Source organism: Miniopterus schreibersii (assembly GCF_964146895.1).
Source record: "Miniopterus schreibersii genome assembly, chromosome: 18".
In the NCBI taxonomy this organism is placed as follows: Eukaryota; Metazoa; Chordata; class Mammalia; order Chiroptera; family Miniopteridae; genus Miniopterus; species Miniopterus schreibersii.
Genome location: NC_138121.1, coordinates 32,203,243 through 32,261,199, shown reverse-complemented (window position 1 = coordinate 32,261,199; position 57,957 = coordinate 32,203,243). Strand labels below are relative to the sequence as shown.

The 57,957-nt window shown below is 52.1% G+C and overlaps 2 protein-coding genes and 1 long non-coding RNA gene across 5 annotated transcripts; 2 read left to right on the top strand and 1 right to left on the bottom strand.

Moving 5' to 3' along the window:
- Positions 1 to 2,445: 2,445 nt before the first annotated feature.
- LOC308547722 lies at positions 2,446 to 7,270 on the bottom strand. The gene is made up of 3 exons (XR_013997539.1): positions 7,061 to 7,270; positions 4,359 to 4,459; positions 2,446 to 3,526 (listed from the first exon to the last, which is right to left on the bottom strand). It is a non-coding gene; the product is annotated as an uncharacterized lncRNA (long non-coding RNA).
- Positions 7,271 to 7,690: 420 nt separating this feature from the next.
- On the top strand, positions 7,691 to 42,620 carry SLC12A3 (solute carrier family 12 member 3). 2 transcript variants are annotated; one of them, XM_081118576.1, is made up of 26 exons: positions 7,691 to 7,996; positions 8,426 to 8,569; positions 10,496 to 10,571; positions 11,269 to 11,364; positions 11,740 to 11,879; positions 12,267 to 12,377; positions 13,275 to 13,386; positions 13,585 to 13,715; positions 16,034 to 16,118; positions 17,680 to 17,834; positions 18,115 to 18,222; positions 18,646 to 18,769; positions 21,142 to 21,243; positions 21,982 to 22,137; positions 22,787 to 22,886; positions 23,578 to 23,689; positions 23,909 to 24,049; positions 24,843 to 24,949; positions 26,270 to 26,352; positions 27,394 to 27,471; positions 27,993 to 28,094; positions 29,045 to 29,156; positions 31,005 to 31,091; positions 33,844 to 33,979; positions 35,342 to 35,409; positions 40,047 to 42,620. In XM_081118576.1, the coding sequence occupies exons 1-26, from the start codon at positions 7,715 to 7,717 to the stop codon at positions 40,186 to 40,188; spliced, it is 3,090 nt and encodes a 1,029-aa protein (XP_080974702.1). In that variant the 5' UTR covers positions 7,691 to 7,714; the 3' UTR covers positions 40,189 to 42,620. The 2 variants fall into 2 exon arrangements, with proteins under 2 accessions (XP_080974702.1, XP_080974703.1); XM_081118577.1 differs by lacking the exons at positions 7,691 to 7,996; positions 8,426 to 8,569 and adding an exon at positions 8,851 to 9,072.
- Positions 42,621 to 48,081: 5,461 nt separating this feature from the next.
- HERPUD1 (homocysteine inducible ER protein with ubiquitin like domain 1) lies at positions 48,082 to 57,712 on the top strand. 2 transcript variants are annotated; one of them, XM_081118574.1, is made up of 8 exons: positions 48,082 to 48,730; positions 51,337 to 51,414; positions 51,501 to 51,575; positions 52,614 to 52,744; positions 54,724 to 54,846; positions 55,357 to 55,707; positions 56,062 to 56,167; positions 56,946 to 57,712. In XM_081118574.1, exons 1-8 carry the CDS (start codon positions 48,578 to 48,580, stop codon positions 57,108 to 57,110), a joined length of 1,182 nt encoding a protein of 393 aa, XP_080974700.1. In that variant the 5' UTR covers positions 48,082 to 48,577; the 3' UTR covers positions 57,111 to 57,712. The 2 variants fall into 2 exon arrangements, with proteins under 2 accessions (XP_080974700.1, XP_080974701.1); XM_081118575.1 differs by having other exon boundaries at positions 48,486 to 48,730; positions 51,504 to 51,575.
- Positions 57,713 to 57,957: the final 245 nt, after the last annotated feature.

Genomic DNA, 57,957 nt, shown 5'->3' with positions numbered 1-57,957 from the left:
TTTATTTTATTTTTTTAAATATATATATTTTTTAATTTCAGAGAAAGGAAAGGAGAGGGAGAGAGAGAGAGAAATAAACATCAATTATGAGAGAGTCATTGATCGGCTGCCTCCTGCATGCCCCTGACTGGGGGTCGAGCCTACAACCCGGGCATGTGCCCTGACTGGGAATCGAACCCCGATCGCCTGGATCCTAGGTCGACGCTCAACCACTGAGCCACGCCCAGCCGGGCTACAAACCTTTTATGGCATGGAAGATAATGTTTAAGAAACCCTAAACAGCATTACCTTTTTGAAGAAGAGGCAGATTTTGTGTTGTGCTCAGGCTCAGTCAACACATCTTTCCTCCTGCTTACAGTGCCAGCTCCCGGTCTCTGCTGTGGCTACGTTAGAATCATCTGGGAGCTCTGAAAAAATACCAGTTTCCAAGCCCCTGCTCCCCTGAACTTCTGACCTAACTGGCCTGGGGAGGGGCCCAGGTACTAATTGTTTTTTAAAGCTCCCCCAGGTGACCTCTCCTGCGCTGGGTCAAGGACAGGGTCAAGACCCTTTGTTCTGATTGGAAGCAGGGAGTGAGGTAGGCCTTGGGCCTCTGTCAATGTGGAACCCCCTTTCCACTCCTCAACACAAATTTTCAACAAATCATAGTGTGTGAGACACACTGAATGGGAAGATGGAAACTAGCTGGTTAGGAAATAGGCACATACCCAGGCCCACAGCAGCAGCTTGCCCACTGAGTACCCACCAAAGTCAAAGCCAGTTGGCCAGCACGGTCTTTGATGTTGGTGGTTAACTGGTAAAAATGGCATCAGCTGAAGAGCATCATTGTGTGTATTGGGGGGAGAGTGTCGCATTTCCCAGGAAGTCACAAGTGAATGATCTCTGACAACCCTGGTCAATACTTGGCCTCTCATCTAGGCTGTTCTTTCCTCGCGTGCAAGTGCCCCAGCCTTCCTGTGTCCACCACTAGCAGGCACATGCCTCGACCGGCTTGTCCCGAGCCTCTGCAGTGCATGTGCTCAGTGCTGCTGCCGATGGAGCTCCCCGGGGGTAAGGACCTGACTTCCACTCCTCAAACTTCCTGCTGTGGGGCTCTGTGCCCTGTGGGACCTGCACCCCCAGCCAGAGCCACACAGTCTGGAGAGGAGACTCCCCTTGGATCCACCCCCCTCCCCTGCTTTAGCACAAATGCAGCCTGAATGGCAAGTGTCATCTTGCATCTGAATCCTGGGGTGCTGGGTGGCCACCAGCAGATCCTCTGGGAGTGTGTTGGGATATTAAGGTGGTCAGCAGCATATTCCAAGTATCGGGGAAAAGGGCAACCAGATGACATGGGAAAGCCCCTCTGAGCTTCTAGGATCCTCTGAAAGTTTGTTTCTGTAAAAGCCTGAGCTCCGATTGCAAATGGCCAGGCCAGCTCTCTCTGGGCTTCTGCTCCCTGCTGCTGAGCAAACTCTCCCCCTGCTCTTCATCACAGCCCAACTCTTGTTTGTTTTTAATAAATGTTAGCAACTGCCCATAACAGAAAGCATTGCCTTAAACGGTCAGGATGGGTTGGCTTCCTCCCACCTTTTCTGGTAGCTGAAGAGCTGGGACCAAAACTATATACATTTACATATACATTTATATATTTGCATATATCTGCACACACACAAATATATTTACATGTGTTTGCTTATATTTGTCCTCTGAAACACTTGTTTCACAAGTCTCTGCTCTTGATCATCAAAAATCCCATTGACTGGGAGGAGTTATCCATTCGACAGATGAAACTAAGGCACAAGGGACAAGCCTGGGGTAGGTGGTACAAAGCGGGGTCCAGGCCTCCTTTGTCCTACGTGCTCCCGACTCCCTCCCTGTGCCTAGGGCTGGGCCTGGTGGGGGGAGGGGGAGGGAGCTGAGCCTTTAGAAGGAGCGCTGTGACTCTAAGCTTCCTGGCCCCTGCTGCAGGAGCAGTCAGAGGCTCCTGGGCTGTAAAAGAGCCCATTAAAGTGTATTCTGATGAGCAGTGCACCCATGGGATTCAAAATCAAGCAGAATGACCACGTTTCCCTATTCCATTAAAGACAAAAAAAGGTCTGCAGGAAAGTTAGAAAAACTAAAGGTGTATTTTGAAAAAGGCTAGGCTCCATAGCTCTGGGGATAGAGCACTAATCTTGTAAAAATGAAAGGCTGGGGGTAGGAGAGAATGGGTTTGGCTCCTTGATCTCTTGGAGAGCATAGGGGCAGAGCCGTCAGAGTGGAAGAACACGTGCTTATATCTGTTACTACAGGACTGAACTTTTATTAGCATTACTGCTTCAGCTTGTATTGATGGGGCAGGACTGAACTCAGGCCACTTCTGTATTAGAAATCTCAGCTAAGCCTGGATGGAGGGATAAAGGGTTGGTGGAGATTTCTTTATCAGAAGAGTAAGGGGGGGGGGATGAAATCTCACTCTTTTATCAGATAGTGACTCATGACCATGATTTTATTTTTTGCCTTGGCTGCTAGGAAGTTCCAAGCTAACATTTGGCCAGTGTTAGCTCCAAGCTAACATTAAGTGATTGCTTATTTCTTTTTGCCTCTATTCTACCTGTGCGGTCTCATGCACCCCACTCCCCCATTGCCCCAGTTGGAGGAAGTCATCCCTTCTCTGAGCCTACGTAGCATTTCATCCAGGGGTCTGTGCCTTGGTGCCTTGGGTTGTGGCTATTGTTGGCTCAACCACCTCTGATGAACTGTATGGTCCTTGAGGAGAGTGATCATGCCTTGTCCTTCTGTGTATCCTTCAGAACAGCCAGACTGTGCCCAGTACAATATTAAGTATCTATATTTACTTGTGGAATGAATGTTGGCTAAATAGATTTTTTTAAAAAGCAAGTCTGACCATGAAGGAAAAAAACAGGAGTCCTTCCTTTAACAATGAAAATATGTTAACTCATCAAACACATTTCCTTTTTGCATTAGCAGACAGTAGCTTCAAGGTCCTTCAGTGTCCAATTGCTGTAACATTGTCCAGGTAGAAGGACCAGGAATGCAATAGACACACTTATGTGGTCGGCAAGGCTCAGGAGAAATCCCAGTTTCTTGGTCCTGGTTGCTGGGGAGGTTGCAATCCAGCCTCTGGCTCCCGGGCCTTCCCAGTGCCTGGTCCCTCCGTTGTCGCCCTGTCCCGCTGCCCTGCACAGGGTTTCGTGTCTGCTCCCCTCTTCCCAGAACCAGCAAGTCTGTGAGCCCCCGTGGGCAGGAACCCAGCCTTCCTCGTTCACAGCCCTATGCCCTGATGTGCTGGTCCAGGGCAGCCGTCCGTGGGGTGGGTGTTTGCACAGGCCGGTCACTGTCTCAAAGCCACGAAGCCACATCCAGAGGAGGAAGCCGGCAGTTCTGGTATGGTTGCTGCAGCTGGTGTTGTGAATCAGGCCGACGAGCAGCGCATCCTCTTACCCGGCTATTTCACGACACCAGGGTTGCATCATACCCATCCTCTCCAGGGAGCCTCGTGGGACCAGGGTGCGCGGACGGGGGACGGCGTGGGGTGGGGCGTCTGTGTGAAGAGTGTGCTTTTTAGCCAGCAGGGCCTCAGTCGGACTGCCCCTCAGGGTCAGCTGGGGAGCTTTCCAAAAATGCGGATGCTGGCCCCCGGCCCTCCTCCACCCCAGGCCCATAGAAGCTCCCGCTGGGGCCGGGGAGTCAGCATTATTAGGGGTTGCCCTGTGATGCTCAAGTCCCTGCGCAGTCAGGGCTGAGCCCCAGGGCTCCTAGCCCAGGCTGCTGTCCTTGCTGATTGTTGCCATAGCCCCTTCCAACGCTTCCTGGCCCCATTCTTGCTGCCTTGCCCCGCTCACCACACGCAGCCAACCCCAGCAGCTTTCCAGAAACAGAAGGGAGCCGACGCCCAGAACCAGGGCCAGCTCCTAGCTCTGGCATTCACTGTCCTTCTCTCCAGATTCCCTACTCAGAAATGAGACCATCGTTCCCCCATAGTGTCCTTCCTCCCTGTTCCCTTCCTCTCTGGAGCCGCTGCCCTGCACGAATTCATGGGCTGGTTCTGTGGGCTCTGCCTTCAGAAGGTGTCTCATCTCCCACCCTGCTCCCCTGGCCTGACAGCACCATCGCGCCCCTGCACTGGCCCCTGACCAGCCTTGCCTTGATCTTGGCCTCCCACAGTCCATTCCCACACAATGGCCAAAGGGATCTTTGAAAAATATAAATCTGACCTTCACATACTAGAACATGGAACTTCTAACCCTGGCCCCCTTGCCTGTCTCAGACCCCACCTCCTCGGCCCCTCTGCTCCAGCCATACCTGCCTCCTTGCTGTCCTGAAGCCCCACCCACACCATACTCCTATCCCAGGGCCTTTGCACCTGCCCTCACCTCTGGAATCCCTGTGCTCAGACCTGCTTGCATATGAGTGGCTTCTTCTCCTTGTCGGAGCTCAGCTCAAATTTCCCATTCCCAGAGGGCAAATGCCCCTCCTCAAAAAGAAAAAAAAGAAAAGAAAAAGGCTTTGTTTTCCGCATACCACTTATCACTAAATGTACTATAATGATTGCTCGTCTATCTACTGTCTGTCTCCCCCACTAGAATGTGAGCTCCAGGAGGGCAGGGCCTTTGTCTTTTTTCCCCGTGGTGCCTCTGTTGCCTAGCACAGGGTAAGCATGGTATGCAGTAGGCACTCAATAAATGTGTGTCAATGAAGAAACAGTTGAACCCCGTTCAGCCTCATGTCCCACCATTTCTTCCCCCCACCCCCCACCCCACCCACCTCTTCCCTTGCACTGACCATTCCTTTCCCAAACCCCATGCCCCAGAATCCCCTCCACCCATCCCTTCTCCCCGCTCCCAGCTCCCCTCTCTCTCCGGGCGGCCTCCCTCCTCTGCTGGTTTGTCTGATAGGCTACGTTGTGAGTTCCAGTGCCTGGTATACAGGAGGGGCACAATCATTGCTTAGGTGCCTCTGTGGCCCTGAGATCCAGAGGTTGCAGCAGGGCCCCTGTCCTCAACATTTCGGTGCCCTGGGTCTAGGGTTGTCGCTTCTAGGTAGTTTCCCGACTGCTGAGTCTTTTCTGTTCCTTTGCTGCCCCTGTTCCCTGTCCCGAGAATCAGGAGATGGTGAAGGGACCCTCAGCCGCTCAGCCAGGGCCGACGCTGGACAGGTGAGCCCTAACTAACACAGGAGTGGGTGGCTTTCCCATTTTGCTGCTGAGGAAGCCAAGGCCCACTGGGGTCAGGTGACTTGCTCAAAGTCCCACAGAAGCTGAGAACTGAGATAGAGCCTGAGACCCCCTGTGGCCCCAACACAGGGCTTTCCTCAGCCAGGTACCTCCGACTCTGAGTCCCAGGTCTCAGACCTGAAGGGCTGTGGGCGCCACCTGGAAGCTGAAGTCCTGGGAAGCAGGACTTGCGTCTGACCCAGCACTGTGTCCCCACCAAGAGGAGGGTCTCTGTGAGCAGGTCTCCAATGAATGGGATCCCTCCACGTGTGGTCTGTGCTTTGGCACAGTCCCTTCAGCCTGTTCCATTGATAAGCCCTTGGAGGGGTCCTGCTTATAGCCTTTCCTGCCCCAGAGAGATGTGGAGGGGCCAGAAAGGCTCCTTGAAGCAGCAGTTGCTCCCCTCCAGGGCTGGAAGGGACCTTGGAGATGACCCGGCCTGGGCATCACGGAGGCAGGAAGAAGAGGTCACCAGGGTCACCCAGCAAACCAGTCCCTTACTCAGCCCATGGCCCCAGTACTGCTGGAAACAAGCCCTGGTCGTTCCCGCCCTCGGGTCCTGAGATCTTAATCAGGAATTTTCCCCAGCTTCTCCCTGGACAGGGTGTGGAGGAATGGTGCGAGGGCCTGCTGGGCAGCTGTGATTTTCGCCAGTCAGGTGGCAGTTTAAGATCCAGAGGGTGATAAGATCTGCCTGGAGGGAAGGAATGGGTAACTCAAGCTAACTCACACGTCTCTCTCCCACCAGGCGGGGTGGGGCCCGAAGGTAGAACATTGACCACGATTGGGGTCCTTGCCCTGGAGTCCTCACCTCCGAGCCCTCCCCCCACTGGCAGCTGTCATGAAGGTTGGGGACCCAGTCCCGCTGAAGCATCTCTGAGGAGGGGCTGGGACTCCTGGGAAGGGGGTAGGCCAGCTGGGGGTCATGAAGAGGAACCCCTGAGAAGTCTTTCTATAAAATTAACACATAAGGTAAAGATATAAACTTTGCAAGAAGTTTCATAGTGATCAAAACCTTTTGGGTTAGTCCTGTCATCCTGAGCTCATCTCCACCCCCAGCTGAACTGGGAGCACCCCGAGCAGCTGCCCCTTGCACCAAGCCCTCCCTTTGGGGTAATTCTGTCCACCAAGTGTTCCTTTGGCGGCTGCTCTCTGCCCTCTTTGGTCTGGTGCCCTTTGTTATTCACTCAACAAGCTTTTATTGAGTACCTACTCTGTGCTCTTTAGTTGCTTGGAATCATTAGTGAACTTGATAGGCCCAGATCTGTGCCCCTGTGGGCCAGCCTTCCAGAAATTTGGATAAAATTGTATGTCCCCCTTCCCAGAAAAATGCACTTAGGTATAAAAATTTGTGCACAGTTCTGTGGGGCTCCTGGGCTCCAGTTTAAACATCTCATCTTGGAGGGTGGCTCCCTAACACCGCTGCTGCTCTAATAGTCTGAGCATCGTCCCCTGGCCCTGCAGCTGGGCACACCTGTCCTGGGCCCTCTGGACCGGGAGAGAGGGGGACAGCAGGAGCCAGCCAAGCCCCTCTGCAAGGTCTCAGTCCACAGTGCTGGCTCACTGGGCTCTGAGCATCTCAGAGCTGCTCTTCTGGGGACCCATGTGAGCTTCAAGAACCCAGGTCTGAGAGAAAAGTAGGAAGGTAGAGAAAATGTGTCCTCTGTGTCCCTCCCAAGGATGGCGAGAGCCTGAGCATAAGCCCAGCTCAGGTGCCTGGAGCTGATGGTGGCCTTGAGGCCTCCTTTCATCCCCTGCCTCATCCTCCAAGACTCTGGTCAGGGCTGTCCTGGCCCGTCCCTGGCTGTCCCCGCCCTGACGCTCTTCCAGAGCGCTCTCTCCCGTTCCCTCCCCACCGCTCACCTGGTCTGTTCCCATGTCCATCTCCCCCTAACTCAGCAGCACTGTGGGCACAGGCGCAGTGCCCGGCGATGTTCCGGCTGCTGTCACCACCCATGGCATGGGGGGTGGGCATTAAAGGTTTGATGGGTGAATGGCTGAAAGACGCAAAACCCAGCGGGGGTGAGGAGGACATCAGTGGTTTTCTTGTGAGCCGATAGTCCACCCACACCCAGGAGTGGGACAGAGACAGGTGAGCATGCAGGCCGGTCAGCAGGGAGGGCACTCGGGTTGGGACCTCTGGGGGGCAGGGAAGGAAGCAGGGGCGGGGGGGTGGGCTGCTGTGTAGATACAAAGCCTCATCGCCAGGGGAGCTCTGGAGCTGGGTGGCCCTTCACAGCTGGGGCGGGGCACCAGGCCTTTACACCCTGCCCTCCATCACAGGCGGGGTCACAGGCAGGGTCACAGGCCGCCATCTCAGCGGTCACATGATCACAGGGTGGGCAGGACAGCAATAGGCACGTGCTCTGCCCCCCACCCAGTCCAGGGACCCTGCTCACCAGCTGTGGGCGGTTTGGGCCAACCTCCCTGCCTCCTCTCTGCTGCTGGCCCAGCCTATAAAGCCACCCTGCGCGTCCCCGCCGACCCTGGCCCCCTCCCCTGACACTCAGAGCCACAATGGCAGAGCTGCCGGCGTCTGAGACGCCCGGGGACCCGACTCTGTGCAGTGGGCGCTTTACCATTAGCACCCTGCTAGGGGGTGATGAGCCCCCACCACCGGCTGCCTATGACAGCAGCCACGCTAGCCACCTGACCCATGGCAGCACCTTATACATGCGAACCTTTGGCTACAACACTATTGACGTGGTACCAGCCTACGAGCACTATGCCAACAGCGCCCTGCCCGGTGAGCCCCGAAAGGTCCGGCCCACCCTGGCTGACCTGCACTCCTTCCTTAAGGTAAGCATCGTCTCAGAAGACTGGCCCCTTCCCTACTGTGTGGCCTTGGCCCAGTTACCTAGCCTCTCTGAGCCTCGGCTCTGTCATCTATGCCATGAGGATAAATGCCTTCCTGATGGGTGGAGAGGCCCAAATGAAATGTGGACATGGGAGCTGTGAAGCTCTGGGCACATGTTGTCCGGTCACTGGCAACCCAATCAAGCAAATGAAGGTTGCCTAGAGAGGGAGTGAGCTCCCAGTCGGTGGAAGCATGCAAACAGAGGTTACACACACCTAAAAGAGATGGAGAGAGGAAAGGAAGGAGGGGCTGCACTAGTGAAGAGGCTTGCTGGGTTTGCTGCCTGGGAGGCTGGGCTGTGGAGGGTGGACGCCTGGGAGCTGCCTTGAGACCCCTGCCTGCCTCACCTGTGGTCTCGGGGCTCCCGGCAGGAAGGCAGCCACCTGCACGCCCTGACCTTTGACAGCCGGCCCAGCCACGAGATGACGGATGGGCTGGTGGAGGAAGAGGGAGGCGCCAACAGCCAGAAGAGCCCTGGGGAGCCCGTGCGCTTCGGCTGGGTCAAGGGGGTGATGGTGAGTTGGGTGTAAATAGGGTGCTTGGGAATGAGTGTGGGGAAATAAAGCTTGGGCCAGCCTCAGCTCTGACCCTCAGGCCCTAGTGGCCGGGCCAAAGGCCATCCCGGGCTTCAGTTTCCCCATCTGCATAGTGACCTCAAATTTTTTCTGATGTTGTACTTCCTGACCTCCTTTTACGACTCCCATACTGAGACCTGGCCCTGGGGCAGATCTCTTTTTGGTTACTCACATGTCCTGTGACCTTGGACAAGTTACTTAGCCTGTGCCTCAGTTTTCTTATCTGTGAAATGATGAGCATTAAACCAGTCAATGAAGGTAAAGTGCTCGGAGCAACGCCTGCCTTGGAATTAGAAGAAACTGCGTTTCCCCCTAAGGACCACCAGGAGGCAGCACTAAACACATAAATCCACAAATGTGCTTTTCTCATTGCCCGAGATGGGAAGAGGGAAAGTTCGCTGTAGTGTAGAGCGCCAGGAAGTCTACAGACAGCAAAGAATCAGGTGAACTTGGCTTCGGAAGACGTTATGGGACTTTATAGAGGGGGTTGCATGAGATTTAAGAGAAAGCTTTAGTCTCTCTGGGAGGCAGTGGGCCTGGGTTCTGACCTTCCCTGCAAACTGCCTGCTGGCTGTTCTCCATCTGTAATGATAACATAAGAAAAATTCAAACCTGTGAAGAATTTTTGTGAGTTTATTTGAGCCAAATTGTGGACAAATGCCGGGAAGCCAAAACCTCAATGGATTTAGAGAGTGCTCCCGAGAATGGCAGTTTTGCACCTTGCTTTATAGATCACAGTCAAAGGGGGGAGACGTAAGTGGGTTACATGAAATCCACTGGTGATCGGTTAGGGAGGCGGGAGAAAGCAAAGCGGGGAAACCTCTGGGACTGGCTAAAAAGTAAAATGATAGACACACACTTCTTTTATACATAGGCCATTACAGGATAGTTAACAATCCAAATTAACAAGATATCAATAACAATGAGAGGGTTTTTGGTCTCCACCTTGGTGCATTGAGGGCCCCGAAAAAGGGAAAATTACTTTGTTTTGCAAAGGTATGTTAATCAGGTATGTTATCTCAGATGGAAAAGACAGCCTACGGGCAGTTAAGATGAAAATTAACCTTTGTTAGGGAGAAATACTGCCTTAGGACCTGACTACCCACCAGAAGCTGCTTTTAGTTTTAAAGAGTTTTAATTTCAGACCATCCTTTGTGGTTACTTTAGGTCTTGCCTCCCCTGACCGTGTCAGGTTTAGTATGTGGCCCCTTTTCGTCCACAGACCCATGAGCCCCACTCCACTCCCAGAGGTTCATATCCAGATTCTGGATCTCCCTCCTGATCTGAGCCCAGCATGGCCTGTTCAGCATCTCAGAGCAGATGGAGGGCCTTAGAAATCTTCCACAGGCCCTTTTCCCAGCCCAAGACCTGACTGGGGCAATACCTTCCCACTGGGAATTTGAGCCTCAGCTGAGGCCTCTGGCTCTGCTTTAAATTTGGAAGCTGAAGTCACAGCAACCCGAGGCCTGATTACTCCCTGTATGTGGGGCATTGGCTCAGCATTCACTGAACTCCCCCTAAATGCTAGGCCCTGGGCCAACAGCTGGCTACTGGGGCCATGGCTGGGGCTGCCAAACACAGGATCCTGGGCTTGGAGTAAGGGAGGGGTGACGATGCTTGCAGCCCATCCTCAGGCCTCAATGAGAGGGCAGGAAAGTGGGGAGAGGGCAGGTGGGTCTCTGGGCTCCCTTCCCTCCCTGCCCCATAGCACAAGAGGGGCATCAGAGTGGGTAAAGCAAAGAAAGAACCCAGGTGACTGCTAGGCCTAGGTGCCCGATGCCATGCTGTGACGGGACAGGGACTTGTGTATTTGGCCTTGGGGTATCTGGCCCCCTCAGGTGGCCTCTGAACCCCCTCTCCTCCCAGATCCGTTGCATGCTCAATATCTGGGGCGTGATTCTCTACCTGCGACTCCCGTGGATTACGGCCCAGGCGGGCATTGGTGAGTGCTGTCCTTGGGGAGGAGGGGAAGGTGTGCTTGAACTTGGACTCCAAAGACCCTGGGCCCCTGTAGTGACAGAGGTCAGGGTGGTGTGGAGAGGAGCATGGGGCATGAGGTCAGCAGGCCTGAGGGCTCTCCTTGGCTCTGTTTGCCCTCAGCAAGTCACTTAACCTCTTGGAGCCAATTTCTACTATGGAGCATCCAGGTTAGAAATTCCCACTCTGGACAGAACTGTGTCCAGATGCTAGCTCTATGCCATACTGTGTGACCTTGGACAAGTTTTTTAACCTCTCTGAGCCTTGGTTTCCTCATCAATAAAAGGGGGGTGATAATTGTCTCTACCTCACAGATTTATTGTGGGGTTTCTATGATGCGCGTAAACAGCACAGGACTTGGCACCCAGAGGTGCTCACCAAGTGGTAACTATTACCTTATTTTTTAATATTAAAGGAGGGCACCTTCCCTTCCATACCTAATGGTCCTTTGCGTATTGCTCAATAGCTCCCTGACTATTCAGGGTAGTCCAGGAGGTAGACAGAGACCCATTTTCCAGATGAGTAAACAGAGGCTGAGAGAAGGGAAATGATTAAATTACGTGGCGAATCAGTTGACTGACTCATGTTTTTCACATGGCTCCTTACCTGGGAAATGCCCTGACTGAGTTTTGGGGTGATCACATCCCCACCTATCCCCACAGTGCTGACCTGGATCATCATCCTGCTCTCTGTCACGGTCACCTCCATCACTGGCCTCTCCATCTCGGCCATCTCCACCAACGGCAAGGTCAAGTCAGGTGGGCCCCACCCTACCCCACTACTGCCTTTTCCCACCCCACCTCCTCTTATAGGTCCCCCAGGCTTCACCCCAAGAATGGGTGTCTGAATGGCTCCCCATCCCCACCAAAACTGGGACACCCCAAGCTGCTCCTTCTGGTTCCAGGTGAGGACTTTGGGCAGGCTCCGCACTCACGTACACACACACACACACACACACACACACACACACACACACACACACACACACACATGCATGGCCTGGGTTGTTTCCTGCGCCGTGGGCCCCCTGGAGTCCATGGTCACCCTCTCCCAGCCTCGGCTTCTGCCTGCCCTAGTCCACCCCAGCCAGCTGACTCCTCTGGTTTCATGGCTCCTGGCTCTGTCCCCAACAGGTGGCACCTACTTCCTCATCTCCCGGAGTCTTGGTCCGGAGCTAGGGGGCTCCATCGGCCTCATTTTTGCTTTCGCCAACGCTGTGGGTGTGGCCATGCACACAGTGGGCTTCGCAGAGACGGTGCGGGACCTGATTCAGGTGAGGCCTGATCCAGGTGAGGCCGGGGCTGCCCGGGGCAGAGGGAGCCCACAGCCTATCTCAGTCTCCTTCACCCAATCCGAGCTGGGCCTTCCTTGGCCCATTTTGCCATCAGGGACCAAGGCCACGGTCTGATCGCTGTGGGTCATCTTGACAATCTCATCAAAGAAAGACCATTACCAGAAGTTTCCTTCAGGGGTGCGTGTTGCCTTTAGGGCCAAATTGCCCAGGCCCTGCAGCAAGTACTCCGGAGGATCTATTAGCAGGGAAGGTGTTTGGGTCTGTTTTCCTGTGAGAGGGCACCCAGAAATGAGCTGACTCAGGTGGAGGAGTCTGGGGGGCAGGGTTCAGAGGGCAGCGGGCAGCCTGACTGTTCCCTCCCCCCAGGAGTACGGCTCTCCCATCGTGGACCCCGTCAACGACATCCGAATCATCGGCGTGGTCACTGTCACCGTGCTGCTGGCCATCTCCCTGGCTGGCATGGAGTGGGAGTCCAAGGTGAGGACAGGGTGTTGGAGAGGGGACATGGGAGTGTCAAGTGGAGAAGTGGGAGTTGTGAGACCGAGTCCTGCTCCTGGCTCTGCCTCTTCTTACCTGTATTCGCAAGGCTTTAAGATCTGCTGCCTGGACAGAGACCCTAAGGAAAGGGCCTTAAACAAGAGTCATTCATTTCTCTCTCCTGTAACAGTCCAGGCGTCCCCGGTTCCTGGGGCTTAGGTACCCAGACTCCTCCATCCTGTGTCCTCTCCAACCCTGGGTATGACTCTCATCCACCTGGTCGGTGATGGCCACCATCACGTCCGCAGTCCAGTCAGCAGGAAGGGAAATTACCTCTTTGCTCATCCCAGGGCCAGAACTTGGTCTCATGGCCACACCTAGCAGCAGGGGTGCTGGGGGACCGTGGTCGTCATTTGAACCCATGTCCAGCCAACAATCAGAGGGTTGGCACCATGAAATGGGGAAGGACAGATGTTGGGCTATAGCTGGCAGACCTGGCTAGATCTGGCCCCCACCATCTCCCCTCCGCTCACTCTGACTTCCAGCTACACTGGCCTCCCCCCCCCCCGCCCCTTGAGTGCACCAAGCTTCTGGCTCCATCATTCTGATGCTCACTCCTCCTGTAGGACCCTCAAAGACACCTTTCCAGGCCACCCTGCTAAAGTAGCCCCCAACCCAGCCCCCATCACAGCCCTGTTCTCACTCTATATTCATGTTCCCCACCTGTCAGCCAGACAGGAGCCCTGTGATAGCGTCAACTCCTAGAAGAGAGCCTGCAGCATGATGGTGGCAAATGAGTGACTGAGTGAATGAGAGAGGGAGGGACCTTGGGCAGGTGCTCGGGTGCCCTGAAGAGATGGGGTCAGGCCCTCTGACCTCTAGGTCCTTTGTTTCCAGGCCCAGGTGCTCTTCTTCCTGGTCATCATGGTCTCTTTTGCCAACTACTTGGTGGGAACACTGATCCCCCCGTCCGAGGAAAAGGCCTCCCGAGGCTTCTTCAGCTACCGGGGTATGTGCAGGTTGGGGCCCCTGCCCATGGGGACAAGGACAGTCTGCCCACCAATCTGGCCCATTCTGTGGGCACTGGAAGGATGGGACCCCCGACTCCAAGGCCAGGAGCTGCCATCGAAGCCCCCTTCCTGCCCAGCTGGGCTCACTGAGGAGGCAAAGCCCTCCAGGTGGCCTGACTCAGGCCTTGGTTTTCCAGGGGACATTTTTGTCCAGAACTTGGTGCCCGACTGGCGGGGCCCAGATGGCAGCTTTTTCGGGATGTTCTCCATCTTCTTCCCCTCGGCCACAGGCATCCTGGCAGGAGCCAACATCTCTGGGGACCTCAAGGTGAGCAGCACGCCCATCCCTCCCTCTTTCTGGCCCACCTACCAGGGTCTCCCACTGGGCACTGAGCCTGGCACCACGGGGCCAGAGTTTCTGAAATCCAGTCCAGTCCAACTCAACTCAATCCAAGTCAATGCCACTCACTCGGTTCAGTTCTCAGCTTGTTGGTTGACACCAGCAGCTCTCTAGGCCTTGAGAGCCACCCCCGAAAGGAGCTAGTTTTCTCCCTAGTTCGTGGGAGTCTCAGCCTAAGGGGAAGACTGACCCAGCTTGACCTTTTGAAATTCGGACTGGATCCCGCACATCTTGCTGGGCCAACATCCTCCCAGTGCCCTCGGCTCTCTTGATGCAGGCAGGCTCCTCAGCTCGGTGTTCAAGGCCCCAACCACTGTTGCCACAACCATGACCCCTGCCGCAGCCCCAGGATCTACTGCTCTGCCTTGTTCTCCCCTAGCCTTTGCCTCTGCTCTCCAGGACTCCTTACCCCTGTTTCTTTACCTCGTAACGTCTGTTCCTCTTTCAAATAACACTTCCATCCTTACATCTCTCCCAGTGCTTCCGTCAGCGTCATGGTCCCCAGTATAATGATGTCAGGACTTTCATGTCTGTCCCCCTGCATCTGGAGAGCTGAGGCCTACCTCTGTGTCTCTATATCCAGCTAAGGGTCGGACATATGCAAGGTGCTCAGGACATGTTTGTTGAGTGAGTAGTGGTGAAACGTAGCAAATGAGAGGTGTGAGAGCAGAGATACAGAGTGCTGTGACTTGGGGGACAAGGAAAGACCTGTGGGCAGGGGCTCCAGCAGAACCTGTGGGTAGGGGTGGGGGTGGGGGTGGGGCTGGAGCTGGGCTCCGGGAGAGGAGAAAGCCGGTGGAGTCTCTGGCAGGCGGATCGAAGGAGAGGGTGGATGGTGAGGCTCCTGGCTCAGCGCTGGAAGCCCTTCAGTCTCCAGTCCCCCTCCAGAGGTGCTCCTTGGTGCATTTCCTTAAATGAATTACTAATCATGCATTGGCAACAATCTCGAACCTTCGCCCTAGAGGTGCACAGCGAGGCCTGGAAATCAGAGAGCGGCCGCCTTTGTCCGGCTCCTCTCCTGTCTCCAGGAGGCAGCCGGCAGAGGCCTGGCCCACCTACCTTGAGGTCCCTGCCAGGTCTGGCTGTGCTCAGACAGCTGGGCTCCCCTCCCAGCCCTGTTAAAGATCCTCGTAGCCTGGGGATTTATCTAGATGCTTCATCAAGCTTCTTAGGTTACAACTGGCCCAGTGTGCTGGCTTCGGGGCCGGCAGCTGTCTCAGAGCTGGGTGGTGGGGGCACCTTCCCTCTGTCCTAAATGCCCTCAAGCCCTAAAGGGGCCTTCCCTCCTGGATCCTGCCCTCTGTCCATCCCAAGGGACAGCGTGTCCTTGGCAGAAGAGCAGCTCATCCCTTTCATGGAGACTTTATGCAAATTTCTTAAAACCTCTCTGGGCCTCAGCTTCTCCACCTGTAACACGGGGCTGACACAGCCCCCACTTCTCAGGGCAGGGAGTGAGAATTCAATGCGCTAATTTGGGTAAAGTACTTAGAATAGAGGAGGTGCTAAAGACTAGCTGCCAAGGTCATGGTCATTGTTACCACTGGGCTTGCATGGCGCCTTTTTTTTTTAAAATGTTCGCTGGAGGATGTTTTTTCCATTGCTTTTCAGAGAGAGTGGAAGGGGGAGAGAGAGAAAAAACTTGATGTGAGAGACACACATCAATCAGTTGCCTCCCTACCAGGACCAGGGATTGAGCCTGCAACCGGGGTACATGCCCTTGGCTGGAATCGAACTCAGGACCCTTCCGTCCGAGAGCTGACACTCTAACCACTGAGCAACACTGGCCAGGGCATGGCGCCTCCTTCTTAAACATTATCCTCCTGGCAGCCGCAAGGGCTCCTGCCACCATCACGCTCATGTTACAGAGGAGCCAGCCGAGCTCAGAGAGGGTCAGGGGCTGGCCCAGGGCCACACACACAGGGGGCTGAGGATGTGAGTTTCTAGAAGAAAGAAACCTCAACTTTATCACAATAATGTCACTCAACAGACATTTCTTGAGCACCTGCTTTATGCCGGTGTCTTGGCTACAGCAATACCTAAAACAGGCATGGAGCTGGTTGGAATTCCTCTCTCAGCTTTGGGCTCCCAGGCCCTGGATGTGGTCTAGCCCTGTGACCTTGGTTGTGTCTGTCCTCTGTAAGTCCTCAATGGCGAAGTTCCTTTTTCTTTGTGCCCCATCCCGAGCCTGAGCCTCGGACAAGGGCAGGGCCTGGAAGCGCTGATGCCGTCTCTGCCCCCCTCCCCAGGATCCTGCTATAGCCATCCCCAAGGGAACACTCATGGCCATTTTCTGGACCACCATCTCCTACCTGGCCATCTCGGCCACCATCGGTAAGTAGCCGGCCCAGACCACTGGAGGGGGTCACAGAGTGGGGTTCAGCTAACAGGGAGAACTGGGCTGGGAGGGCTTTGCAATCCCAGAAGGCAGAGCCTTGGACCTTATTTTGAGGGCACCTTGGTGGTGACCAGAACATCTTCATGGGGTGGTGGGGGACCAGGCTCTTTAGTCCCTTCAAATCTGAGGTCACAGATTCAAGGGTGTGAAAATCCTACAGAACAAATTATGTTCTGACTATAGGAATAATAGTAGTGTTACCAGCGAGATGAGACCTTGGTTCTTGTCCTCTTGAAGGAAAGATTTCAATCGAGAGGCAAAGTGTAGAAAAGCAAGGAAAAATGTATTGGCTGCAGCAAAAACACTTAGGACAGTGAAACAAGGAAGGGCCTAGAAGAAGCCCCAGGAGAGCCCAGGCCGGGCGGCTTTGGCTCACTGGGAAGTCAGAGAGAAGGGGGCCCTGGAGACAGGTTCAGGGGTTAGCCTGGGGTGAGCTGCCGATGCCCATTGCTCCCCTGGTTGCGAGTCTTGTGGGGTCCCTTGGAGTTTAGGAGATGCGTGCCTGCGGGGGAAGGAGAGTGGGGAGGGAATGGCAAGGGCATGCTCCCTGGAGGGAGAGAGCCCCAGGGCCTTCTTCGTTTTCAGGGATTTTAAAGGCTGGGCATTTAGAGGAGGTCTTAGGGAAGGATCAATAGAATAGAATATTCATCAGCTTTATGCTGATGTACCAAATGAGATTTATTCTCTTTTTAAAAAAACGCTTTTATTGATTTTTTTTTAGAGAGGAAGGAAAGGGAGAGAGAGATAGAAACATTCACATCAACATCAATCTGCTGCCTCCTGCACCTCCCCTGCTGGGGATCAAGCCTGAAACCTGGTCAAGTGCCCTGACCAGGAATCGAACCTGGACCTCATGGTGCAAAGGTTGACGCTCAACTGCTGAGCCACACCAGCCAGGCCTGCCCAGCCCCTTACTTGCCTTATCACATTTAATTAGGGCGCTGTCACTTCCACCATTTTACAGAGGAGAAAACAGGGCTCAGAGAGGTTCAATGACCTGCCCAAGGTCACACAGCCACTGAGTGGTGGAGCCGGGCTCTGAACCCAGGCCTGAGCTGCTGACAATTGCCTCTCACTGAGATCCTCACAGGTGTTCTTGCTCCTTGTGAGGTAAGCTATTCACAGGTGGCTAAGGGACATGGCCCAGGTGACAGCCAGTCATGGCCTGACACCCAGGTCTCCACTTTAAGGAGGACATTGTGACCTTAAAGAGGTCACCTGAGCTTGCTGTGCCTCTGCAGAAAGACAACAAAGTAATAGTAATACCTGCTTCCCAGGTATTGTGCCTGTCACATCATAAGAGCTTCCTGTGTGTTAGATAATATCATTGTCATTATTATTACATTGTCATATAATAATTATCATTATTATTACCATCATATTATGTCAGCAGCCTCTCCCCCTCTGCAGAAGTGTCAGCATTTGGGGGATGGGATGGGATGGGAGGAGAGGGGAGGGGAGGGAGACAGACCTCCCCACGCCCTCCCTTCTCGTCAGGCTCCTGTGTGGTTCGTGATGCCTCTGGGAGTGTGAACGACACAGTGACGCCCGGCTTGGGCGCCTGCGAGGGGCTGGCCTGTGGCTATGGCTGGAACTTCACAGAGTGCTCCCAGCAGCACAGCTGCCACTATGGCCTCATCAACTACTACCAGGTACGTGAGACCTGGGCCGGGAAATCAGCCCTGCCAGGCACAGGGGGGGGCGGGCTGGGGATAGCTGGGTCCCAGGCTTGGAGGAAAGAGGTTTGGGCTCAGGTGGGGGTCACTGGGCCCAGTCCCTGTCTCAATAGGCACTGGATCCCAGGGTGATGGTTGCAGACTCAGATGGAGGCATCAGGACCCAACCCTTGCTGACAGAGGGGACTGGGGTGCCCAAGGTAGGGGCTCAGGCCCATCCCCCACCATGCTGACCCTGAACCCCATGTCGCTGCAGACCATGAGCATGGTGTCAGGCTTTGCACCCCTGATCACGGCCGGCATCTTCGGGGCCACCCTCTCCTCTGCCTTGGCCTGCCTCGTCTCTGCTGCCAAAGTCTTCCAGGTGAGTCTACAGAAGTGGGGACTGGTTAGTGTCTAGGAGGCCCAGGTGCAAGAGTCCCCAGGTGCCAGCAGGTGTCATGTGATGGGGGTGTCTAGACTGGAGGAAAGGGGGCTAGTGAGCCGACTCGCAGAAAGCAGCCGCCTTCCTCTGGGGTGTTTGAAGAGCACCTGCATCTCCCACCCAGACTCTCCCGTGCACAGCCCGATACCCTGTCTGCCACCCCACCGTCGGGTTTCACCTGATGCCACCCACTTCTCTCGTTTTCCCCTTTGGCTGTCTTTGTGGTGAGGTGGGAGGGGGGGAGATCACTCCCAGGTAACACAAAAGCCAGGTCAGGAGGGAGCTAGCAGGACCTGGGGTCCAGGTGGCTGCAGGGGAGGGGGGGCCCGGCCACAGGCTGAGCGCTGTGTCCTGTGCCCACAGTGCCTGTGCGAGGACCAGCTGTACCCCCTGATCGGCTTCTTCGGCAAGGGCTATGGCAAGAACAAGGAGCCGGTGCGTGGCTACCTGCTGGCCTACGCCATCGCGGTGGCCTTCATCATCATCGGTGAGAGGCTGGAGGCTGCACAGGGGCCTGGCCTCTCCTGGCGGCTGAGGGCCACGGCTCGGGGCTTCTTTCCCTTCTGCTCACCCGGGTGCCCAGAGCCCAGCCAGGCCTGGCAGGTGTCAACGTAAGAAACATTCAAACCTGTAGAGAATTTTTCTTAGTTTATTTGAGCCAAACTGTCAATTGCTGAGAAGCAAAATCTCAACGGATCAAGATAATGCTCCAGAAAATGGCATTTTTGCACCTTATTTTATATACTAAAATCAAAAGAGAAGACGTAAGTGGGTTACGTGAAATCCATTGGTGATAAATTAGGGAGATGGGAGAAAGCAAAGCGGCGAAACGCCTGGGATTGGGTGAAAAGTAAAAAGATAGACACATAGATCTTTTATATAGGTGGGCGCAGGATAGTTAACAGTCAACCATTAACTCAATAACAGTAACGATGAGAGGATTTGTGGTCTCCACCCTGGTGCATTGGTTGTGCCCTGAGGGGTCCATAAAAAGGGGGTTATCCTGACATTCCAAAGGTATGTGATTGTAGATGCAAAAGACAATAGACAGGCTCAGTTAAGGTGAAAGCTGAGCTTTGTCAGGGAAGGTTCTAACCTAGGACATCACAACCCACCACAAACTGCTTTTAGTTAAAAAGTTTTCATTTCAGACCATCCAATGTGGTTACTTTGAGTCTGTAAGGCCGCCACACAGGCCTCCCCTGAGCTTGTCAGGTGTAGTGTGTGGCCCCTTTTGGCCACATAGGTAACGGGCAATTGGTGAATATCTCAGTCGAGTGAGGCCTTAGCTGGAAGGAGAACTTGGGGAGGTCATGTGGCCCCTCCCCCTTCCCCTATACCCAGGCTTGGTGGCTCCCACACCATGCCAGGCAGGTGAACCCTCCTATTTTGTTAGGGGGAACCCTCTCTGCTTTCCTTGGTTCTGCATTCCTGGGCCCTGGCAGCTGGGACCCCACCCATCCCACCTCAGGTCAAAATTAGCCCCAGGACACCTTTTGAGCATAGGACAAGCTGACTGGTCCCCTCCTTAGAGCTGATGCAAACAGTGGGACCAATATCTCTGTAGGTGTACTAACTAGACAAACCTTGTTTTGCCCACTGGGAGCTGCTAGATCCCTTGGGCTTCAAGGTAGGGGATGCCCTAGGAGAAAGATCCCAGTTCATCAGTGAGTTGGATTGACTTTCTATCCTGGCTTTACCATGTGACCTTGGACAAATCACTTCACCTCCTTAAGCCTTAGTTTCCTCGTGTGCAAAATGGGAACAATAGTGCATAGCAGGTGTGCCCCAGATGGCAGGAAGTGTCCATAGTATACATGTACACAAATGTGCATACATACATTCATTCATATACGTATGCTCTCACGTGTGCATGCTCCCCAGTACTTCCTGATTACTTAGCCAACAAGTCAGAACTTGCTAGGAGAGAGGTGGCCACTGAGAGCAAGGGCAGTGGCCATGTCTTGGCATGATGACTCCTTGGTCCCACTCCCTGTGGACAGGAATGGGACAGGGTCGGCTGTTGGTGGTCCTGTGATCTTGCCACAACTGAATCCTTGCTTCTCAGGCCAGCATCACCAATCCGTGAGACTCACTCTAATGGTCCAGTCATTTCCACTCAGGGGATCTCTCCAGGCACTGGACACTCCTGGGTCCTGAACCAGGTGGGAGGCAGCAGGACCACACCCATGGGATGGAAACGTCTAGTTAGGCTGGTGATCCTGACCCATCTCGGTTTCCTGCTCACCCTGCAGTCCACCCCGACTTGGATTTGGTGTCTTTTTATCTGAGGGTATGACCAGACCTCAGACTGAGGACATGGCCTCAGAAGGTCTGGGGCAGGGCTCCTGTGGCCATTCAATGGAATCATATATGTCAGGAGGTGCTTGTCTTGTTTTGGGAGCCCCACAAGCAGGCCCCGAATTTTATATGGAAGTTTGTCCGGGGATGCAGGGGGCAGAGAGGGAGGGGAAGGAGCCACTTCTTGAGTGGGTCCATTGTGAGGGCCACTGTGATATGGTCTCAGGGCTTCAGATCAAAGATAACATGTATCTTGGCTCTTACTATAATTTGTGATCACACAAAAACTGACAGCCCTTGTCCTTGGTCACCCCATCACCAGGTGGGGTCTACTCTCACAATGCCCTCTATCTCCTTAAAAACTGGCAGTTTACAGTTTACAAAACATTGGCCCTTTGAGCATCACAAAATGATGGACCCATTTCACAGATGAGAAGGTTGAGACTCACTGAGCCTCAGAGGCCTGTCTGGGGCCTCCCACCCTTTGACAGTGGTGCCAGGTGGTTCCTTGGCAAAGTTGCCCAACAGACTGTTCTCTCTCTCCCTGGGTCCCTGAAGCCGAGCTTAACACCATCGCTCCCATCATTTCCAACTTCTTCCTGTGCTCCTACGCCCTCATCAACTTCAGCTGCTTCCACGCCTCCATCACCAACTCACCCGGTAGGCAGCCCCTCACCCCTCCATGGGAGGCGGCTGGGGAACGAAGGGGGGAGCGGGAGGCACGGACGCAAGTGGGCAGACCAAGGTCACCTCTCAAATCGAAACCAATGAAAGGCACCACGTAAATAATAATAGTAGCTATCCTTTATCAAGCACTTACAATGTACACCGTACATGGATTCCTGTAGTGCTTACAGTGTACAGAGGTTTTCCTGGTACCTTCCTCAGCCAACGTCTGATGCCCCAGAAGAGGAAGAGAATTGCCCAAAGTCACAGGCAGGGTGCCAGCAGGCTGAACACTGCACAACTCTAGGGGGCACCACTCAGACATCATAGATTTGTATGTTTATTATGAAAATTTACTGATGGATGGCAGTAAAGAGTCTTGAGGAAGACTCTCTAATTAGCCCCAAATTGCTGGGGGGCTGGCCACAGGCCCTGGTGCCGCCTGCCGTGTGGCTCTGCACCAGCCGCGGGAGCTGGGCTAATGCTGCCGCTGGACGCCTCGGAGCCGAATTTGGCTGGATCTGGGCGCCTCCTCCTCAGTGTAGCCTGTCGCCATGGCAGAATTCTGGCAAGACAGGCGTGTGGGCCTCCTGGAGCCTGCAGGCCCAGCCCCAGGAGGCAGGGTGGGTGGGCGGGCACAGGCTGGGACCCCGGCTCTGGGCACTGTTGGCATTGCCACCCAGGCCCTGGCCAGAGGGCTGAGCGCGCCCACTGACCCCTGTCCCAATCCAGGCTGGAGACCCTCATTCCGATACTACAGCAAGTGGGCGGCGCTGTTTGGGGCGGTCATCTCTGTGGTCATCATGTTCCTTCTCACCTGGTGGGCGGCCCTCATCGCCATCGGGGTGGTCCTCTTCCTCCTGCTCTACGTGATCTACAAGAAGCCAGGTGAAGGCAATCAGCTGCTGAGGGCCTAGGTGTCCCCTCCTTCCCCCGAGGCTGCCAAGCAGGCTGTCCTGCTCTCGAGCCCAGCTAAAGGGCCTGCATCCGGCCCTGGGCTCCCCATGGTGGGAGGGGCTATGGGAATGTTCTCACTCAGAGCCAACACCTCCACTTCTAGACCCTCCCCCGGGCGCCCAGATCCGCCCTCCTGAGAGTGGCCAGCCCCCTGGTGTACACACCTAGGCTGAGGGGCAACCAAGGGCTGGCTGATTGTAAGGCAGGGACAAAGCATGACACATACACAGGGGTGTCTACATGCATGCAGGCAAGGATGCTGGGGTGATGCGATCTGGGGGGGTTTCAGAACTCCAGGGAAACCTAGAATTCTACATTTGAACTTGGCCTTCCAGGTCATGGCAAAGGTCTGTTTGTCAAGGGAGGGGAATATTCTGTAGAGTTGAATACCTCGATGTGTAGCTTTTAAAGATGTAGCCATATGGTATGTGCAAACGTTAAGAACAGACGTGGAGGCTGTGCCCCCACCAGGCGGCCCTGCTCCAGTGGGTGCTCCGTGTGTAAGGAATGCCACCACTCCCTCCCTCTGCATGCCTGCTTTCTCCCCGTGGTCTCTAATCTTGTGCTCCCCGCTCCCCAGAGGTGAACTGGGGCTCCTCGGTCCAGGCCGGCTCCTACAACCTAGCCCTGAGCTACTCAGTGGGCCTCAACGAGGTGGAGGAACACATCAAAAACTACCGGTGAGCATGGCCTCTGGCCTCCTGGGACCCAGGGCCACCATGCCCTGCTCCGGGAGGCTCCAAGACCTGCCACTTGATGTGGGCAGCCCCTGCCAGACAGGGAGCAGAGGTAGAGGAGCACCACCTGTCTGTCGGGGGACCCCGGTTGACATTTCCAACCAAGAGGACCAAGCAGGTGGAATGGTTAAGTAACTGGCCCCAGGTCACACAGCTGAGTGGCCAATTTTGGCTGGCTCTTACTGAGTCTGGTAGTGGCCCTTGACCACGATCCTTGGCTGCCTCTTGACTCAGAGGTTGTCACCCACCCAGATGACACAGTGATCTCGTAAGTGATGGGCCTCCCTCCTCAGTCTTTATTCTTCCCATCACCATGCAGGACTAGGCAGGAGCACCAGGTGGAGTAGTAAAAAGGGTGATTTGCCCAAGTGGAGCATTTGGTGGCCTCAGGAGGAAGGACAAAGGAGACACAGTGTGGTGGCCACCACAAGATCTGGAAGGGCCCCGAAAGTCACCCTTGAGTCATAGACAGGAAGATGAGGTCCAAAGTGTGTAGGAACCTGCTGGAGGCCACACGGTGGTTCTAAGAAGGGAGACCAGGAGGTGGTGGAAATCCTGGGTGTCTGCTTTGGCATCCAGACCCCCTGTGGGCTTTGTCCCGATGGCTCATGCCCTTTTCCCTTCCCCTCCTCAGTCCCCAGTGCCTGGTGCTCACAGGGCCCCCCAACTTCCGTCCGGCCCTGGTGGACTTTGTGGGCACCTTCACCCGGAACCTCAGCCTGATGATCTGCGGCCACGTGCTCATAGTGAGTGCCCCCTGGAGGTGAGGTGGGGCCGCACTCCCTCGGGGGCCTGGGGCCAGATGTCCACCCACAGGGACATCACCCACCCCCCTCTTTCCCTCCCCTATGTCTGGAAACTGGGTGCTGCAGCGTCCGGGGGGGGGGCAGCTTCCAGGGCAGGAGAGGGGCTGAGTTTCAGGCCAGAGGGCAAAGGCAGCTCCTAATGTCACCTGTGCCTCCCAGGGACCCCGCAAGCAGAGGATGCCTGAGCTCCGGGCCATCGCCAACGGGCACACCAAGTGGCTGAACAAGAGGAAGATCAAGGCCTTCTACTCAGATGTCATTGCCGAGGACCTCCGCAGCGGGGTCCAGGTTCTCATGCAGGTGTGCGGGTCTGGGGCTCCCCAGCTGGTTTTATTACTTGGCGTGACAACCTGGAAGGCAGGACATCCTCAGGGCTGGTTGAAGTCCCTTTTGCTGCAACAGGAGCCCCACCTTCCTTGCCTCCCTAGATATGCTGCTTCGGGGCCCTTCTCCGAGCACACAGGACACTTGGAAGCTTGTGCAGGTGGTGGGACCGTGGGCTCATCTTGTTTTTGTTGTTTTTTTAAAGATATAATTTACCAATAGCAAAGTGAAAAAAATGTTACGTATATATTTTGATAAATGTTTAAATATTCCTCAAAATTAAAAAAAGAGCATGCAGGGTGTCCTTTTGGGGTTATAAAAATATTTGGGGGGTAGAGAGAGGTGATGGTTGCACAACACTGTGATTGTACCGAATGCCACCGAATTATACACTTTAAAACGGTGAATTTCACCTCAAAGTATTAAATAATATTTTAAACACTGAAATAAGAAGAGAGAACTATCAAAGATGTATGGATTGGATGACCCAGGAATACTCCAACTTGACATCCAAGTTCAAGTCCCTCGTTATGAGAAATAATTCGAGAGAGAAATAGGAGCTGGGATAATCCAGAACAAAAGGGACAGGCCACAGGGGATGGCTTTGGCTGTAGCTTTGCCTTTCTCACAGGTGTGTCCAGGCAGACGGGACCCTGGACGGGGGGTGTATTTCCTGGGTCCTCTCCACATGATGGAGAGCCCCGCCCTAGTCACAGAACAGGCCCCAGGCCTGTGAGCCTGATTCCTCACCTCATTCCACTCCCCATAGGCCGCAGGTCTCGGGCGAATGAAGCCCAACATCCTGGTGATCGGGTTCAAGAAGAACTGGCAGTCGGCTCACCCGGCCACGGTGGAGGACTACATCGGCATCCTGCAGTGAGTGAGGGCACGAGGGAGGCAGGCGTGGGGTCTGCTGATTTGGGCCTCTAGGGTTTCTGGGCCTTGGGAAGTGGAGGGGAAGCAGTGGTGACGGAGGGCTCGGAGTCGCTGGATCAGAGCTGAGAAAGGGATCAAGCAGGTAACACAAAGAGCAAAGCTGCCCAGGTGTGGGACTACAGGGAGCAGTGGGGACTGTGGCAAACTAGAGATAGCTACCTGGCTCCAGCCAATTGTGTCCAGGAGGAAATGTGGGCCAGTGTTGCCAGATCTAGTTTTACAGAGAAGTTGAAACTATGGGTGTTTAGGTGAAAATCTTGTGCCCTCCTGTGGGCTGCAGAGTAGCTGCAGATAGCCAGCCCAAGGAGCATGAAATCGTCCCTCTGAGCAAGAAGTGAAACCAGGCCTCTGCAGAGGTGACAAGCATGGGGAATGGGACTGGGGTAAACTCCCTGGGGTTAACTCCAAACCCTTTCTCATTTAGCTCTAGCTGTGCAAAGTCTGGAAAATGCACATCTAAGTTGCTTTTCTGCATTGATGTGGTACCGAGAAGCAGTGTGCAGTACTGGGCAGGCTGAGTGTTGGGGACCTGGGGCCTGCTTCCAGGTCTGCTGAGAACCAGCTGTATGGCTCTGAGTGGTGCCTCTCAGCTGCCTCTATCAGAGTTATAGCAAGAGGTGGTGGGACACCTGCTCTCTGCTCCCCCAGCTCCAGCATTCCAGGACTCCAACACCTGAAATGTCCCTGTCCCAGAGATATTAAATCGAGGGAGTCCAGAGAGGGTGACACTTAGCCTGTTATATCAGCGCTAATGGTGGACTCTCAGGCCAGTAAATATACTCTGATATACCTTCCATATAGACAACCTACTGCTCCCTTCACCAACGAAGCTGGTCTTGTGCACACACCTGCCCTTGGATAGGATTTACAGCCTCAGCTATTGAACTCTAACCCCAGTGGCCACTTCTTTAGTGTGTGACCATGGGCAAGTTACCCCCCAGAACTTGACTTTCATGTCTGTAAAATGGGGTAATAATTCCCATCCCCACCTGTTGGCATTATTCAAATGTACCAGGAGGACAGGGCCTGGCTTGAAGACTGGTCTGACTCAGTTTCCCCCTGAGTGTGGGGTCCACAGAATCCACAGTGCATCAATTGCAGAGCTAGAGGGTCCTGTTCTGCCTGCACACTTCACAGATGGGGAGACTGAGGCCCAGAGAAAGGGGATGGTGAGAGGCAGGGCCAGCTTTAGACATCTGGTCTCCTGGGGGCCAGGGGCTGGGGCTGAGAAGAGCCTGACCCCACCTCCTCTCTTTCCAGTGATGCCTTTGATTTTAACTACGGAGTATGTGTCATGAGGATGCGTGAGGGGCTCAACATCTCGGAGGTGATGCAAGCACACAGTGAGTGCACGCCCCACCTGCTCGGCACCCCTGTCAAAAACCGGGATAGGATCCCAGAAAGTTCTAGACACCAATTTTTTTTTAAGTGATAGAGGGAAGAGGAGGAAATGAGTAAGGAATAAAGGTCACGGACTCCTAGAAAGTCAGCTTTTGATGGTCCCTTAGAGCCCACCAGGTTTCCAAATGGAGAAACTGAGGCCCAGAAAGGGGAAGTGATCAGTTCAAGGTCACGCTTCCAGGTAGGGACAGATCAGAACTCAGAGCTCCCAGAGTCACAGTCAGCACTTTTGTACCCAGATGCACTAACGAGGACCTCATAGAGGGGCAAAAGGGAAAGAGGGGAGAGGAATGCCCGCATAAAAACACTGGACTAGGAAAGCACACGGGAGGGCCATGAAAACGGGACGTTTTGGTCTCCAAGACCGTCACCGGGGCACCGGGTAGGGATGGATGTGTTTAGCATTTAAAGTCACGTATGAATACGCAGACTCTGAATTAATGTGCAATAAATGACGTTTATGAAGACAAGGAGGGGAGGTGCTAGGGGACCCGAAAGGCGTGGACGCTGATTCCCGCAGGCAGGGCCTGGGTCTTGTCGCTGAGGCCGAGGCGTGCCCGGCGCAGGGCAGCTCGGGCGCAGAGGGAGCAAAACTAAGTCTGCCCTTGGGGAGCTGACGTTCTGGTGGGAAACGCAGTGGACCATGAGTCGCTTCAGACAGTATCACCAACGCAGGGCCCAGGTCAAAAAGCCCCTCTGAGCAGGAGGCCTTGTGCTGAGAAGGGGGCACTGGGGAAAGTCGCTCCTGGTTCTGGGACACCAGCCACAAGGAGCGTGGTGAATGAGGGTGGCCTGTTTGAGAGACAGAAGGAAGTGGGCGGGGCTGGAGCTGGAAGAGCAGGTCCGAGGGAGGCGGGGCCAGATCAGTGGAAGGTGAGGTGTTGGGACTTTCTTCCTCCGTAAGGGGGAGCCCAGAAGAGGAGGAACTGGAAGTGCCCAGGTGAGGACAGGCTGGGGACACAGCTGTTGTCCTTCTCTTGCAGTTAACCCTGTGTTTGATCCAGCGGAGGATGGCAAAGAAGCCAGCGCCAGCAGGGCCAGGCCATCTGTCTCTGGCACACGTCAGTCCCCACCCCACTCAGGGTTCGGGACACTCTCACCCTGTGTGGCAACTAGTGGGGGCCACATGGGAGCTTGGTCAAGGGCAGGAGGGACCTGAGACCTCTGGGGTCGGTTAACGGTGGGGGTGGGGGGGTGGCTTGGGCAGTATTAAAGACCACAGACCTGTGGGGGGAATTTGGGGTCTGGGCATTGTGGGAACCCACCCAGCGGGCTCTGGGCCCATGTCCCACCCCCTCCAAGGCTCTCTGGCCATGCTCAAATGTTCGGGGAGGGGCAGGGCTTCCTTCAGTCTTTTTCCCCCTGCTCTGGGAGGCAGGGGAACCCACAGTGCAGGAGCTGGGGCATCCTGTGGGCATTTGTGAGGGGCAAACCCGAATCTTAGAGTCAGAGGGGCCATTGGTGGCGCTCTGGGCCACTCCCCCACTCCCCAGGCATGCCCTCAACAGCTAGCTGTTTGCAGACAGACCAGGGCATTTGAATGTGCACTGCTCCTTGGTGACCTGCCCCTCTGGCCCTGCAGTGGATCCTGAGGCCCTGGTGCGGGAGGAGCAGGCCAGCACCATCTTCCAGTCTGAGCAGGGCAAGAAGACCATTGACATCTACTGGCTATTCGACGATGGAGGTCAGTGCTCCTTGAGCACTTGCTTTCCCCTTGGCCCTTCCCTCCATGACCCTCTGTCTCTTGGCATGCCCTTCCTGGCTGCTCTTGACAAGGTCTCTGGTGGCACCTCAGAGCCCTGCAGAGGGGGACGGGGCCCCTGGATCCCCCACTGGGCTTGGGGGAGCCTAGTTGGGCCCCTCTCTTGGCCTCCAGTTTTTCAGCTGTCAAATGGGAACTTATGGGGAGGAGCTGATGTCAACATGAGATGGCACCTTCAGCCTCGATGGGCCTCAGGGGTCGCAGCACATGACATAAATGGGGAAGATGGGCTGGTGCCCAGGAAAGCTTAAGAATACTCTTTACTTCCCAGTGAAATATACTCTTTCTCATTTTTCTTAAAAAGCATGGCTCAGCTTTCTTGTTCCAATCTCTGATAGAGTCTAGATAGAGAAATGGTTCTGCCCCAGCAGAGTATATCTGTGAGCTATAGCTACTGTGTCATAGTGCTTCACACTCTGTTTTATGTGGGTTCACCTAATGCAACTCCCAGGGAGGAACTATTATTAACTCCCTTTGCAAATAAGGAAACTGATGCACAGAGTGGTGAAATAATTTGTCCAAGGTTACATAGGCATAAGTGACAGCTGGTCCTTGCCTTGTGTGGGGAGATGACAGGGAGAGATGAAGGCTCCCACCCACTGGTCAAATTTTCAATCTTCAAGAAATGCCAGAGATCCTGATTTTCATGTGAAATCCCCCAGTTATTAAATGCCAGCTCACTTATTTAAAACCATGATGCAGGCCAAATAAACCTGAGCCCACAGAGCCCTGTCTGCCACACTGGGTTAGTCTGGCATATCCATTACACAGATGGGTAAACTGAGGTCCAGAGAGAGAAAGGGGTGAGAACCCAGAGAGTGCTCCACCCTGAGAGGATTTTCCTCTTGATTCCTGGGGCCCCTCCTTGCCAGGCCTCACCCTCCTACTCCCCTACCTCCTTGGCCGCAAGAAGAGATGGAGCAAATGCAAGATCCGAGTGTTCGTGGGCGGCCAGATCAACAGGATGGACCAGGAGAGGAAGGCGTAAGTGGGGAGCGGGCCATGTCCCCCTTTGGTAAGATGCAGACGCCCCAGGCCCAGCCATGACAGGGAGGGTGTTACATTTTATTATTTATTATTATTATTATTTTTAATATATTTTTATTGATTTCAGAGACAGGAAGGGGGAGAGAGAGAGAGGGAGAGAGAGAGGGAGAGGAGAGGAAGAGAGGTGGCAGGGGTCGGGCAGGTGGCACATGTGTGCCTATAATTGGGCAATTGTTGCTTTGGAGCAAGGTCCAGTGAGGTTGAAAGTGGTAGGATGGAGGACCCCTTGGCCTGTGCCACTCTAGGCCTATGGCAGGACCATATCCCCACGCCCCCATGTCCCAGTCTGCCTGAGTTAGGGACGGCCCAGCAGTCCCATCTGGCCGTCCTTGTCTCCATGAGAGCTTCCCCGCCAGAGCCCCTTCTTGGCAGTGCCCAGGAAGGGACACTTGGGAAAAGCGGCAGCTGCCTTCTCCGTGACCTGCACACGGCCAATCAGCGTCAGCCTCCTGCTCCAGCGGGTTTAGTTTGGCTCAAGGCCATGGCACATGGGGCCACAGGTTGTTCTTCACATGATGGTGTGAAAGCTCCTCCACTTCTTAACTGTCTCCACTCACCACGTCCTCTGCCCTCCCCGTGACCCCAAGGCCAGAGCCATGCCTCCTGCCAGGCCCTGCCAACCCCTGCCATCTTCCCACAGCCCTGCTTTCCTAATTTCATTCCCAAGTTCAGGGATCAGCAATGGCTTGACTGCCGGGCCCCAGCCTGGACCTTTCCTTCCCATAGCCCTCCACTGCTCCAGGTCAGCCCCCTGTACCCCATACCTTCGCTCGTTTGGACTCCCGTCCTGGGGTGCTTCCTTCCCTTCATCTAGAACTGGGGTATCTCCAAAGCCATTACCCAGGGACTCTGACACAACGGGGCTAGGGCCAAGGCAGGTGTATTGTTTACAGGCACCTTGGGTGATTCCAGTGCGAACACCCCTCTCCCATACCCTTTGGCATGTAATAGCCTCACCTACCATGCACTATCCAGCCAGATTGTCACCCCTGTGAAGCCTTCCCTGGTTGCTTCAAACCACAGTTGGCATCTCCTCCCCTATTGGACGCAAAGTCAGCTCCATCTGGCTTGCTACTCTTGGTTCAGTACTTAGTTCATGTGTGTTATCTTTGTTTCCCCAGCCACCCTGTAATGTCCTGTAGTTCACTTTCCCACTCCTTAGACCCTTGTTTCTCAAACTGTGATCCGTGGACCAGAAGCATCGCATCACCTGGGAGCTTGTCAGAAATGCAGAATCCCAGGCTCCCCCCCCCCCCCCCGAGCAGCTCACTCAGAATCTGTACTATAACAAGACCAGATGTGTAGACATTAAAATGTGAGGTATATGCCTGGTGGGCGTGGCTCAGCGGTTGAGCAGCGACCTAGGATCCAGGAGATCGAGGTTCGATTCCTGGTCAGGGCACATGCCCGGGTTGCAGTCTCGATCCCCAGTCGGGGGCATGCAGGAAGCAGCCGATCAATGACTCTCATCATTGATGTTTCTCTCTCTCTCCCCTTCTTCTTTCCTCTCTCTGAAATCAATAAAGATATATTTAAAGGAAAAAAAAGTGAGGTGTACCAGCCCGGAGCTGGTCACCAGGAACTGGTCAATTACTTTTCCATGTCAGCTGTCATCAGCTGACCTGTCCTATCAGAATTCATTTACCATCTGCCCCCTCCCAGGTTAGAATGCAAACTCCATGAGAGCAGGATTTCTTTTGCTCATTCACTGCTATATCCTCAGCGGACAAACAATAAAAATTCATGGAATGAGTAGACGCATTTAAAAATCTCTCCATCTTCCAGGATCATTTCTCTGCTGAGCAAATTCCGACTGGGATTCCATGAAGTTCACATCCTTCCCGACATCAACCAGAAGCCACGGGCCGAGCAGTGAGTTCTCTGTAGTGGGGTCCCAGGCAGGAGGGCCAGCTTGTGCTCTGCACACCCCTCTGCCCATCGCCCCTTTCTCTCTGGTGAGCCAAGGGCAGGGGCACTGTCCTTCTGCCCCACCTAGACTGGGCTCCTGGAAAGAAAGAGGAAGGATGGAGTTCGCAGCTGTTTATCTTCTGTCTTCGGGTTTGTGCTCCTTCCTTGGCATATCAGAGCTCTGCTCTTTGACAGAAGTTGACATTGATGCTTTTCTTAGAGCAAGTGTTTTTTAAGCTCCTACTGGTGCAGATCACGGCTGTTCTGCCACTTGAGCAGAAGCCAGAGTTTCAAACACAAAGGACCCCCACCCACAGACTCGGGGACTGAGGGTGTCTCTGGCTACATACTTCACGAGCCCAGGGGTCTGGGCTATTCGTAAAAGGCTGATTTTACCTTCACAGGTGACTAGTTTTTAAAATTTTCTCCAACTCCCACCCCCAAGATCCTGAGTCAGTAGGTCTGGGGTAGGGCCGAGAACCTGCATTTCTAGCACATTCTTGGTGCTGGTCCAGGCACCCCACTTTGAGAATCACTCTCTTATCAACAATCCACGTAAAGTACTTCACACAGTGCCCAGCCTAGAGTCAGTGTTCAGTAAATGCTGGATTTGTGGCTCTCGCCTACTCTTGGGACTTCTGAGCCCTGCATGTTGACCTTTCTGTGCACTCAAACTGCCCCCTTCTCCAGGTGTTGCCTAACTTTTAAGTTCCTAAAAATGGAATGTGACTGGCCCGGCTTATCCCTTCCTGCCAGGCCGAGGTAGACGTTACTGGAAACGCCATTTTCTGGCTACCTTTGGTCTAATTGGCCTTGGCCGGACGTGGCAGGGTCAAGTGCTTCAAAACATGGCTGGAGGGCAGCCCCTTCTGCAGGGACTGCTGCAGAGGCACGTCCCTGTCCCACTGGAGAGAAAGGAACTTGCGAAGGCCCCGAGGCAGCCAGTGGGGAAATGTTGAATAATCTGGGCAAAAATCCCCCTCCCCCCCATGCAATAGCAAGTGCTCAGACTTTGAGCAAACCCTGGTGTGAATTGTACGCAGCGAGGCTCAATTGTGGAGTCAGAAGGGATCGTGTCCTTTCATATTCTCAATTTCATATTCTTAAACTCAATTTCATATTCTTAAACTAAGACATTTACGATAGGATTTGCTTCATGTAAATCAATGTACTTGAGGTTTTGCAAGGCTTTATTTCCCCAGTGAAATAAGGTCCATCCTGATATTTTAGTCTTTACTTCTCCCTTCTCTCTCCCGTTACCCTCGGAGAGGGGAGGAAATCAGTTGGGAAGAAAGAAACTATTTAATGGTGATGGATATATTGACTCCTACCATTTGGCCTGTGCTTGGAGCACAGGGCTGTGCTTGGAGCTGAGGAATTTGCAGCCCTGCCCTCCAGGGGTTAGCCCAGCTCAGTGCAGGTTGATACAAGAGGTATCAGAATGCTGCAGAGGCAGACCAGGATGCAGAAGAGCACAGGGTCACCCCTGTGGGGGGGCAAAGCTTTGATGAAGGTTATGAACAGAGAGAGAGGGGGGAGACCTTCCCAGAGGGGAGGGCAGAGAGAGCAAACATGCAGACCCCATCCAACATCCCTGCTCTTTAAAATCCCTCTGCCCCTGGGTCTGCCTCCACCTCCTGGACTGTTTCTCCCCTTCCTTGCATTGCCCAACTTCTCCAAAGAGATGGCACACACACCCCTTCCTCCCCACTGATCCACTGAGCTCACTCTCACAGCGTCATTGGTGGCCTCGCATTGCCAGGTCCACAGAACCCCTCTGAGCTCATCTTTCTCTGTCTCTCAGCTGCATTTGACAGTGATCCTTCTTGAAACAGTTCTTGTGGCTCCCAAGACACCACCCTCTACTGGCTCCCTCCTACTTTGTGGTCTTTCAGCTTCCTCTGCTGCTTCTTCTTTACCTGAGTGACACTTGTTGGCATCCTTGGGGTTAGGCCCTGGGCCTTCTTCTCTTCTCTCTCTCGCCAGGTGAATGCATCCATCCACATGGTTGCACGTGGCTTCGTCTGAATGCCGACCAGTCTGAGTTTCTATCTTTAATGACAGAAGTCAGATCACACAGAACACCCTCCAACAGCTTCCTGTCTCACTCCGGGCAGCTAACAAAGGCCTGCCGACCTGTCTGTCTCGCCCTGCCCCACTCTCCCTTGCACTCGCCCTGCGCCCTTGCAGCTCCTCTGCTGCTCTTCAAGCAGACCAGGCTCACTTCTGCGCAGGGCCTTTGCACCTTCCCTTGTTTGCTGCAGCGTCCCTGCCCTGAGCAGGGCTGGCTTCGGAAGGACAGGCATCCTTGCGGTCCAGAGGCGTCCCCCGCCTCTGTGAGCCCCAGCCCGGTACACGGTTTGTGCCTTCACAAAACTGTTGGTCTTATTTACCGCCTGGTAGGGCATGAGATCTGTGAGCACAAGGGACATCGAGTTTGTTCGCTGTTGTGTGGCACCAAGCCTGGCACAGAATACTGCTCAGTAAATACCTGGGAATGGTCGGGGGGGAGGGGGGAGGTCCCGGGTCAGTTGTCACGGACAAATCATGGAAGTACAATTGGTGTGGAGTTCAACATGGAAGCTGCTTTTATGTCAACGGCGGTGTCGGAACAGGGTTCAGCCTAAAAAGTGTGTCCTGTGGCAGCCCCCAAGGGCCTGGTTTTCCTGGAAACTGGGCCATCTCACCTGGTCTCCCCTGCTCTCTCTGTCCCCAGCACCAAGCGGTTCGAGGACATGATTGCACCCTTCCGTCTGAATGATGGCTTCAAGGACGAGGCCACCGTCACCGAGATGAGGCGAGACTGCCCCTGGAAGATCTCAGATGAGGAGATTAACAAGAACAGAGTCAAGGTGCAGGAGGCAGAAGGGCCTTGCTGGTGGAGTGGGGGACAGCGCTCCCCTGGGTCAGGACCCTGTGCCCATCTGTCCTGGGCTTCCTTAATGCCCTTCCCTTTGGCTCCAGCCCTGCTCCCCTCCCCTTTACACCCAGCCTCTGAGGTATCCTCAAGCCACAAACACTCCTTGGCATGAGAGCCTGGTCCTCCTGCCCACTTTGAGTCACCCTGGCCATGGCAATGGCCTGCCCACAGCCCGTCTCCCTCTCTTCCCCTTTCCTCTTGCCTGGGGGACTCATGAGACAAGTGGGGAAGGCCAAGGGGAAATTTGTCCTGTGGGCCCACAGAGCTGCCTGACCTTCTCCCCTTAGCCTGTAGATCCCTTCCCAGATGCAGCCAAAGCCGTGGCCACCCCCTCCCCAGACAGCACCTTGAGGACTTTAATAAGGGCTGAAGGAGCGTGGTGGCTGATTGGGGCAATTTTGAGGTTAGGGGGTCAGGGGATCACAGTTTGTCACCACTGGGGGTGGGATGGTTACTGCCACTTGGTGAGTAGAGGGCTGGGATGCTGCTGAACATGCTACAGCCCACAGGACAGTTCCCACAACGAAGAATTCTCCCTCCCAAATGTCAGCAGTGTGAGGTCTGGAAGCCCTCATCTAGGTTAATTCACTTCCCCCGGCTTTCCATTCTCCCAGACGGGTGTCCATCCGCTACCAGATCCCAAGTGCCAATCATTTGTGAATAGTTTGGAGATAGGCATTGGGGTAGGAGGGAGTATCCCCCACAACCCAGCCCCATACAAACTATGGGGGTTCCCTGGCCCATCAGCCTGGAGGCCCTGGCCCAGAGGGCACACAGCTCCCAGCTCCTTGGGTAAAGCTGAATAAAGCAGAGTGTCCAAACTGGGCTCTTGCTGATCCTGTATGGAGCATGGTCCCATCCCTGCTCCAGTCCACCTTAGCAAGTGCCTTCCGCATTCAAGGCCTGCTGCTCATGGGCTATGTCACTGCGCCTTCCCCCAACTCCCCTGGGGTGGGTATTATACCCATTTCCCAGATGAAGACAGTGGAGCTCAGGGAGCCAGCAGGCCTTGCTCAGTTCTCTATTCTGAAGTATCAGCTCTCCCAACGCCATGTAAGGTGCCCCCTGCCCCCCTTGCTGGTCGTGGTAATAAGATCAGGCAGGAAAAACTCCCGAGGGCTTCTCAGAGACTCAGCTACTATGAGGGTCCACTTCCTCAGAGGCAGGAGGATCAATACTAATTTAGGGGAACAAGGCATGCATCCTGTCCAGAATGTTAAAAGAGGCCCCTGGGCATGGTGGGGACCGCTCCTTAGGATGTGGGAAGTGACCGCATGGCTTTTTCTCGCCCCAGTCCCTACGGCAGGTGAGGCTGAATGAAATCCTGCTGGATTACTCCCGAGACGCTGCTCTCGTGGTCATGTAAGTAGGAGGAGGAGCCTGGTGCAGAGGCGACGGGTGTCAGCTTTGGAAGGGTGGCCACTGCTGGGGACCTGAGCCTTCTGAGGGCCCATGTCTGTCCTATGGTCTCACCCTTAAACAAAAGTCCTAACTTCCAGGGCTGAAAATCTTTTTAAAAGAAAGGGTATATTGGGCCATTGCTAGCAAAACAAAAAAGGAAAGAGGGAAAGAGGGAAGGAAGGGAGGGAGGGAGGGAGGGAGGGAGGGAGGGAGGGAGGGAGGGAGGGAGGGAGGGAGGGAGGGAGGGAGACAGACCAGGTCCTGGAGCAGGGAGTCTTAAACCCCCAGGGCTGTGCCTGGCGTAAAAGCCACCATGTCTGGGTCCTGGCGTTGTTGGGCGTTCTACACGTCAAGTAGAGGGGACAGAGAGATCTAAGTTGTTTTGAAAGAATTCTGAAGTGGGGCTGAGTCCTTAGGAAGACGCTGGTTGAACGTGTGCAGCAGATGGGAAAGTTCACGTGTAAGTAAGCGGAGGCCCCTGGGCTTCAGTGGCGCCTGGCGGCTCCCTCTTTTAGATAATCGCCTGGCAGCTCCTTTTAGATAATTGTGGAAATAGCCACCTGGCAGTTAGGCCAATACACACTCAGGGTGTGAGCAGCCTTTTGTTGGTTTTGCTCTGCAGTTGCTAACTGATTAACCCCTTCTGGTCTCTTCCCTCCACCCTCTGGCCTGCTGTAATTTAATTTAGGACAGCTCAGAATTGTCTCCTTGTCAGTGCCAGCTGGCCGAGCTTTAGAGCCTCACAGATCCCAGGCCTTGCTGATGCCCCTCACCACTGCTTTTCCCTTAGCTGTGCCTTTTCCTGCCAAACTCGGCTTGGCAAAGGGGACCCAGGTCATTCCAGAAGAAAATAGATTCCTGCTTGTTTGGGAATCACTCAGCCCTCTTTGGCCACCAGCCACCCCCAATTAATGTCAGTGCCAAGTCCGGGCAGCAGAAACAGAGGCCACCCCAGCCCACTGTTCAAGCTCCATGCAGGCCAGACTCTCAGGCTTCCAGTGATGTGCCACCTCCGGTGGGTACTGGCTAAGGCTGAGTAAGTGGAAGGTGACAGTGGCACAGAGAGGGTCTCATGGTGGCTCTACTCTCTTGGAGGCCAGGAGGAAACATGGTCAATGATGCCACCGGAGTCCCCTTCCCAGAGAGGCCCAGCTCAGAGGGAAGGAGGGCATTTGCCAAGGCAAATGCTGGCCTTTCTTGCATCTCCTGGGGGCTAACTACCTGGGAATTCCACAGGACAGCCTACGGAGCCTGTTTTTTCCTACCCTGAAACTAGTGTGAGGTGGTGGGACCGGCTTCATCCTGGGATGGCTCCCCAGCCTCTCCTCGGGGCGGTGCCTGTGTGTGCCGCCTGGGGTGCATGGGCATGCCATACCACCCCTCATGCGTGCCACCTCTGTTCAGAGAAGCAGGCTTGCACTTAGTCTCTGCAGTTAGCCCACTGTGTGGCCTTGGGCACGCAACTCTCCATCTCTGAGCCTCAGTTTCCCTGATTATAGAAAAGAGTTAAACTAACCAATTTCCTAGATTCTCTTTCACTCTAACACGTTATGGTTCTAAGTTGATTTGCCACTAAAATGAGTCAGGCTTTCAGCAGGTGGGAGGTGACCACCTGCTGGCTCCTCTCCCCCTCCTAGTTTCTCCCTCAACCCCCAGGCCTCATAGGGAAAGCCAATCCCCTGCCCACCAGGCTTTGTGGGATTAGCCGATACAAACAACACAGCCCAGTCACCTTAGAGGAGCCGCCTGCACACGGCATCCCGGTCCCATGGTGGCAGCGTCAGCTGTTGCCCAAAGGGGCGGGCTGTTAGCTGTCGAGCCAACCCCCCTGGGAGGGCATGGAGCTGTATTTTTGCATCACTAATGTCCAAACATGACTGCCTGCCCTGTGCTTTCAGAAGTTTGCTCTAGGTGTCACATTCAGGGGACTGTGGAAAATGACAAATTCCTCCATTCCTTCCAGATCAGGGTCTGGGGCGGAGTCCAGAAACCCATATTGCCCAGAAATTCCAAGGAAACAAAAATCCCCCAAGCCTCAGTAAAATGACAAAATCACATTTTCCAGCATTTTGGAGTGCACGGGACCATTCTCTAGAGCAGGTTGGAGGCAGAATTTGGTTGTTTGCCTCCCACAAATCAGCAGTTTATCTGATTAAGGCTGTGTTTCAGTTCAGTTTAATCTGCGCAGCTGGTAAACCAGTGTGTAACCAGCCCAACCAGCTTTGCCCAGATCAACAACCTCATTTCTGGTCTAACTTTGGGGTCTAGACCCCTCTTTTTTCTATAAAGATGTCCTCCTCAAAGCCACATTGTAATAATCAACATTGCATTTTATAGATTGAGCCTGTCTGGCACTCAAGGTATTGGGCCTTCTTAATTTTCAAAAATCTCTGAAGTGGTTCTGTTTTAACGCCCTGCCACACACACACACACACACACACTTTGGAGGTGAGGGAATTGAGCCTCAGAGGAGAAGCAACTTGCCGGAGACTTCACAGCTGCAGGGCAGGGATTGGGTTTTGCAGCTGTGACGCAGGGTCACCGTTTCGCATCTAGGTTAGGTCTAAGGCTGCCTTTCTCTGTGGCTGAGAGATGCAATTCTGAACAAAAAGTCCCTAGTGCCTGAGTGGCTTTTTTTCCTAAAGATTAGGATCTTAAAGCACACACACCCTGTGGGCTGGAGTGGAGTGTTAGTGACTGGCGCTGGGTGAGCAGGGAGGGAGCCTGCCTGTTCCTCCCCGGGATGGACAGGCTCTGCTTGAAAGTCCATGCAGGAGTGTTGGGTGTCCTCCGCCCAGATAATGCAGCCACCGGTCCCCTCATGGCCTTGGAAGTTTCTGAATTCGGTACCTGAAAATGGGGAAAGTTCCCAGAGGGCATTTTCAGCCTTTGGCTTAACTGTTAAATCAGGAAGTTTGGTTTCAATATGCCCACTTCCCTTTCCCCAGAAAGTCACCGGCCACAAATTCATTCTAACTAAAGTGACACTTGGTTAATGAAATGTTCTTGTTCCCGCCTGCCTTCCCCAATCCTGGGGAACTTGCTTTTTTAAAAAGGGTAGTGATATCCCAAGCGAAGCTTTGAGGGTGGAATTTTAAATAGGGGACAGCTGTTTAGGGACCTCAGTTCTCCTTCTCAGCGGAAGTGGGGGTTGCAGTGAGCAGAGGCAGCTGGGATGGGTGGTTCCAGGACCTTGGGTGAAGTCCCAGCTCTGCAGCTCACCAGTTTGGTCAGTAATGACAAGTGATGAGAACAGCTGCTGATGTGACGAACCGCTGGCATGTGCTTGTCTTCGGAGCTCACAAACACCCCAGGAGGGAGCTATGTGTGTCCTCAGGGGCAGTGAGCCATCTGTTAAAGCCACATGGCTTAGGAAGCAGCAAAGCCACGACTCAGATGGCTTCTCCGACGCCAAAGCTGTGCTCTGAAGCCCAGCATCACTCAGCATCACTCCTTTCTGCCTGTTTCCCCACTGGGGGAGGGGGTGGTGCTGCGGGCCCTGCCCTCTCCTCAGGGTTGTTTTGAGCTTCAGATGAAATACCTGCGGATAGACATTGGGAAAACTAGTACAGTGTCATGCACGGTGCTGGGGCCCCAACTTCCTGTAACCCCAGCTGGCTTCTCCCAGAGCCTAGAGCAGGGCAGCTGTGGTCATCACAATGCATTTTTTGGAATCTCAAGACGGTAAATAAGTCACTGCCTGAAATAGCTATGAAAATACGGCTGCACAGCCTCCCCAGGGCAGCTGTTATTTGCAGAGCATTGCAGTTCGAACAAGGGGCCCTCCCAGGGCGAGGGCGGGGACTTGCTCCCAGGGCCTTACCTACAGGGCAGGAGGAAGGACAAGGACTCTCAGCTGAACCTTGTGAACAGGTCACCCTGTGGCCACAGGCAGGTGTGTGGCTGGAGAGGCAAGGAGTGGCCTGAAGGGTGGGATCACCCGCTTAACATCCCAACTGTATCAGACCATGTTCTAGGCACTGGGGAAAGAGCAGTGAGTAAGACAGAGCCGGCCTGCTCATGAGCAAACATGCATCCTAGTGGGGTGAGACAGACAACAAACGAATGAGGACAGGATTTTGAGAGTGAGAAGACAATGAAACAGGTGATTTAGAGATGGGAGGCCTGCTCTGGAGGGGCTGACCAGAGGAGAGGCGCACTTAAGCTGAGATCTGAGAGATTCAAAGGAGCAAACGAGCTAAAGAGCTGGGGGCATTGCCTTCTGGATGGAGAGAGCACCAGGTGCAAAGGCCCTGGGGCAGGAGTAAGCTTGCTATTTTTTTCAGGGATAGTAAGAAAGCCACTGTGGCTGTAGGAGTGTGAGCAAGGCTGAGGGTGGTAGGAGGTAAGATAGGGGAGGCTGGTGGGGGCCAGATCATGGGGGCCTTGCAGGCCATGGCTTTGTTCAAAAATGCTTCATAGCTGAAGGTACATTTGGAGTCTTGCTTCTAGGGAAAGTGAGAGGTCAACCTTGGGGGGCTAGGAGGAAGGGCTCTTAAGGGGTCACTAAACAGTTGCTGTTCAGAAAGCCAACCACGAGCTGGGCTTGCAGAAGGCCCCTGGGTAACTTCTTGGCTGCCTTTCTTCCTATCTTGCAGCACGTTGCCCATAGGGAGGAAGGGGAAGTGCCCAAGCTCGCTGTACATGGCCTGGCTGGAGACTCTGTCCCAGGACCTCAGACCTCCTGTCATCCTGATCCGAGGAAACCAGGAAAATGTGCTCACCTTTTACTGCCAGTAACTCCAAGCTTGGCCATACCTGCCCGAAGCTGAGGGTGCTTGGGACATCCGCCTCTCCACCAGGACGAGACCCACGCTCTGTCACACTTCAAGCGGTACCATCGATGGTCCAACTGAAGAGGCTGGCAGATTTCCAAACTTTGGTTGGACCTCACTCCCATTGGACAAGTCCTCTGGGCTTTGTTTTATGGGCTGGAGAAATAGCATTTGAAGTTGGGTGGAAAATTCTCTGGTGGATCCATAGTCCTTTTAAATTCTTTTGATTTTGATTATAACAAATTAAGATTTCAGTCTTTGATTTATGGACAAGTTTGAGTTGGAGTGCTGGGTGTGCATCTTGACCATTTCTATAGACGTTTCCATGCCTGCCTCCTCCAAGGTCAGGAGAAGGGGCACCCCACATACACACACCTGTAGCCCTTACAGGAGAGGTGCTGGGTTCTTGGAACCTCCATAATGCAAATTTCTTTAACTACCTCTCACTCCCTTCAATAATAATATGTCTTCAATGTTTTGGCTGCTTCTCTGAGAGATCAGAGACTTTCAAACTGTTGGGGGCTACAACCCACAGTAAGAAATACTTTACATTGAGACTTGGAACACACACTGAAACTAATGTGTCACAAACCAATACTTACCCTTCCTGTGGGTGACGCACGCCAATATTTGCTGTTCTCATTCTTCTTTTCCTTGGAATGTTGGTTGCAATCCACTAAATGAGTTTGAGACCTTCTAATGGGTGGTGACCCACAGTTTGAAAAACACAGCTTAGACTGTCCCTTGTGCCCTGAGTTTTTTTGACAAAAACTGATATGAGAAAGGTCATGATGGCCTCACTGCCATTTCCCTCTTCATCCCACAGGGGAAAGAGAGCTAACAAAATAACACTCGAGGGTTATTGACAGTGGTGTATCAAGAAAGAGCTTCAAAGGAGGGGCAAGATTTAGGGAGTCTTGTGCAAGGGTGTTCAATTTCAGGTTTGGTTAAGAATGCAGGTATAGGGGGGTCAGGAATGGAGAAGCAGAGTCAGCAAGTGTATAAAGGCAGCAAGACTGGGCAAAGGATCAGAAAGGTGCAGAGTCAACCCAAGGCCTAGTGAAAGGACGAAAGGATGAGCCACGGGTAAGAGAGAGACAGCAAGTGGCGGTGTGGGTGGTCATAGGATGGGGGTCAGAGTTGAGAGAGAACCTGGGCAAGATGAACCTCATTCATGCAAAGGTGTTTGGGTTCCTGTGGATTGAACGCCCCCAGAATGTTTGCACCAACCAAGCTCAATGCAAGAGCAGAATGAATGTTAAGAGATGTCCAGTGCCTGTGGGTGAGGCTCCCCGAAAGGTCATTTCGGCTCTAGATGTAGGCAGGTAGAATAAAGTGAGTTGTTAGTGGACGGGGCTTGTTGGGCATTTTCCAGTAGCACAAGGGTAACTGAAGGAATGAGGCATCTTTGGATCTGCTCAGCCTGCTCCAAGCCCACCGAAGCACCCACTTAGTTATGAAGGCAAAAATCTCTTTCTTAGGGTTAGGACCCAAAGGACATTAGCATTTCTTAGGTCCTTCCACTGCAGAGAACAAAGGCTTTGGTCTCCCGAGCTGTTATAAGTCCCACTGCTCTTGCTCATCAGGTCTCCTGAGAGTGACCCAGGGCCTGGCTGAGTTGACTGGGGACAGCTCCTCTGGGGACCTCAAAAGGGTGCCTGCCTCTGAGCCAATCAGTGGACCTGGGACCAACCCCCTCCCCCAACTCCAGATAATGTGAAGCCTCGATCAAGGAATACTTTCTAGAGCCACATGGAAAATCATTTCTTGGCAAATGGGTGCTCCCTCTCCAGACCTCAGGGAAACCCTGATCCAAGAACAGAAAATTCTTTGGCTTTGGGTATTTAAGAAAACAAAACTTCACTATGTTAGAAACTGAATTTTTAACAATGATAATAGCTTTGGGGTGGGGGAAGCCTTGAGTTAACAGTGAGGTCAAAACAATGAAATGAATGAAAATATATTCACTCAGGCAATAGATCTTACTTGTTTGGGAACACACTGTTTTTCAACTCTGCTGAGTGTTTTGAAAAAACTATTATTTTTTCAACCCTGGATTGAACTTTGTCTGAGCTTCCACTGCTTCCATAGGTCATGTGGCCAGATTGCTACATGAATATTTTCTGGAGACACTGACTTTCCCTTTGCTTCTCTTATATGTTTGCAGACTCATGGGGAAGCTGTTCTCTTTAATTTTATAAAAGTCCCCCAGTATTTGTAATCTTGCCTCAAACCAAGAAGTGGAGAGGTTGAGTCGGAAGAGTCAGAGGGTGGGCACCAGGAGAAGTGGATTTGAGTTTCCATTGCCCCTCAAAACTGGCTGTGTGACCTCGATACACCTCTTAATCTCTCTGGGCCTCAGTCTGTGAAATTAAAGAACTGGACCAGAACAGCTGTCACTAGCCAGCTGGCCTGCTGATGACTGTGGTTTGGCCCACACATGGTTGATCAGTGTGGTGGCTGCTGGGGGTGGGAGTGGGGTAGAGAACACATTCTTCAGTCCCCCACCCCATGGCCCACCACTTCCTTCTGACCTGCTGAGTGATCAGGAGATCTAGAAGGCTCTCCAAGTCATTGTTGGGCCCATTGGGCACTGCAAAGGTGAGAGATTTCAGGCCAAAGTGCGTGTCTCTGTGCCTTTGGATGATAAAATGTTCCATGTTAATGAGTTTCAGTGGTGGGAGCTATTTTCCCTGTGGTCCTCCCATTGTACTGTGCATGGAAAACCTGGCCCTCAGAGAGCTGGGTCATCAGGGTGCTGCCCCAGCCTGCAACCAGGCCAGCCACCAGAGCAGGGACTCCTCACCTACCTCCCCCAACCCCACCACCCCGGGATTCACTGCCCAGTTAGTCCTCAATTTCCCCTCCAGATTTCCTACCCTCCTTTAGTTCCTGCCCAGACCTGTCAGGGCTTTAAGGTAAGTATAGTACAGTCCATTTTTCATCCAATACTCTGAGCTCCACCTCCCAGGCAGAAAGTTGTGGCCTCATTAGCACATGGAGAACCCCAATTAGACTGGATTCCCTTTGACACCCCTGCCTGGCCTCTCTTGTATGGCAAGGGAGAGGTGGATTTCACAGATCAGCTGGAATGTTCCAGAAGAACCACCTGGCTGGGTGACCCCCAAGCATATGCAAAACAGCCAAGTTTCGCTTGTAGTCATATATAACTCAGGATGTAAAAAAAAAAAAAATGCTGCCAACTTTAAAAGTGTTCACTGAAACAGGCCCCAGGGAAGCCCAGCCAGAGGCTTCACTGGTAATTAATTTCCCATTCAAAGTGAGGGTTAATTCTACGACCAAAAGCTTACGCGTGACATGAGCGTATTTCCTGAAAGGGAGCCACAACAAATTCGGTTTCTAAAAATACCGTGGAGGTAGAGCCTTGTGAAGAACCACCTGGAGGGGAAGCCAGACCGCAGAAAGTCACATGGATGGAAGACAGCGGCTAAAAAGAACAAGCATTTTTCATGCCAGAGAGTTCCAAAATGAAACAGGAGATGTTCAAGAGTCCTGTCTTAGAGGAAGGTGGGGCTGGAGAATGAGAGGAGGTTTTGGGAAACAGGACAAAGAGCCCACCCACAAAGACCTGGAGTGAAGCCCTGCGGATCTGACTGATGCAGCCTGGTGTGGGGCACGGCTGACCGGAGATAAGAGGGTTGGACGGGTGAGTGGAGTGGCCTGGTAAAGAGGAAGGTTGACCCAGAGTTGAACAGGAGGGCTGAGCAAGCAGAACTAAGTTTCTAGAAGAGTTGAAAAAGCCCCACCACTTGAAGAACGATGTCCCTGTAAACAATTTCTGTAGTTTTCCGCATCTTTGCCTAAGTGCTAGGTCATGTCTCTAACCAGTTTGGGGAAGCTGGATACCAGAAAAGAAACTAACACGCAGTCCAAATTCCCCTTACAGTACAGGAAAGGCTCCATGAAACTTAAAAAGGAACTATTTTTTTCTTTTCTATTTAAAGTAAAATGCTAGGCTGCAATTAGACAGGTAGATATGATGGGAAATGTGGGCTTCTGAGGTTCCTGGGGCCTGGGTTCAGCCACTGTGTGGATACACCATAGTTTCTTATCCAGCCTCCTGGCGATTGACACCTGGACTGTTCCTGGCACGTGGTGCTATGTTAAATAAAGCTGCCATGAGCATTCTCATGCAAGCCTTTAATTTCTTTTGGGTAAATCCCTATAAATGTAAGAATAGCTGTTGTAGGTTGTGTGTGTTTAACTCTGTGAGAAACTTCCAGATGATTTCCACAGGGTAGGAGAGTTCCGATGGCTCCGTATCTTCACCAGTTCTTGGTGTCACAGGAATTCCCTTTAAAAGAGTTCCTGCCCAGCTGGGCGTGGCTTAGCGGTTGAGCATCAACCTAGGATCCAGGAGATCGGGGTTCAATTCCCGGTCAGGGCACATGCCTGGGTTGAGGGCTGCGGCTGATCAATGACTCTCTCATCATTGATGTTTCTATCTCTCTCTCTCCCTCTCCCTTCCTCTCTCTGAAATCAATAAAGACATATTTTTTAAAAAAAAGAGTTCCTTAGCGATTCTGTTTCACAGCCAGGTTCAGGAACCACTGGACTGGACTCACAGTTCCCTAAACATTAATGGTTAACATTTCTTGAGCACTTTCTATTTGTCTGGATCTGTCCCAGGACCTTTAACAGCATTATATCATTTAAGCCCCACAACAACCCCACGAAATTGATAATCTTCTTCTTCCTATTTTAAAAATGAGGAAATTAGGTCAGAGACGTTAACTAACTCGCTTAAGGTCACATAGCACATAAGCGGCTAACGCTGGGTTTGAAAACAGGCAGTCTGGCTCTGGGTCCAGGAGTTTAACCCTGAGCTATACTCGCCCACCCACGTTCTGTATACTGGTACCCTATGGGGCTTAATGATAGTTGCTACCCTTATTATTTTTATTCAGATTTCACCCTTCCAGAGTCAACTTCAATTTTACCTCTTCCATCAAGTTTTCTCAATCCCCCCTCTTCTTCTCCACCTCTGTGTAATCCCTCGATGCAATCATAAGTCCTTCAGACATGTAGGAGAACTTTTGGGTTGTCTCTTTTTGCATTTTCGTACAGTCTTATCACCCCCATTGTTTTTGTAAGGTCACCGAGCCCAGGGTCACTTGTGTTTATCCTTCTACTTCTGGCACATTTGTTGACTTGAATGTTTTTCTAAAGGTGCTACAGGCAAAATCACCAAAGAGCTTTGAGGGAATCACAGACATTGGATTGTGTTTTCCCTGGGGGGGGGGGCACCCCATTACGCTCTTACTACCAAGTGGAAATGGTGCCCACCCAAGGGGCCCTGATGCTTGCCACTGCAGGCTAGAGGACACCCTGCTACGTGGCATACTTTGTTTCCCAGTGAAGCCGTCATCTCCTGCCTGACTGCCCCCTCTGCTTGTTTTTCTGACCTGGCCCCACTGGTCAGTGTTTAGCTAGTTGCAAGACTACCAGATCATAACCAGTCATTTTCTTCCATCCTGATGTATGAGAAGCTACATAATTTGTGAAACCCAGTGAAAAGTGAAAACACAGGGCTTCTTGTTCAAAATCTATTCTGAATTTTCAGATGTTGACAGCAGAGCATTAAATCAAGGGCGGGGACTATGCCATGAAGTCAGCCCTGCTGAAAAGAAACAAGCTTTCCTCAGCAGACAAAAACAATCCCGGAAAGCTGAGCATGGGGACAAATGATCTCCAAAGGCCTCCACCTCCCTTCTTAAAGACAGCTGAACCCGGCCAGGCATGGCTCAGCAGTTGAGCGTCCACCTAGGATCCAGGCAATCGGGGTTTGATTCCTGGTCAGGGCACATGCCCGGGTTGTGGGTTCAATCCCTAGTCAGGGGAGTGCAGGAGGCAGCCGATCAATGACTCTCTTATCGTTGACGTTTCTATCTCTCTCTCTCCCTCTCCTTTCCTCTCTCTGAAATCAATAAAGACTTAAAAAAAAAAAAAAAAAAGACAGCTGAAAAGAAACCACCCCATGGTCTGTGTTATATTAAGGCCAACTGTTATGGTTTAAATCATGTCCTCCAAAAAGATGCCGAAGTTCTAACCCCAGTACCTATGAATGTGACCATATTTGGAAATGGTGTCTTTGCAGATGATCAAGTTAAGATGACCCGTGTCCTAATAAGAAGGGAGGAAATTTGGGCCGGTCGGTGTGGCTTCAGTGGTTGAGCGTTGGTCGACCCATGAACCAGGAGGCCACGGTTCAATTCTTGGTCAGGGCACATGCCCGGGTTTCGGGCTCGATCACTCTTCCTCTCGCTCTCAAAATAAATAAATAAATATATATATTTTAAAAACATGTTTAAAAGAGGAAATTGGGACACAGATACGCATAGAGACACACACAGGGAGAAAGCTCTGTTACCCTGACGGCAGAGAAGGGGGGACGCTGCAACACACCATGCATGGAACTCAAAGACGGCCAGCAAACCACCAGAAGCCAGGAAAAAAGGCATGGAACAGATTCTCCCTCATAGCCCTCAGAGGGAACCAACCTTGCCCAAGACCTTGATCTCAAGACTTCAAGCCTCTGGTACAATGAAACAAAAAACCCCAGTCCTTCGAACCACCCTGTTTGTGGTCCTGTACCCACCAACCAGACCGGGCTCCTTCTGTTACCCTCCTGCCTTTGTCAGGCTTCTGTCAATGTAAGAAATGTTTAAATCCGTAGATAATTTTTATGAGTTTATTTGAGCCAAACTGACAATTCCAGGAAGCAAAACCTCAACAGGCTGAGAAAATGCTCTGGAAGATGGCAGTGTTGTACTTTATTTTATACATTACAATCAAAAGAGGAGGTTAAGCAGGTAACATGAAATCCACTGGGGATAGATTAGGAAGCAAAGGGGGACTGGATAAAAAAATGACACACACTGTACTTCTTTTAAATAGTTAACCGTCACTATTAACATGATAACAATAGTAACAAGGGGGTTGTGGTCTCCTGCTCCGCTGAGGTGGTTGTGCTTTGAGGGGCCTGGAAAAAAATGAAATTACTTTATTCCAAAGGCTTGTTTATCAGGCACGTTATCCTAGGTGGAGAAAGACGACAGGCTCCGTTTAGGTGAGAAGCGACCTTTGATGGGGAAAACATACTGCCCTAGGACGCGATTCCCACCACGAACTGCTTCTGGTTAGAAAGTTTTCATTCCACACCGTCCGGTGAGGTTCCTTTCGGCCCCTGAGTCTGCGAGGCCGCCAGGCAGGCGCCCCCCCTTGTTTGCGGCCCCTCCTGGTCACATGACACACCTGGAAAAACAGATGTGCCAGCAGCCCTGGGGCCAGGACCGGCCGGCACAAGATCAGTTTTGGTTTTCGGCACCTTTTTACCTACACAAGGGAGGCAGGGAGGGTGAACTTCAGAGCGGCCTTTGTGGTCGCATTTTGGAAAACCTGAGCACCTCGCCCTCCTTGTCTCAGCCCCCATTTAAAGGAGGCGCCTGCGAGCAGCTCGTCACGTGGGCCCCTTTCCCGGTGTCTCCAGGTGCAGGCGGCCGGTGGCCTGCTTGCCGTCCATGGGGTGACGTCCCAGCCGGCCGGTGGCCTGCTTGCCGTCCATGGGGTGATGTCCGTCCCACACTTGAGGGTGTAACGTTCAAGGCCGAGGCCACAGAGGAACTGGCGACGCTGGGTCAGAGGGTCAGAGGTCGCCCTCCTCGGTTCCTGCAAGAATGGCGCTGCTCCTTCCTTTCCCTTCTAATGAGCTTGGGGGCGCCCTTCTGGGCGGGTTCCCCTCCCCCGCCCCCCGCCGTAGGGTCAGGCTGTAGGGCCTGACGTCCCTGGGGGGAGGGGGGGAGAAAGGCTAAGTGGGCCTTGACGCCCCGGGTCAAAAAGGGCGGGGTGCGGCTTTGTGAGGAAACAATCTGTGGAGGCTGCCAAGCCGGCAGCGCGCGGGGACTGCCCTCCCCACGGCGCCTAGAGCCCCCGGAGTCAGGGCGCAATCCAGGTTCCTCGGGACAGAGCGCCCAGCGGGGCGCGGCGCACCCAGCCATGGCCACCGAACCCGGGCTCCGGGGCCGCAGCCCAGACGCTGGGTGACGCGCCCGCGGCGAGTTGCATCAGCCGCGCCCACGAGCTCGGCCCGCCCCTCCGCCCACGGGCACGGCCTGCGATTGGGCCACGTCGGGGCAGTGGCCTCTGCCTCAGCCAACGGGTGGCGGCCACACGGGGTTCGGGCCGCAGAGCCGCCGCGCGGAGAGCCTATAAAAGGAACCCGAGGCGGGGGCGCGCGCCCCGAAGACGCGAACCGTCGTCGCGGAGTTTGCGGGCGGCTGCGACGCCGCCAGCCTGGCCCCCGGGAGCGCAGCCGAGCCCACAGCGCAGCCGACATGGAGGCCGAGCCCGAGCCCGAGCCCGAGCCCGTCACGCTGCTGGTGAAGAGCCCCAACCAGCGCCACCGCGACTTGGAGCTGAGCGGCGACCGCAGCTGGAGCGTGGGCCGCCTCAAGGCCCACCTGAGCCTCGTCTACCCCGAGCGCCCGGTGAGAGGGGCCCCCGAGTCCCGCCGCTAGCGCTCCCCGGGCCCCGGCGGGCATCCCCCCAGCCCTCGGTGCGTCCCCCTGGGAATGCCACGTCCCTAAAGCTTCTCCCTTCGCCGGCCTTCCCCCGAACTTGAGCGCTCACCAGGTCACCTCCTCCGGGGCTGTGGTCTCCCCGTCCCTGCCCTACCTCGGAAGGCGCCCCGTCTCCCGGCCCTGTGACGGCCACTTCCTGGTCCTCGGCCGCCATCGCCCCGCCTCCCTGCGGGCGCTCTCCTCTCCGGCCCCTCTGCTCCCGCGTCCCCCGCCCCGTACTTCTCGCTTCTAGCTTGAGCCCAGCCGCTGAAACAGCACTTTGACCTTGGTTGAGTCAGTTCACCCTTCAAGCCTCAGGTTCCCCCCAAACGCGAGGATGACTACGTGTCCCCCATCAAGACCGCGTCCAATGGCTACACATAAGGACGCGTAAATGCTGCAAAATGAGTTTTCCGAATGTAGCCAGCCTGTCATCGCGGAGAGGGGAGGGCAGGCGCCGGCCCAGGCCGCTGGCTGGAGAGACTGGCAGGTGCTCGCCCGCCCGGGCGGTGTGTACCGAAGGCCCCACACCCAGGACCCGGACGCGGCCGCCCGCCGCCCCCCGCGGCCCCGCCCTGCCACGCTCGACTCCGCCAGCCTCCGCGCGGCCGGGAGGAGCGGTTAAGAGGGGACACCGGCGGAAGGAGGCTCCCGGAGTCTGGGTGTTAGGACTTTGGTTCCTCAATTACAGAGACTGCCTTGCTTTGTTTTGGGTGACACATCTGTCAATATCAGCCTTACCACCGCCCTGCCTCCCTCCCTCCCTCCCTCCCACGTGATGGAGGCTGTGAGCCGGACATAATATTTACTTTCCACCCTAATATTACGTAAGCGCCAGCAGTGTTCCTTACTGCCCACAAGTGTAATTCTCCCTCAGACACGAGAGGGCATGAGGGCGGGAAAAGACGGTGAGGTTGTTCCCTCTGATCTCAGGAGTTGCAGTGCGTGGTGGTAGTTCATGCGTGAGGTGGTGTTTGCCCCGTATTTGCCCCGTATAATGTAGAAGTGCGTTTTCCTTCTGAGTTGTTCTTTTGAAATTTGCTTATTTATTTATTTATTTATTTGCATTCACTTTGGGGCTCTGCAGTTTCACCATAGCTGCTTCAAGAAAGGAGGTGGTTGTGTTGCTGTGAGAGTGGCTGTTAGGTGCACAAAGTGGCCAAGCAGGGTAGTCTCTAGTTGCATCATTTGGTCCAAAGCAGTGTTTTGGAGGTGAGCTTCCCTAAGGGCTTCCTTGGGTGAGAACGAAGCCTGAAGACCCAAAAGTTATAAATAAAAGGCCTCCCAGAATGTAAATTGGGGGTTAAAAAGTTATGGCAGGAGAGTACTGATTTGTTTTTTAATGTGTAGCCTTACTTTATAATAGTTGTTGGCTTAACGTATTTAATTGTTTATCTAATCAGCCTCTGGGTAAAAACACAGCAGCAATTTAGGCCTTTAACAGGGAAAACAATTTAAATGACAGGCAGCTGTGGTTTGCAAACCTTTTGCAATGTGGAACTTTTTCATATAATGCAGGACCCGCCTCTGCAATAGCATTTTACAAAATCATGTGCATGGCATTTACTGATAAAGTCAATCAGTGAGAATGGTGGTGAACACAACATCCAATACAGTAGTTCTGTAGTTTGTTTTTGTGCATAGTTGTAAAAATCCAGAGTGATGCGGTTATTGTTTAGTTTAAACTGCTTGCTTTATCACCTTGGGCTACTTGGCAGGAAGGAACAGCTTTATTCCAAGTTTTGTGTAATTGGTTATTCTGGCAAGAGTATGTTGACAAGTTGGTGGTGATCTCCAGTGTACTGACCTTAGCATTTGAGTCCATTATTTTTAAGTACAATTTTTAAAGGAATTAAAAACAGATTTTAAAAGTGAGATTTGTATAAAAGTGTGTGGAGTCCCTCTGGTTTTAAAATCACTGGAATGCATTAGAAGGGTTGGAATCTGGACTCTAGCAGGTAGTGTGACCTTGGACAAATCAATTTCAGACTTTCTCCCTTAAAACGGGGATGCTAATCTCACAGGGTTGTTGTGGAAATGTTACCCACACTGCATCTCATCCATGACTGCATTTGTATGTTGGGAAATGTCTCTTCGAGGGCTTAAGTTTAGAATTGCTTCATGTTATTTTGGGACACTGCTAGGTGGTTTTGGTGGAGGCTGACTTGGAGAGTACTTTGAGTTTTCTCGGAAACTAAACACAAGTTTCGAAGTTAGTTGTTATAGAAGCCCCAAATCAAATGTGTGTTTTAGTGGCAGAAAGCAGTTTCCCTAAGAGTTAAGTAGGTTGCTGTAGGTTTTGTGGACTGGATATCATTTGCCATCCTAAATTTATTTATATGTTAGAGACCAGTTTAAACTTAAAAGCACTTTCTAAATATAAAAGTTTTGTATATGGGGCCTTTGAAGAAATGTTTTCCTGTAATTCTGGGGAAAAACATATATTTAAGTGATTTGTACAAAACAGTGTCTTCTGTGGTTGGGAGCTTGTGGGGTTAAACGCTGACTCTGTTACTCTCTCTTTCCATGATAAGCGTCCAGAGGACCAGAGGTTAATTTATTCTGGGAAGCTGTTGTTGGATAACCAGTGTCTCAGGGACTTGCTTCCAAAGGTACATCATTTACATATTAACTTTGGAATGTTTGGAAGTTTTTGCCAGGTTGAGGCCAGGTGCTAAAGTGCTTCCTATTCCTCCAGCAGGAAACCCGGCATGTTCTGCATCTGGTGTGCAGTGTGAAGGGTCCTTCCAAAATGCCCGAAACCAGCGCAAAGGTAGGTCTGATTGTCATGCCCTGTGTCCTTCAGACTCTGAAGGGAGGGAAGAAAGGAAGTTGGATAAAACTCTTGAGGGACTGCTTATGGCCTTTTTGTCGTCATGTTTTGTTTCTTCCCCAGCGAGAATTAGGAATTAGAAACTGTCATCAATACAATGAGAGTTGACAGTGGCAGACAGTTCCATTATTGTTGTAGTGGAAAAGTAGAGTTCCAATCACTCTGCCTTCTGGGATATGACTTGACCTGCAGGGCTGTGTGTCCAGATCACTGGAGCTAACAAGGCACTATAAAATGGGTTTTCATTGACTTGGACACATAAGTTTCTTCTAAGGAACTTTTAAATTTTTTTTTTTCTTTTCTTTTTTTTAAATTTTATTTTTGTTTAATATATTACAGATGCTAATTTTTATAAAGAGTAAAAAAGTGAATATATTTTCTTTGGAAATTTTCATTGTGATTATTTAGTTAGTTAGTTAGATAGGAAAAGGCCAGTCTCTAGCAAGTGATCAATAAAGACATATTTGATAGTCAAAATCATTTATTTTTCATTTCACAGTGTTGATTGAAATATATGGTATTAATAAATGTGGTGACACACTCCAAATTGGCATTACATCTGTAGTTCCCGAAACAGCTGAACATAGCTTAGGAAATTCCCTCCTTTTAGGTTGCTGGCTGGGCTGTTTTTATAAATCCTGTTGGTCAAATTTACTTTCTTGATTTAGTAAATGTAGCCATAAGAGAGATAGAGCATTATCAGGAAGCTTTTTCACCAGTGACAGCTTCATTGGAAGATTTTAATGAAACTATAACATAGTTACTGTAGAAATAAATAAAATATGAATGAGATATATATATTGAGATTATGTTAAACAAATTTCAGAATATTTTTTATATAACATTGTATATATTTAATTTTGTTACAGTCAGAGGTCAGGGTGGGGGACATAAGCCATTCCCAGCAAAATCATTCTTTTAGCTTGATTTCAGCTGGTTGCATCAGGCCCTTTGTTCTCATGTTCATATTGCACTTAGGTTGCTGAATCCACAGAGCAGTCCACTGGTTCCAATCAGGGACAGTATCCTGGGGATTCCTCAAGTGATGGTTTAAGGCCACGGGAGGCTCTTCGGAATCTTTCTCCCTCTGGATGGGAGAACATCTCAAGGTGAGTGTTACAATAAAGAACCAGGTTTTTGCAACGTGAATGTGCCCATTTGCATCAATTTAAGAATAAGGTGTGTTTACACTGTCTCGGCACAGAACTTTAAAATGTACAAAGTGTTGCTTTATAGGGGTTTCACTTGAAAGATCTTTTATGTATTTAACTTTTCTCACTACACGGCCTTTTAGGAACATGTAAAATGTGGAGACACATGTATTAAAAGGCATTTCCCCTCCTGCATGGCTGTGCTTTGCATGTGCCGATCTTGTGGTGGGAGATTAGTGCTGCTGCAGAAAAAACAGCTGTTGTAAGTGGGATGCAGCTGCTTCGCTGAGCGGCTTGCCCATTGCATTGGGTGACAAAAGGTGAAGAGACCGTTTTAAGAAATGCTCTGCCAAGGACTGTGTTGGTGGTGCCAGGAAAAAGGGCCATTTTCTGTAGAGCGATCAGAGCCTTTTCCTTTAGAGCAAAAGCTAGAAGTGACCTATGATCTTTTAATACATGATTATTTAATACGTGATTATTGATAACGCCAGGTGTTTAAGGATTGAGGAGTTTTTCAGTGTTTTTTTAATTAATTGCAATTTCAAGTATACACAGAAATGGAGGGAGCTGTATAATGAATCCCCCATAACCATCACCCAGGCCCAATAATAATCAGAGTGTTGCCATACTCGTTTTATCTATTCCCCATTCCCTTTTTCCCCTGAAGATTTAAAAGTGGTTCCTAAACATCTGTCATTTCACCCCTTTTAGTTGTCTTGTGTATCTGTGGTGCCATCATCAGAGCTAACAGCAGCACTTCACTATCCTCTCATTTTCATGCGCTGTAATTTTTTTAACTGATCCAAAACAGTATCACACCAAGTCCTGCTTGTATTGGAACACTGTTTTAGAAATACTCTGGGTATGGAATTTGGTTAAAAAAGACTGTCAGCATATAAATTGGCTTCCTTATTGGATAGAAACACTTAGAACTGCTTCCCTTTTTCTGGCTACGTAACTTGAGAATTGAGGCCCCTGTCTGACTTGTGAATTTCACTGTAATAAAACTTGATGATTTCATTCAATAACTATTTGTTGAGCAGCCAGTGCATATAACTTTGTTTAAGGAAATGAATTGACCAGTGGAGATGACCATGTAACAACTCCTGATCTTCCCGCACTTCCATTAGTTTCCATTTTGTGAAGTGGGGTTCACTGTGTGCGGCTCACAAAGCCACTGATGACCCCCACATCCTGTCCTTGGTGGTTTAAGGCTGTTGCATGGTAGAAAAAGGAGTTTGGTGCCAAACGAAGAGCTCTCAAATCTAGCCCTGCTATCTACTAGCCCAGTGACCCTGTGCAAATACATCTCTTGTCTTCCCTGAGCTGCACTCAAGTCTCCCCCTATAAAATGGAAGAGAGCTCCCTCTTCACAAGGTTGTTGGGGATTGAGTAAGGTAACAGCCCAACAGCCTGTCCAGGGCACAAGGTGTCAGTGAGCATGCACTGGTAATGCCACACACACACACATCACTACCCCATATACAGATTGAGATCTAGAGGCGAGGGAGAAGTGGGTATTGGGAGGAGGGCAGTTTCTTTCAGGAAAGGCTTTGGAGGAATGTGGCTATTTAGAGCTGCTTCCTAAAGGGTGAACAGTGGGTTTGGACCTGCAGTGAGCCTCGGCAAGTCATAAATGGGGATGGGATCCACTTAGCCTGAGAAGGTTCAGCTTGTTGGTACACCATAGTGATGGCACGGTGAGAACCCCGTGCTGGGCATGGGCTCTTGTGTTCCCAGGGGATCTGGACCATGGTAGGAGCACTTCATCAACTAGCACTTCCTGTGCTCACCTTAAACGGTCATCTGTGTGTAACTGTCAGAACGCCCATTCTTTAGTCTCTTTGATTTGAATTCCTGATTTGTCATTTAAACTCGGTTTTCACTTATTTGTACTAAACCAACTCAAAATGTTCATTTAAAACCATCTTTCCTAGGCCTGAAGCTGCCCAGCCAGCATTCCAAGGCCTGGGGCCTGGTTTCTCGGGCTACACGACCTATGGGTGGCTGCAGCTCTCCTGGTTCCAGCAGATCTATGCGCGGCAGTACTACATGCAGTAGTGAGTCCTTCCCTGATGTGTGGGGTGGCCGGGGCCCCGGGAACAGAGAGCGGTCCCAGCCATGTTACCTATCCAGTTAGGGATGTTGCCCCGTGTCTGCAGAGCCCTGCTCTGGTCCTGTGGGTAGAGGAAGGTGTAAATGATAACTAGTAGCTAATTTGTGTACTGATGTCTGATACATGGTTTCATGACTTCACTGAGAATGTTACTTCCTTTTCAATATGTATCTTTAAAGTTTTGGGGAAATTTTAAGCACCAGACTCTTACAGTGGCTGGATGTTTCATTCCATACAAAATTTATCATGTTGCTGCTCCTGGGAGAGGAAAGGCATGTATAGGTACGACTGTCAGTAAAGAAGTTCTTCAGTAGTTAAAGAAACAATTAAGTTTGTATGTACCTACTTATAAATGCTCACAGTAGAAGACCCCTGCGTAAATAAGGTGAGGAGAACCACAGTCTTCACGGTGCCGTGCTCTCAACAGTATCTGCCTCTGTCATTTCTATTTTAGTTTAGCGGCCACAGCAGCATCGGGGACTTTTGTTCCCTCACCAAGTGCCCAAGAGATACCTGTGGTCTCCGCACCTGCTCCAGCCCCTATTCACAACCAGTTTCCAGCTGAGAACCAGCCAGCCAATCAGAATGCTGCTCCTCAAGTGGTGGTTAACCCCGGGGCCAATCAAAACTTACGGATGAATGCGCAAGGCGGCCCTATCGTGGAAGAAGATGATGAGATAAACCGCGACTGGTTGGACTGGACCTATTCAGCAGCTACGTTTTCCGTGTTTCTCAGTATCCTCTACTTCTACTCCTCCCTGAGCAGATTCCTCATGGTCATGGGGGCCACCGTGGTTATGTACCTGTAAGTGGATGATTCCCTTTCCTTTTCTTTCCCTTCCTACAAATCACACGTTATGGTGACCCCAACACGTATTAAGCATGTACTGTGTGCGAAGTGCTGTTTAGGTTGCTGGGTGTACAATGGTGATTAAACATGGCCCTGCGTTTAAGAACCTGACAGGCCAGTGAGAGAGTCTGGGAGATGGTGTGATAGGATGTCTCTGCAGATGGGCTTCGATGTGAGCCTCTAATTGGATGCTGCTCTGATGAGAGGAGGGGAGTGAGGGGGACCTTATCTGATGAGAAGACCCTTAAACTCTTGAGTGAATCTCACTGTGATGTTGGCTAAGATGGACTTTATGTGCTTCCTTTGAAGGCATCACGTTGGGTGGTTTCCGTTTAGACAGAGGCCAGTTCAGAACTTCCCGAATAATGGTCCTCTGCAGGAAGCTGTGAACCAGGACCCCAACAATAACTTACAGGTATGGAGCTTCCGGGGGGCAGCGAGCTAGGTGTGAGATGCCCGGCTCTCAGACACTTAACCTTTAAACATCCAGTATCTTGGTTTACCATTTTATTAGGCTCAACGTTTCAAGTTTTTTCTCCTGTTTAGTCTTAGAACAGTAGCTATTTTTAAAACATTAAATGTGTCATAGCATCTGTCAGGTGTTTTTGTCATAGCAATTTGCACTTTGGCATATTTAAATAATTTTTTAAAGCTCACTATTTTGAGTGTTCAGTGGTCTGTAACCTTGAGTTATGCCATGGAAACTGCTAATGGATAGTTATTCTAATTAAGGATTAAGAGCATGAGCATGTCTCTTGGAATAGATTTCCTGAAAAATAACACACAAATAGAATTTTTATAAGGTAGCTTAATGCATAATCCTAGAGGATATTTTTTTATAATATAAATTGGCATTCTAGTATTTGTTTTCAGAACTCTGCGTTTCCATTTTAATGTTTTAACTCACAACAAAGGTTAACTTAATTACTTGTTCAATAATAGTTGAAGATCTAGTTACTACATTTGTTTCAATACTCCCTGCTGAGAATATTCAAAATGAAGAGAATGTCACCAGCATGGTTGTGCAGTGGAGACCTGAGAAAACTCCAGCCAGAACACCCTTCCCTGGGGTCCCGCCTGCCTAGCTGCTTCAAATATGGCGCAGGGGCCAGGGATGACCTCTGCCATTGCCCAATATTATCTGGTGTTTATCACGGTCCTAACTGTTTTCTCACTGTGTTCATTACCTGTAGGAAGGCCCTGATCCTGAAATCGAAGACCCCAACCACCTCCCTCCAGACAGAAACGTACTGGACGGTGAGCAGACCAGCCCTTCCTTTATGAGCACAGCGTGGCTCGTCTTCAAGACTTTCTTTGCCTCTCTCCTTCCAGAAGGCCCCCCAGCCATAGCAAACTGATGCTGTTTGCTCTCTGGCTGCTGGTGGATCTGACAGGCATGGACTGGATCATTTGACTCCAACTAGATTCCTCACCTGGACATGGCGATGGCACAGAATTCGTAAAAAACCACCAAGGAGGAGGAGATGCTTTTGTGATGAAGCAAAAGCAGAAAGTAAGACGTGAAGCCGTGATACAAATTAATGAACAAAAAATGCCCAGGGCTTCTCATGTCTTTATTCTGAAAAGCTTTAATATTTACTGTATGTAGTTTAATAGGCATTGTAAATAGAAGGCCTATTGTTAGTGTCGCATGTTTATGCCTGAGGACCTTTTCCAGATGTGTGTGTCTGCATGTGTGTTTGTACATAGGTGTCTAGAGGCAGAAATGGTTCTGCTGGTACGATTTGATTCCTGTTGGAATGTTTAAATTACACTAAGTGTACTACTTTATATAATCAATGAAATTGCTAGACATGTTTTAGCAGGACTTTTCTAGGAAAGACTTCTGTATAATTGCTTTTTAAAATGCATTGCTTTACTTTAAACCAAGGGCAACTGTGCAGAGGTAAAACCTTTGCTGGGTTTTCTGTTCAATAAAGTTTTGCTATGAATGATCCTGGCAGAGACTCCAAGCAGTTTTCTCCGTGTCTGTGTCCACTGGCTGCTCAACAGCTGAGTTGCTGATTTTTACATAACCTGAATGTTTACTTCTTTTTTTAAAAGGACCATTGGTACTAACAAAGAATGGTAAGGTGAGGCCATGAAAGTTTTAACGTACTAAGAATATGCTTGTGTTTGCCCCCATTCCCTATTTAAATAGCACTGGCTTATATAGCAGTTCAGTTCCCCACATTTAAAGTTGGT

Excerpts from the sequence above, each read along its gene's own strand:
- HERPUD1 (XM_081118574.1), top strand. The coding sequence starts at position 48,578 with ATGGAGGCCGAGCCCGAGCCCGAGCCCGAGCCCGTCACGCTGCTGGTG. Across the intron at positions 51,415-51,500 it reads TCAGGGACTTGCTTCCAAAG|CAGGAAACCCGGCATGTTCT; the intron begins GTACATCATTTA and ends CTATTCCTCCAG. Across the intron at positions 51,576-52,613 it reads TGCCCGAAACCAGCGCAAAG|GTTGCTGAATCCACAGAGCA; the intron begins GTAGGTCTGATT and ends TATTGCACTTAG.
- SLC12A3 (XM_081118576.1), top strand. The coding sequence starts at position 7,715 with ATGGCAGAGCTGCCGGCGTCTGAGACGCCCGGGGACCCGACTCTGTGC. Across the intron at positions 8,570-10,495 it reads GCTGGGTCAAGGGGGTGATG|ATCCGTTGCATGCTCAATAT; the intron begins GTGAGTTGGGTG and ends CTCTCCTCCCAG. Across the intron at positions 26,353-27,393 it reads GGAGGTGATGCAAGCACACA|TTAACCCTGTGTTTGATCCA; the intron begins GTGAGTGCACGC and ends CTTCTCTTGCAG.